The sequence below is a fragment of the Gossypium hirsutum genome, chromosome A12 (genome assembly GCF_007990345.1).
Source record: "Gossypium hirsutum isolate 1008001.06 chromosome A12, Gossypium_hirsutum_v2.1, whole genome shotgun sequence".
NCBI classification, from domain to species: Eukaryota; Viridiplantae; Streptophyta; class Magnoliopsida; order Malvales; family Malvaceae; genus Gossypium; species Gossypium hirsutum.
The window spans coordinates 23,320,322-23,392,410 of NC_053435.1; the positions used below are offsets into that span (position 1 = coordinate 23,320,322).

A 72,089-nucleotide genomic window follows, 5' to 3' on the forward strand; every position below is an offset into this window, starting at 1 on the left:
AAATAACGAAGTAGTCCGAATTGAGTCTGCGGACTTGGAGGGGATGCCAGCTGTAATATCAGCAATGTTGGCACAGAAATATGTAAGAAAAGGGTGCGAAGCATACCTTGCATATGTGCTTGATGACAAAGAATTAGAAAAGAAACCCGAATCTGTGCCGGTGGTTTGTGAATACCCGGATGTTTTTCCGGAAGAATTACCGGGTTTACCACCTGTTCGGGAGGTAGAGTTTGGTATTGAGCTTGTACCTGGGACTACGCCGATTTCGATAGCTCCGTATCGTATGGCACCAACTGAGTTAAAGGAGTTGAAAGCTCAGTTGCAAGAACTGACGGATAGAGGTTTCGCTCGACCAAGTTTCTCACCTTGGGGTGCACCAGTATTGTTCGTGAAAAAGAAGGACGGAACCATGAGGTTGTGCATTGACTATCGTCAGCTGAATAAAGTGACGATAAAGAACAAATATCCGTTGCCGCGCATCGATGATTTGTTCGACCAACTGAAGGGAGCCTCAGTGTTCTCAAAAATAGATTTGAGATCGGGCTATTATCAGTTGCGAATTCGAGATCCAGATATTCCCAAAACTGCCTTCAGAACGAGATATGGTCACTACGAATTCTTAGTGATGCCGTTTGGGCTCACTAATGCCCCTGCGGTATTTATGGATTTGATGAATCGGATCTTCAGACCGTATTTGGATCAGTTCGTAGTTGTGTTCATTGATGACATTTTGGTCTATTCAAGAGACGAGACCGAACATGCTAAGCATCTGAGGCTAGTGCTGCAAATTTTGCGGGATAAGCAGTTATATGCTAAGTTTAGTAAGTGTGAGTTCTGGTTAAGAGAGGTTAGCTTCTTGGGTCATGTGGTATCCGCGTCGGGTATTCGAGTTGACCCGAACAAAATTTCAGCCATACTTGACTGGAAACCTCCGAGAAATGTTACTGAAGTTCGGAGCTTTTTGGGGCTCGCCGGTTATTACCGACGATTTGTCAAAGGTTTCTCGATAATAGCCACACCAATGACGAAGCTACTTCAAAAGGACGTTAAGTTCGAATGGACGGAGAAGTGTCAGAAAAGTTTTGATCAACTGAAAACTCACTTGACTGAAGCTCCAATTTTAGTGCAACCCGAATCGGGTAAAGAGTTTGTCATCTATAGTGACGCATCCCTACTTGGGTTGGGTTGCGTATTGATGCAAGAAGGTCGAGTCGTGGCCTATGCGTCGAGACAATTGAAGCCACACGAGAGGAATTATCCGACCCATGATCTCGAGCTAGCTGCCATCGTGTTTGCTTTAAAAATATGGCGACATTATCTGTTTGGTGAGAAGTGCCATGTATTTTCGGATCACAAAAGTCTCAAATATTTGATGACTCAACGAGACTTGAATCTGCGACAAAGACGTTGGCTTGAGTTGTTGAAAGATTACGAGCTTGTCATTGATTACCACCCGGGAAGGGCTAACGTGGTTGCGGACGCCTTAAGCCGGAAGTCATTGTTTGCTTTACGAGCGATGAATGTGCATTTGTCTGTTCTACCAGACAATGTGTTGGTAGCTGAATTAAAAGCTAAACCATTATTGACTCACCAAATTCGTGAAGCCCAGAAAGTCGATGATGAATTGGTTGCAAAACGGGCTAAGTGTGTTCCGAACGAGGAATTGGAGTTTCAAATTGATGATGATGATTGTTTGAGGTTTAGAAATCGTTTGTGTGTTCCAAGGAATTCGGAACTCATTTCGATGATTCTGAACGAAGCCCATTGTAGCCAAATGTCAATTCACCCGGGGAGTACGAAAATGTACAACGATTTGAAACGTCGATTTTGGTGGCATGGTATGAAACGAGACATCTCCGACTTTGTTTCGAGATGTTTAATATGTCAACAAGTGAAAGAGGAACATCAAGTGCCTTCAGGATTACTCCAGCCGATCATGATACCCGAGTGGAAATGGGATCGAGTCACAATGGACTTTGTGTCCGGACTGCCCTTGTCAGCAAGTAAGAAGGATGCGATATGGGTTATTGTTGATAGACTGACTAAGTCGGCTCATTTCATCCCCGTACGTACGGATTTTTCATTGGAGAAACTAGCTGAATTGTACGTTTATCAAATTGTGAGATTACACGGGGTACCTGTTTCTATCGTGTCGGATAGAGATCCGAGATTCACCTCACGATTTTGGAAGAAATTGCAAGAAGCTCTGGGTACCAAGCTGCAATTTAGCACTGCTTTTCACCCCCAAACCGATGGTCAATCCGAGCGGATAATTCAGATACTTGAGGATATGTTGAGATGTTGCATCCTCGAGTTCAATAGTTCATGGGAACGGTATTTACCTTTGATTGAATTCGCTTACAACAATAGTTTTCAATCAAGTATTAAGATGGCACCTTACAAGGCTTTGTACGGTCGTAAATGCCGTACACCATTGTTTTGGACCGAGCTCGGTGAAAGTAAAAATTTTCGGAGTTGATTTGATTAGAGATGCTGAACAGAAGGTAAAGGTAATCCGTGAAAGTCTGAAGGTAGCCACGGATCGTCAGAAATTGTACGCAGATTTGAAACGAAAATACATCGAGTATCAGGTGGGAGACAAAGTGTTCCTTAAGGTTTCACCTTGGAAAAAGATACTCAGGTTCGGCCGTAAGGGCAAGTTGAGCCCAAGATTCATTGGGCCGTACAAAATCTCCGAACGAGTTGGTCCGATTGCGTATAGATTGATTTTGCCCCCGGAGCTTGAAAAGATTCATGACGTCTTTCATGTTTCGATGCTTCGACGCTATCGATCTGATCCATCGCATATAATTAGCCCATCAGAGGTTGAAATTCAAGTCGACATGAGCTATGAAGAAGAACCGATGCGTATCCTAGCTCGTGAAGTGAAGGAGTTGCGAAACAAAAGAGTTCCGCTAGTAAAGGTGTTATGGCTCAAACACGGGATCGAGGAAGCAACTTGGGAGACCGAGAGCTCGATGAAAGAACGATACCCAAACCTATTTACCGGTAAGATTTTCGGGGACGAAAATTTCTTAAGTGGGGGAGAGTTGTGACAGCCCAAAGTTGACCCTAGTCGGGAAGTGGTTTCGGGACCGCTAAACCGAGTCACCGAAATGTTTGAATGTGATACTTATTGTGTAGAATATGTAATTATGAATGTGTGAAAATTTCAAGCTTCGATTTGGTTGATTGCATGTGAATTTAGTCAATAGGACTTATGTGAGAAAATTCAAAAATGTGATAGGTCAATGTGTGAGGACCTATTAGTGCATGTGGACAAAAGGGGGGACTTGCATGTCAAATTTCCCCCCCTAATGAGTAGTGGCCGGCCATGACAAGGAATGATGGGCAAAACATGTCATGAAACATGTTTTGTTAATGGAAGAATAAAATAAGGAGTATGGGTAATAAAGAAATGGAAAACAAAAGAAAAAAAAATGTGTGTGTAGTGTTTGTCCCCCCCATTGCCGTGAGCTAAAGAAGAGAAAGGGGGAATTTTGTTCATCATTTTCTCATCTTCATGCTTGCCAAAACTAGAAAGAAAAACAAAGAAAAATTTTCTCATCCTTTGGTTCATCCTTGGCCAAAAATTTTAAGGAGGAAAGAAGAAGAAAGGTGAAGAGATTCGGCCATGCATGTAGCTAGGCTAAGGTATGTTTGATGATGTTCCATGAGAGGCATGCATGTTTTAGTTGTTAGCTTGAGTTCTACCTAACCCATGGTCTAAATCTTGCTATGTGATGGAAATGGCACTTGACCATGGATGCATCATTCTTGGTTGATGTTTGATGTTGTGGTGATGAGGCATGAGGATGAGTTAAGATTCGGCCTAGGTGGAGGTTGTGTTAATGCCATTGCATGCAAAATATGAAGCTTGTTAATGATGCATGTGATGATGGCTTGATGATTCTTGAACCTCCTTTTTAGCATTTTTGTGTGAGCACATATGTGCATTGGTTGCTAAATGGAGAAGAATCGGCTAGCAAGATGTGTGCTAAGGCCGAATATAACTTTGCATGTTAATGAGCAATGCATGTGTTAAATTGATGAAAAGGGGGAGGATGCTTTACTAGTGTGTATATGTGTGTATTAAGTGTTGAAATCGACCCCAAAAATGGACATGCATATTCGGCCAAGGGGAAAGAAATTAGCTAATATGTTGTGTTGATGCATGATTTTTGCATGTATGAGACTTTAATGTCTAATGTATAAATATGGGCTAAGTGCCTTGTGTTCATCTTTTGATGCCTAAATGATGAAATCAATTTATTTGTTTGATTAAGCTCAAGAGCAAAGGGGAAATAAAACCGATAAAGGGAAGGAAAAAGTGGTTGAATAGCTAGCGGAATCGTTCGACAACACCCGAGGTAAGTTCTTGAGTAAGAGAGCTTAAATTACAATGTGATTAAATCATGCTCTATGTGTGGCTATTGAGCCGAATGTGCAAGGACAATATGTGCCTTGTGTTTGAGTTTCGTAAACGAAAATGAAATATGAATGTGCCATGAATTATTGTTAGATGTGCATGATTAATTGAATGCTGTCCGGGCTAAGTCCCGAAGGCTTTGTGCTAAGTGAATATATCCGGATTAAGATCCGAAGGCCTTTGTGCGAGATACTAAATCCGGGTTAAGTCCCGAAGGCATTCGTGCGAGTTGTTAAATCCGGGTTAAGTCCCGAAGGCATTCGTGCGAATTGTTAAATCCGGGTTATGTCCCGAAGGCATTGTGTGAGTTACTAAATCCGGGCTATGTCCCGAAGGCATTTGAACGAGGAGCTATATCCGGTTAAATCCCGAAGGTACGTGATTTGGAAATGAATAAGCTTGCTGTAAAATTCCAGTGAATACTCGAAGAACATCCCAATATGGGGATATGTTACGTATGTGTTAAATTTAATCGAGCCCTTACAAATAAATGTTCGCTCAGTTGATAAACGAGCTACCGGCCTTCGGCCAAGTTAGTTTATTGTGTATGTACATAAGGGTTGTTAATGTTGTGAAGCAAGTTTGATATCGGTAAATTGCGTATTATGAAATATTCCGTTTAGCTAAATGTGTGCTATTATTTGTGCATGCTGGAATTCCTTGCTCAAACTTACTAAGCATAAATTGCTTACTCGTTACATTGCTCCTCTGTTTTATAGACTTTTGGTTCTCCAGCTATCGGACTCGGGATCTTGAAGTTGAAGTCGCCCACACTATCAAAGGCTCTTTTGGGTACTATTTTGGTTGAATTTTGATATGGCATGTATAGGACTACCCATTGTTGTCTTTCGAGTACTTTATGAAATGTATAAGTGTACAGCCATGCGAAAATGGCTTGTAGAAGTGGAGTATGGCATTAGACCATTCGTATTTATGAATGTATAGATGGTTTCATGATGTAACTATAGTTGGAATGGAAGTGTTGAGCAAATGATCAGCCACTAGAATGGCTAAGTATGATCATATGTGGGCTTATGTATGACAAGGCCCTAGTTGGTCCATGAAACCCCAAATTAGGTAAGGTTTACTTTGAAAACAGAAGCTGATAGCAGCAGTGGTGTGGATTGGAAAAATCACAAGAATTCGTAGGAGTGGAATTAAATAGTGAATAAATTATGTAATCGAACCTTGATGAATCTACTTTCATATGGAAGTAACGAAACAATCATAGGAACAGTACAGTAAGAGATATTCGGGTTCTTGTGGAACAGGGCCAGAACAGTTTCTGGATTCCCTGTTCCGACTTTGGAAATTCACTATAAATTGACCAGAGATAATTAGGGGTCATACCATATATGTATGGATTCCTCACTGAGTCTAGTTTCCATAGAAACAAACGTCATCAGTATTGAAGCTCTGTGCAGAGAGATATCCAAGTCGTAATGGGAAAAGGTCAGTGTAGTCGACTCCTGTAACATGGGATACTTTAACTAATAAACTGTACTAATTGGCTCGACCAAAAATTCTAGAAAAAAATACATAGGTGGGGACATGAGTCTAGTTTCAGGGAAAAATCACAAAACTGATTTTTGAGTTGTGAAACTCAAGATATGATTTTTGAAGCGACTAGTACTCAGACTGGGCAGTGTCTGAAAAAAATTTTTCAAAGTTTGTTAACATCTCGTGTCCGACTCCGGTGTCGGTCTCGGGTTCGGGGTGTTACAGTTTGCTTGACCAGAACACAATGTTCACAGAATTTCAATTTGCAAGAATTTGCACCTTTCAACAAGCCTTGCTTTGCCAAATTCTGCAAAGCTTTTTCACTAGCATGTCCCAATCGCATATACCATAACCTGGTAGCCTCTGAATCTGGATCTTTCACAGAAACTGTTGATGTTGATCCAATAACTATACTTCTATTTAAATAGTACATGTTATTCCTTCTTGTACCTTTCATCACCGTCAATACCCCAACTGCTACCTTTAGTAATCTATCTCTCAAAGTGATTGTGAGCCCTTTAGATTCTAGGACCCCTAATGAGATGAGATTTTTCTTCAAGCTAGGTATATAGCTAACATCTGTCAAGACTTAGATTGAGCCATCGTGATTCTTCAATTGGATTGTACCTACTCCCATTGTCTAACAAGCGTTGTCATTTCCCATAAAAACAACTCCACCTTCTAGTTCTTTAAGACTAGGAAACCAGTCCTTATTAGGACACATATGGTAAGTACATCCTGAATCCAAAATCCACTCATCTATATGACATGTCATTGCCATGCCAACCAAGCTAAAGTCTGACTCTTCATCATGCTCCGCTATACATGCATTAGAAATAGCCTTGCCCTTTTGTAACTTAGGACAATTCTTTTTCCAATGCCCTTTCTCACGACAAAAAGCACATTCATCTTTGGCAGGTCTCCCTTTGGACTTTCCATTTCTACCATGTTTGCTACTGTGTGAACGACCTCTTACTGTTAAGACTTCTGTAGTTGTATCTCTGTGATCCTTTTTATCTTTCTTACGAGTCTCAGATCTATACAACACACTACAGACTGCATCAAATGTGATTATATCCTTCCCATAAAGCAATGTGGTGGTAAGATGATCATATTCATCAAGAATGGAATTCAACAACAGTGATGTCTTGTCTTCATCTTCAAATTTCTCATCCAAATTTAGCAAGTCTGCCAAAATTTTATTGAATGAGTTCACATGGTCATTCATCGACATACCGGGTGTATACGTGAATCGATAAAGTTTTTTTTTCATATAAAGCCTCTTTTCAAGACTTTTCTTTAGAAACTTTTCTTCCAATGTATCCCACAACTTCTTCGCTAATGTCTCCCTCAGACAGACTATTTCTGCTCTTTGGCCAAACATAGGCGAATTGTACCACACGTCTGTCTATTGATCTTGGCCCACTCCTTGTCATCCATCTTGTCAGGTTTTTCTTCAAGGGATACATCCAGCTCTTACTGATATAAGACATCCAGGATCTCACATTGCCACATACCAAAATTATTGGTACCATCAAATTTCTCTACTTCAAATTTTGCATTGGTCACAGTAGTCTTTGCTGATAACGATGCCTTTTCCATTTTTCTCCTCAATCCCAACTACTGTATACGTGAACAGTACCATCAATGTGAATAGTGTCGTGGATGAACAATACCATATACACAAATAGTATCATAAACGATCGTATTTCCCAAGTATGAATCTAGCTCAGATACCAATTGTTGTGAGGAAGCATGTAAAAGAGTAAAATTATTGTACTAAAAAATCACACTAAGTTCAATTCCCAGGAAAGAGAGGTGGATCACAAGGATTGCGTAAGTACTAGGATTTTCCTAGCCAGAATATCCCTCTATTGTAATTTAATAGTACAATAAATCACTACAATCACACTCACAAAATATGCAAAATAATACAATAAAGAACACTAAAATTTTAACGAGGTTCAGCAAATTTTACCTACGTCCTCGGGCACTACCAAATATATGTCACTCCAAAATACAAGTGAAGATTTACAAAGAGAGAGAAAAATGCCTTAAGTAGAGAATGGCAAATGTGGGTTGATGAAAAATGAGAAATGGTTAGGCCTATTTATAGTGGAGGTTCAGGGATCAACTAGCAAAGTCACTATACAATTAGGGACCAAAATTTGCAATTATATCATGCCAAATCTCAATATCCCACTCTTGGTGCCTTAAATCTCATATTTCTAGTGCCAACATTTTGATACCCATATCTTTGTCTTTCCAAAATATGGATGATTGTCAATATATGTTAACATAATTAATGGACGAGATTGTTAAGAATACCTTTTAAATATGATAGTAAAACTTTTGAGCTCATAAGGTTATATAATGACATGTAATTATAGAATAATTAGTACATATATGTGTGGTCCAAGTGGGAGATTGTTGGAAAATATGGATATCTCATATATATAATAAGGGTGATTACATGTTATTATTTACTATTATGATAGGTTAGCCCGAATTAAAAGTGATCTAATTTGGTTAAGATTTATTAGGCTTTAATTATTAAATAAAGTATGGGTCAAATTTGTGTAGATACTCTAGTAATTCAGTTCTAATCAATTTCTAATTAATTATGGGCTAATTAGGAATTAGAGCTAATGTGCCAAAGTTATATATATTAGGGTTATGGTCACCAAATTACACACAAGATAACTTTTCTAATATCTCATTTTTAAAAAAGAGGGAGTCACATTCCCTAGATTACTTGTATGATAATTTGAAAGATCAAAACCCCAAGATCCGTAGACTTCAAGAAATCAATGAATTCAAGTACGCTTCTGCATCTAGTTTTGTTTTTGATTTATTCTTGATGATTTGACATGACAGATCCTAGTTTACAGTTCTAATTTTATATTAGATATTATTTACAGTTCTAACACATCAACGCAAAGATGTCTTCAATACTTTTAATAAATTAGTTCTAGTTGTTGACTCAGCATCGGACAATCATTCTCTTATTACCTGGTTGGTAACTAAAAGGCAGCTCATTTGTAATTACTTCCCTAATCAATAATAAACTTGTAATTCAACACCTAATATTTAACTTGCTGGCAACATTAAGAATGATAACGACCTAATTCTAACAATCAAGTTCAACTCAGCATGGTTTATTTAAACTAGATCACACATCCACACCACATAACTGTAAACTATGACATAAACACTTTACGTAGTTCATCAAACATTTAATTGTTCTAATTGACAAGGCAATCTTTTTAAGCTACCAAATACTTGCTACATATTTGACAAACTTGAGCAATTGTGATTAAAATAGAAGACTCATGAATACTAAAGAACAAAGAAGAATTAAGCACAAATTGTGTCTAACAAATTTATTGAATCAAACTTCGATTAACCTTTGACTAGAAAAAAAAGTTTAAAAACTCATAAAGAAAAAACAATGCAAAAGAAAAATAAAACTAAGGTGGTTATGCCCAAGTCTCTCCCAAGTTTAAACTTAATAATGTCTACTTATTGGGAAAAATAATAAAATGGATCATTAATTAAAGAAAGCAAAAATTTTCAAGGTTTCTTGACAATTTTTGCGTCAAACTTCCAGGCTATTTTTGGGTTCCTTCTTGAGATTTTTCTGGCTTGAGTTGTGAAATAACTTTGGTTAGATATTTCAATTATCTTCAAATAAGTATATCATGAGCCTAAAATAAAGTTCCATAGCTCAATATATGGGTAAAATACGGAAGATGCACTATGTTGAAAGTCAAAAAAAGTCAAAAATAAACTTTAAATTTCCTTTTCTCTAATTATTCCCTAAATCAATAATAAATAATAAGTATAAATAATATATTTAAGAACATGAATAAAATAATTCAAGAGGAGAAATATCACAAATAAATTAGAATTAAGAACTTATCAACTTGAAATATTCCACAATGCTATCTTCACTTCCTACCACTTCAATGGATTGGAGCCTTTTGAGTCATCACAATCTTCACCAAAATACAAGTTATCTTCAATCAAATCTCCATGTTGAGAACATAAAATCATGATAAATTTGAAACATGAAGAAGCTAAAGAGGTGTTTATCAACACGTGGCTTTTGTCAAGGACTTGTAAGTGTATGGACCTTTATCGAGGAAATTAAGGGAGCCACCATGTAAATACTTGTAATTACTTGTGTTGAAAGTCCAATACGCAAAAACTTGTCAAAAATAAACTTTAAACTCTTTTTCTCCAATTATTCCCTAAATCAATAATAAATAAAATATAAGTATAAATAATATATTTAAGAACATAAATAACATAATTCAAGAGAAGAAATATCAAAAATAAATTGAGAAATTACAAACTTATCAATTTGACATATTCCACAACGCGTATCTTCACTTCCTACTAGTTCAATGAATTGGAGCCTTTCAAGTTGTCACAATCCTCACTAAAATAGAAGTTATCTTCAATAAAATCTCCATGTTAAGAATATAAAATCATGATAAATTTGGTACATAAAGAAGGTGAAGAGGTGCTTAAATATACGTGGCTTTGGTCAAGAACTTTTAAGTTATACTTTCATCGAGGAAATTAAGGGAGTCACCATGTAAATACTTGTATTGACTTTAAATTTGCAATAACCATAAAAATGAAGATTTGTTTAAGACTTTGTAACATCAATGGCAAAAGATAGAACATGCTGTGTGCATCATAACCAATGACAATTAATCTCAAACCTTATAACTTCCATGTGGGGATATGTAGAACATGCAATGTTAAATGAAGAATAGTTTCAAACTTTGTAATCTTAACATTGGGAAAGATAGATAATTTGGTGAATAAGAAAGAAAAATTCTAGACTTTGGACCATTAACATGGTGAGAGGTAGAGCATGTGCCAAGAAAGATTTATCAAAGCCTTCTAAGCATTAATATGAAAAAAGATAGCTTTATGCATCTATTTTGACAACCAAATAATATTAGTCAAAGAATTTGAAAAATTAAAATAACAATAGATAGCTTATGCTAATTAAGGAAGACTCATATCAGACTTGGGCTTTAAAACATCAAAATGGAAAAAGATAGCTCATGTACTCCAAGAAAGATCCACCTCGATCTTAGGAGCGTTAAGATGGAGAAAAATGTCTCATACGCTTGTATTGTTACATTGCAAAGGTTGAATCAATCTATGGCAGTTGTTGAATGTCCTAGCTCCTTCCAACACAAGTTTAGTTGAATTAATGGTTACTAAACACTAGTTTTTAGTGAATTTAACAAGCATTCTCTGATAGCATAACTAATGATACTGATCAAGTTGGCCTTCCAAGCTTCAAGAGTGAAGACATTTTGAAGCCTAGGAAATCCATTAACATTGAGGTTTCATTTCCCAATGATTTTACCTTTCTAGTTATAATACCCCACATCTGACCCAAACGTCGAGTCTGAATATGATACACTACATTCGTTGCCAAAGTAACTTGAACAAGCTTCTCTTAAGTAGTCAACACAAGCATCAATCAAATATCACAATAAAAAAAATTCATATGGTTTATAACATTTACACGTCTTTTAAAAAACTTTCGAATAATTTTTAATTGAGTTTTAAGTTTTTGGGGATAATTAAGACCAAATTTGGGTCTTCGGGGGTCAAAACAAGTCATAAGAGGAGAGTGGCCAAATTCTGACATACTTGTATCGATAAAAGTCCCTGCTACTGTTCACTTTTGGCTACTGACTTACTTGTACCGATACATTTGACTACTTAGATATATAGAAGTTTTCCAGAACCCAAAAGTGACCCAAAAACTCACCTAATTAATCTAAAACATTATCAAATCATCTCAACACATTATAGGACATTATAAACTAGTTCTAAACATCATGCTAAGCATATCTAAACATTTTTAAACACATGGTTACAACATATATACATCATTATCAAATCCATACATGAAAATCTACTTACTTTGTATATAAGCAGCACTTCAGACTTAGTATCAACATGCCAAAATGAGTTTCATACAATCATATAGCTAGTAGAGAACACATATATATACACAAACACATATAATTAACTATATGCAAGTTACAGTCTCCAACATATAAAATAAGCTAAAGGACATATCTCTGACTCTTGGTACATGCCAACTTGATATAAAACATAATAAAACCACTACAAACATTGTTGATCCAAGAATTGAGTCTTGGATATTGTTGTACTCCTCGATTCCTTGAGATTTAAAGTTACATGAGCACGAAAATAAACAAATCGTACGTTGAGCAATGGGGCTTAGTGGTTCTAACATGATTTAAAAATAAAATAAACCAAATCATAATTTAGTTAATCATGCTTATTTAACATGTAATTAATAACTAACTAGGCTATATCCACCATTCTTATCTCATGACTTGATTTTTTATAATTTGATATGTTAAATTAGGCTTCCCTGTTATACTTAAGGAGCTTGTTTTTTAGCAAATTAGTATCTTTTTTTTTGTAGTTTAGCATAGCTTGTAGACTCTCTTTAATAAGTTTGTAGACTCTCTTTAATAACTTTCTCTTTATTTTGAGACTCAAATTGGCCAAATGTGCCATTTGGATCCTAACGATTGATTGAGTGTTGTAGGAACTCGACGAGGGCCAATTTTGAGCAAAAACATCACTAAGGAGGGAGTATCACAATGTCCAATCAAGGGTATCACTATACCCTCAATAGACCTAAAATGAAGAGGAAAATGAAGACCACCTATAGTAGTATCGCGATACCCAACCTTCAAAGGGGACTCCCATTTTGAAATTGACCTTGATATTGCAATATCCAAACCCTAGGTATCGCGATATCACTATCGTGAGGGGAAAAAATGACATCAATGGTATTCCTTGTTCAACCTAAGCACCAATCAAAAAGACAAGCTAAGGGCAATTTTGGTCAAGAAAAATAGGTTAGAATTGTTGATAAAAAGAGCTAAAAATTAGTTAGAGAGAGAGAGGGAGGCCATTAGACACATGTTTTAGAATAGTTTTCCTTAGTTTTTCTCTTCATTTTATCTAGGGTTTAGTCTTCTCCATAGCTATATAACTTAGTTTTCTACAATTTCCTTGGTTTCTTAGCATTTTCTTATGTAGTTAAGTTAGTTATTATTATCACTTAGGTTTATTTACATGTTTAGTACCTTGAACTTGCTTGTAATCACATTTTAATCTCTAATTTAATGTCATTTCAATTTGCTTTCTTTTCATCCATTAAAAATATCGTATTTATTATTTTTGCTCATTTACTTTGCTGTTAGTTGCTTTCCTTTCAACTCTTTCCAAGTAAAAATCACAAATTTCATCTTTTTGTTCAAGTTTTATGTCAATAGCTTTTATGTGTTCTTCCTTTTTGCTTGTTAGTTTAGAAATGGTAATGAGTGGCTAGATATTCTGAGGTTGGTTGATGGAAATGTTTGGTAATTGATTTTTGGGTTTGGGAACTAAATTGCAAAACTGGACTAAATCGAATAGACTTAAAAACAAGATTAACACCCTTAAGGGGAAATTAAGATAAGTGAAATTGAGAGGAGATCTTATTGGGCATCAATTTGATAAGTGTCAGGTTAGTCGATAAATCCGAGAGATAAACTGAATAAATTTGTCTAATTTGGTAAAGGTGAGGCCTAAAGGTAAAATGGAGCCAATTTAGGAGTAATAGCAATTTATATCCCCAATTCGAAAGTCAACCAACCACATGGTAATTAATCAACTGTCCTGTATTATCATATTTGCTCGTATTTGATAGTCTTATAGTTTATTTTCTCTACAATTTGGTCCTTTACAAATTTTTGTTAATTAATTGGTATAATCACACTCTTGAATGACCTGTCGTACTATATCATCTAGTGAGTAGTTTTTTAGACTCTTTATTTGCATGTTTGTAGCTAGAATTCACTTAATCGTCAACTCTTTTGGGTTCGATCCTCGGAGTACTCCTATATCCAGTTGTATCACATCATACCCCCTTATAATGAAATTGCCTATTGCTCCTAGCTTTGAAGTCAAGTTGTTACGATCCCGACTAATGGATCTTGTCATTAGATGTTTCGTAGGAAAACTATTTATCTTATCAAGGCTCTTTCTTCATTTTTACCTCTTCCTCGCAAATAACCTATAATGAACAAGTGGAACTCCTCGAAAGGAATTCCAAGCCTTAAGATTTGTTAGAGAGAATCTTAAATCCCGTAAAAAAATGTTTAATCTTAAATGTTTTATTCACTTTCAAAATCTCTCTTAAATAAAGATTACAAAGTTCAATCGGAAGACTTACTAAGAAAAGAGTTCTAAGAAAACAAGAAATACCCATAATTAAAATCTTTAATAGTTTCCTAATAAAATAAAAAAATTATTCCTAATACCATAAAAATATTGATTTCTTTAAACATTATCCATTATCATTTCACTTTTGCACATCCTATGATTCACATAGGTTTCTCAAACAAATGCGTCAACAACACAATCTCTCAAAAGAGAAAAACTGAGTAGTGTACTATTTTTTGTGTAAAACAAATCCTAACTAAACTAACCACCTAAAAATTTAATAATTACGAACCCTAACATTCCAAGACTCGCCTAAACCATCAGTCTCTAATTTATCTCCTCTGGACAGTTTTAAATTATACACTATGTTATACTGTTTTGCCCAACTCATTGAAATCTTAATAGTTTCTATAAAATTCCAAGATATACCTTGGAACACAAAGAGATTCCTATTTTTCCATATGCTCCATGCTAACAAACCAAAAAAAGTAGACCAAGTCACCCCATTCCCCAAAGTCCATCCATAATTTTCCAGGTTTGCTATAACCCAATCGGAGAGGTTCCCAAAAAAAACTGTAGCTGATAATTTCTTGGCACAAAGTACTTCCAAACATTTTTAGTATCCATGCAATCGCTAAGGACATATAAGATATCTTTAATCTCGTGGTGGCAAACTGGGCAGGACATGCTTTGTCCAATACCCCTTCATACATATGCCTGGTTAGTAATCAATCTTTGTCTATGAACAAGCCATAACAAGAAGTGAACACGATGCGGTCCTTGATACTTCCAAACGACTTTCCCCTTAGTATCTCTTACATCCCACGTATCTGCTTTTAACATATGATATGCACTATTAATCAAAAAGCATCTAATTGCTGTATGTTTCCAAAAGGTTTTATCAGGCGAGCTAGAGGGTGTGGTGGAGGGAGTAGTGTACTAATTTGATCCAATTTAATATATAAATTTTAAATTTTATTTAAATCAATCCAAATTTATAAATCTATACTATTACATTTTTTTCTTGATAATGTTTAATGTCCCTGATTAATTGAATATCAACTTTCTCTATCCATAACAATATATCTAATCATTTTTAAAAATAATTACCAATTAAAATTTCATTTTTTACATTTCTTTTTTCAACCAATGTATTAATATAACTCAATGAATTCATCTATCGGTTAAGCAAATGCCGACCCCAGAAAGAGATAAATTAGAAAGCGGTGCAATAATATATCACTTGGAATGGGAAGTATATCTCTCTATAATGCACTATATTATATAGTTTTAATATGATAATTTTATGTGATGTCTACTTCCTAATTTACAAATTTAGCTTCAGGCCACTGCTCTGCACTCAGCAATATGGGCATCAGTTTACAGCAATATTAACTCATTGGACCACACAATCATATTTACATTTTCTATGGTTTTTAATTAACATTAAACCCTACCTGTTAAAGTTTGCGTTTTTTATTGAAAATGAAGAGTGAGAACAAAAGAAGGGAGTGAACCAACATCCAGAACTTCATTTCCGATCAGTGGGTAAGTATGATTGCATGTTTTAAAAACTGTAAACTAAATTTTCACGTTAAATATTTAACATCTTAATTGAGGTCCCTACATTTTTTTATTTAAAAAAAATCTAAGTTTTGGGTTATTTTGTAGAAAAAATTCAGATAATTTTACTTTGATAATAACATTCATGTCAATCGAATTAAGACTCAATCAGTACTATTATATAGATTTTTTTTACCTAAATGTGTGTACTTTCATTCTAAATAAAATGTATGTAATTTGAGTTAGTGTAAAAAATATATTACTTTTATATTATCCCAAAGTATATGTAATTTAGGCCATTCCAAATAATATTAGAGTTTAGTTTGTTTTTTTTAAGAAAAGTAATATTAGACTATAGTTAAACTTTATAGTATTTCACAAATATATTATTTTGATTGGCTTATTCTCAAAATATAACTATCTCTAATATGTTAGATTTTAAAAAATTATATATTAGATTTTAAAATAAAAATATTAAAAAAAAAGACTTTTGTAATAATTGGATGCTAAGGTTATTATAATTTAGTCGCAAAAATATGAAATGAAGAAAAATATTAGTAAAGGGGAGAAGGGATTAAACAGTGCAAATCTCAAATAAATTAAAATGTAATGAGATTTATCACCTAAGAATGTTTTATATTTGCTTTAAAAACATATATGGTTGGTGAAAATATTTTTTTTTAAAATAATATACTAAATTTTGTCGTAAGTAAAAAAATATTTTATGTTTAAAATATTTTTAAAAAAAATTATCTAATAATGGATATAAGTTTGATAGTAGTAAACTTATATTAATAATATCAATTATGATATGAAAGAAGGGATATTTCCATAATTTCATAATTAAGTTAGAGACCTCATTAATATATTAGGATAAGGGATGGTTTGAACCCGCAATAAATGAATATTTTTAACCAATACTCCTTACAAGTCAAGATTAAAGGATGATAGTTTTTAAGTGAATGAGTAATTTAATATATAGTCAATAGCAACCCTATTTGTTTATCAAAATTTTGGATGTTCCAAAGGAGTGGCCATTATACTTTTGAGACACAAATAGCACATCATATTTAATTTTTTATTAGTATTAATAATATTAGTTAGTGAAATTTAGATTTCATCATTAATAAAATTTACCAATATAATTTCATGTATTAAAAATTATTTTCATTTTATAAAATATATTACTATATTGTAACTAAAAGTTATTATTTATGAAATGTCAAATTTGATGTTATGATTGGAGATAAAAATATTAAATTATAAATGCTGGAAAGATTAAAATGAAATTTTACCTTAAGATGCTAAAGAACGAGGGACCAAAGACCCTTGGATCCGCCTTGATTTGGATATGCTTTTTTAATTTAGAAATATATAAATATTCTATTTTTATAAAAGAGTTCAATTATTGATTATGCCAGGTAAAGATGCAGAAATATTCAATCCCATGAACAATCAGAGATTAAGTGATTTCTTGTATTACAAGGAACAAACAAATGAAAATGGGAAATGTATGGAAAATGTTCTTAAATTTCAATCTTCAAAGTCCAAGTATATGGCCTCCTTGTTCTTGTTGGTCACCCATGGATTCTTTTTCCTTTTTCTTGGGTGGCTTTTCTGTTGTCTTATTCATGTGGTTTTACTTGAGTATCTGAGATTTCAACTAGTAAAAAAGTAAAAGGACTACGTATAAAAACGATCAAAATATCATTGTCTTTGACAGATACTGCTGATAAAAACGTCTAATGCTTACTTCGTCAACATTCTTAGCTTTTGTAATCAATGATTTGAAGCAGTATTTTGGCATTTTTCAATCTCAATGGAGCAACCCTTCATGAGGCTTGTCTTAGATGCAAACAAATCTTTGTACCCAAGGATCGGATAGCTTCCCAAAACAATAAATTAATGTAAAAAAAGGGGTGTATAATTAGCTGCAAACAACAGTAAAAACCAGCTTTCAAACAAATTCTTTCATTGTCTCAATGACCCTTTTAGACAGTCTTACCGGCAAACCGAATAATCAATTTTATCTGTTCAAAGTCTAGTTCTTTGTGGCACTGTGTGAGGTATCAGGCTAAGACTGTTGGGGGTGATTGAGAGTGAATGAAGAAAGGGTCTGTTTCTTTGAGCCATCTGGGTACTTTTCCAAGCCCAGGAGATTCAGATTACCGTGATAATGGGGCGGTGGTGAGTCAAAAAGGTTGGAGTTCAGAGCGAGTGCCGCGTTCGGCTAACAGCAATGGCAGTAGCAGAAGACATATCAGTGCTTCATCTTTGACACCTTTTTACAGTGGAAGAACTTTGCCTTCCAAATGGGAAGATGCTGAGAGGTGGATTTGTAGCCCTGTTTTGGGTTATGGTGTTAGCAAGAACGTAAACTATCATCTCCAGAGGCGGCCAAAGTCTAAAAGTGGGCCGATTGTGCCCCCTGGGATTGCTTTCTACTCCAATTGCTCGCCTTCCATGAACTTGCTTGATGGTGGAGGAAGTGGGACTGTGAGGAATTTGATGGCAGGGTCTCCATTTTCAACTGGGGTTTTGATGGCTGATGGGGTTTCCGTTCATTATCTTGGTTGTAGAGCCGCCGCAGCTGCTGGAGATGTTGACGGCGATCAATCTTGTATGGTGCAGAGTGATAGTAATGTAGCACGATCCGCTATTATACCTGGATGGTCGTCAGATTTGGTCAGTGAGTCTTCATTGCCAAGCTCTCAAGGTATTACTGTTCTTCCTTTGTTTTGAGCTTCATTTGCTTGCAATTTCATCTTAGGCTGATCTGATTATGGAAGTTCAACTACATGAAGTAGGATAATCTAACCCCACAAAACCCAATTTTTCCAAATTGCAAAGAAGATACTCTAAAAGTCAATCCCACTTCTTTTAAATATCTAATCATTACTGATTAATTGTAAATGATGAACTTCTTAAGGATGCATCCGGTAGGTAAACTTTGTTCCACCCACTCTTCATGTCTCTTTTTAAGTATCATAGTTTGCGGAACATAGAGACTAGGAGGCTAGTAGATAATGAAATACGATTAAATTTTAATAGATCCTGTAAAACGTTAGCTTCAAATTGATATTGCATTTTTGTTTGTGGCTTGGAGCTGCTGCGACTGCAATAAGAAGGCTATATCTGTTCATGTTGGTTTCAAACTTCTGATGTTGGATATCAAATTGTCGCAGATGAAAAACTTGATGAAATCAAGGATGCCGAAATGATGCTCTGTCGTGTAGCTTCGCGGAGGGATATGGCTACACAAATGAGCCCGGACAACAGTAGCAGCCACTCATCTACTAGAGCGAGGTCTTCATTCGGCCACTCACCTCCCCCTATCCTTCCTCTTCCTGCCGTGGACAACAATGATCATCCTTCTAAACTGGACGTCAGGGAAGTGCAGATAGACAAACGAGCCACTGTTACTAACCGGTCAAAAAGGCATGGGTCGAGAAGAATCAAGAAAGGCGAGCGGGATTTTGAAGGCTTCTACCGAAACAGCGCTCCAACTTCTGCTTTATCTCTGGATATCTCAGAGGCAGCTACAAGCATTTCAAAGTATGTTTTTATTGCTTTCTTCCTCAAGTTCTGCCTGCATCATCCAGTTAAAACAAGAGAAATCCATAATAAACACAATCAATTGAAATCCGATGAACTCATTTTGGGCTTTGCTTAATGAAGTTTAAAATGTAATTTTCACTAGTTCAAACGGGGACCAAGATCACTACTTTCATATAATATTTGAGTCCCAATAATTTCCTAGGACGTGTAACATTAAATAGTAGGGGCCACTACACTTCCCAACATCCCTGGAAACCATAGTTGGATTAATTTGAGGGTTAGTGGGGTCATTCAATGCTTGGTGTTTAATGTTCCCAGGAAATTTCCAACATTGAGTTCCTAGGTGGAACTGCATGATTTCAGGGGAGCATTAATATCAATATCCAAAAGAAACTTGGGGAGTAGTTGAGTGAAATCAAAGTACCAGAAATATAGAGGATCTTTTTTTTTCTGAAGAAGATCTTAACTTGGATTTTTTACAGGTTGCAAAGAGAGGAAGCAAAGATCAGTGCTTGGGAGAATCTGCAGAGGGCAAAAGCTGAGGCAGCCATACGTAAACTAGAGGTTCACATGCACACAGGATTTCTATTTTTGTCACTTTTTATCTCTATCCAACTGTTTAAACCGTCTTAAAATCTCTTTTTTTTCCTGAATTTTAATATCAGATGAAATTAGAAAAGAAGAGATCAGCTTCAATGGATAAGATCTTGAGGAAGCTGAGAACGGCTCAGGTGAAAGCTCAAGAAATGAGGAGTTCCATATCAGGCAAAGAGGATGAACAGATTCCCAAGACTTCACCAAAGTTTACATTCTTCCATATCCGCATGAGTTTTCTCAGCAGTTGCTTCACCTGCCATGGTTTCTAGTTTCTTGCAAATCTTATGTCCATATCCTCAAATCTTTTCCATCAGGTATTAAGCTTCCAAGGGAGTATTTGTTTCTGGATTTTTTTCCCTGCCGGTTTCTCGGCTTCCCTACTCTTCCATGTAAATTATCTTAAGATTTCTAGATTCGATGGTCCAGGAGACCGCAGCTTTCAACTTCTTGTTCTTAGTGTATGTGATTTTTTTTGGTTCTTTTTTAAAGGAAATGTCATCTTTTATGCTTTGCAATGTCAACTAACTAGAATAGGTTAGCTTATATATTTGCTTTATTGTCTGATAAGTTAGTGATGAGACATAAAAATACCAGCTTAATGTATGACAGGGTATACCAACAATTCCATACAAAATATTTGTAACTTGCATTCCATTGACGGTAAGTTTCAGATGGAAGTGTTTGGTAAAGATAGGTACCACAATGTTAAAATTCATTAATTAGATACTTCAGCTTGAATGTTTCTCTACACAATGAAATGTATGGCTGATACGACATGATTTATAATCAGAATACAAGATACTGATAATGATATCAGGGTCTAGATTGTTCAGTAGTTGACATCCCAAGAAGATCTTCACGCCAATTCCATGGCTACTTTAGTATGGCCGGTACCGCCAATCTGCTCTCGACGGCCTTGCACCCCCCATTGCATAACTCCACTTCTAAATAAAAATTGCACAATGCATTGTAAGGACTTAAGGAACTCCCCCCCCCCCAAAAAAAAAAAGCCCAAAAATAAAAAGAAACAAAAAAAGAAATAAAAGAGAAGGAACTATGTTTCCGTAACACTTATGCATACTCACATCATCAAAATGCAGGCCTCCGTACATCCTACCATAGGAGCGCATTGGACCACCAAAACCTCTAAATGGTCCAACAGGATTCATCATGAAACTAGGGCCAACATCATCAACAGGTGTTGCTGAATCTATTGCAACCTGAACAGCAAGTTCATGTGTAAAAAATTATTAGAGTTTAAATTAACGTAAGTTATGACATTTTTATTGCATTTCATAGAATTCGCAGATAATTGAAGAACAAAACTAACTGTAGACAAGCAGGCTTGCCCGTAAACGTACACTTTATCTTCAATCCTCAGAAAAATTGCGAACCAGATAAGACTAATTAACTTGATTTAACCATTTATTTTATCTTTGTAATTATTGCAAGATAATTTGAAAACCTTTTCAAGTGAAACTGCTATGCTTTCTAGATTTTACATGGTCATAGTCTTTCTTTTTCATTTTTTGGCATCAAAAAAGCATGCAGAGTCCATGATAACCTTAGTTCATAATGCAGTTATCACATCAATTAAGATAACAAATTAAGGTTTTCCAATTAATTCATGATGGTAAATAATAACTGAGTCCTAAAAAATTCAGAGCATAATCTAAGAACTAGAGTTAATTCCCATAACCAGAAAAATGGCTATTACCGCAGGTTATACTTGAACATATTATCAAAGAACTTAGCCTGTTTGACATGCTATCATGCATAAATACTCATAAATATGAATAAAAAGTAACAACATCATGACCAGGCCTCAGATCTAAGGTGGCAATCAAGTGTGAGGAAAGAACATAAAAGCTTGTTTCCTGGTACCTGTTGTCCACAAATCTCATGAGACCTATGAGATACTCTGTCTGCAACTCCATCTTCAGCAAATGTTACAAAACCAAAACCTCTGTGGCCAGATCTCTTGGGGTCCTACATTACAAGAGAATACAAACCATAAGATGGCTCAATTCATCTCTCATTGCTACTTGGTATTTTATCACTTTTACCTTAGGAACATAAACGTCTAGTATACGACCAAATCTACCAAAATAGTGGCGTAGATCATCAACATTAGCCTCCTGAGGGAGCCTGCCAACAAATATCTTTTTGCCCATCCCTCGACTAGACTCCCCTCCTAGTTCAACATAAAGGAAGAGAAGGACAAGATGAATAAACTGTAATTCCATAAATCGAAGTCTCTGCTAGGTAAGGAACCTACTTCCATACAATGGGCCAGGATGGTCATACAAGGTAGGAGCACCAACTGCAGCATATCTAGTTGGAGCAGAAATGTAAGCATTATATGCACCATATCCCCCCTGTGACATTCTATTTATAGGCTTGAAATCATCTTCCTGTCAACATAATATTAAAACAGTGGTATTATCGCCACATATATTGAGTATATTTGTGAAACTCCCAGGGGAATAGGATATGAAAACAAATTTGTGCTTTATCCTAAAACAGGTAATTTGTTAAAACAAAACAGCACTGGCTGTGATTTAACTTGCCTTGGGTGTTGCTCGATCAACTACTACAGTAGCACCTCCTAGTTCATGTGTATCAGCCATCAGATTCTCCACAGAACCTGTACAAATGAATGAGTATTACCCATCTTCTAACTGTCAGACTACAGGAGGGGAGGAAAAGAGCCAGTATACATAACTAAGTTTGAAAAGTAATAGATTATTTTTAACTGCACAACTTAGATTTTCAATTAGAAAAACTGATAAGAATATAGCTCATAGCACTTTTATCTAGTAGACACCAAAAAAAAATAACCCAAAGGTCAAATGCAAGCATGCAAACATTTGATGTAGAAACTTAACTGAAAGGTGCTATGCCAGGAACAGGATAAACTGACCTGCGCTAGCAAAAGTGATAAAGCCAAATCCACGGTGCGCTTTTGAGACTTGATCCTGTGCAATTCATACTTAACAATAATCTAAGAGAACTCTACCAAGAATGCTATTACATGCAACCATAAGCAGAACATAGACATATGAAAAAAAGGGAGTAGTACCTTTGGCATATATAAATCAGTTATCTCACCATACTCCTCAAAATGTCTGCAAAGAAGAATATATTGTTGTTATGTTAATCTTCGCATAACAGACAAATTAACTTATCATTTGTTCTTTACCCTTCGGGTGCAATTAGACAGCTCAAGAAGACAAAGCCATGGTTTGTTGGGTAGAGTTGATAAACCATGTTCGAAGAATGAAGAGCAAATAGTGAAAAAGAAAAGCAATACCATGATTCATATGTTGCACTTAATTACCTCTGAAAGGTTGATTCATCCACTGATAGTGGAATTCTGGCCACAAATATCCTGGTTACTTTCTTCACTGGTGATTTCATCTCCTCCTGTCAACACCGTGAAAAAAATGAAGCTATGGATAAAGAAATAAGTAATCCATAAAAGTTTTCAAATAAAAAGGTATCTACTAAAGTTTATGTTAAACCTTTGGAGTAGCTATTTTAACTTCCAGCAATCTCTCCCCAAGAATATGCTCTCCTGATAGCACACACTGTAGAAAATGAAAAACAAAGCATTATTTTTCTTTATCACACGGTTTAAAGTTAGGGGAGAGAAAGAAAAAAAGTGTGTGAGAGAGAGAGCCGATGATTACCTTAGCATCATTAGCCGATGCAAATGTTACATAACCAAAGCCACGAGATCGGCCTGTGGATCGCTCCTATATAATAGAAAAAGAACATTAATATCAATGAACAGCATAAGAAAAAACAAGTAATTACAGTTTTTTCTACAAATCTTCAACATAACAAAGATAGAATATATAAAATCAGAGAGAAATACCAACCATGCTAGTTAAGTGAAGGAAATTGCAGATTTCTCTAGATATAAAGCAATAAATATAAAAAAATGAGAAAAAGAGGGGGGGGCACCTTCATGACAATGCAATCCTCCAAATCACCATAATTACTCATATATTCCCTCAAACCTTCAGTATCCACTTCCCACGGGATTCCCAAAACCTAAGAAAAGGAAATTAATCAAATTCAAGAAAATAAAAAAAAATCTCATTAACAAAAACCTAACCTTTCATAAAATTAAGAAGGGAAGACTAACCACAAGCTTCCGGTCCATAGAGAAAATCGAAGCACTCGAGCTGAGAAACGAAAATCGTTGAAATCCCTAATACACTCAAAACAAAAGATCTCACAAAGATCCTCTCTTAATAAATCTCTAGCACACACTGTCTCTTCCTCTTCCTCTTTCTCTTTCTCTTCCTGCAAATAATAAGCACACGCTCTTTCTCACAGACAATCATCACCAAAAAGGAAATCAAATTGGCCATCTTTTTTTTTTCGAAAAAATAAAATTTTAATTCAAGGACAAAGAAAGCTCTTCATTGTAGTATTAAACGAGAATAATTATAATAAATAAATAAATAAAAGAGTTTTTGGCTTTCATCTTTCTTTGTTAGCGCTCACTGACCTGACCTGACCTGACCTGACCAATCCAACCAAAACCCCAAAGTTTGCAGAAGAAGATCTCTATCTTTCCCTCCCTTCCCTTCCCTTCCCTTCCCTCGCTCGCTCCTGCTGCTTTGAATCGTTAGTCGTTATCACTGAGAGGCCCCCATTTGCTTTCCTTTGTAGCCGACTTGGGCTAAATTTGGTTGGTTATGGGCAAGGCAACCATGAGCGTCTTGCTCGCACTTCGGGTAAAGTCAACTAAGCTAACTCCATAAAAAGCCCAACCTTCTTTTTTAAATTAAAATGGCCCCAACCTTGAGGAAATTGGATTGCAGCTCTTTTTTAACAACTAAAGCCTATAAATAATTGGTATTTACTGAAATTTAAGGCTAACAGGCACAGCCTAACGCACATCACTCGAATTCGTCATAAACTCTACAATAATTTTATTTATATACCACAATTTTATTTGTTATAGAAAGCTATTATAAAAAATAATAATGGTCGTAAATTTATCATAAACTTCACATCATCAATTTTTTTAAAATAAAAAAAATGAAAATCATATGAAAAAAAATGTGAAAATTAAATAAATAAAGTTAAAAGTTGTATAATAGTAGTATGCATTATTACTTTTATGCATCTTCCTTTTATATTATTTCACTTAGTTAATTAAGAAGTTCATCAATCTAACAAGTTCAATTAATTAATATGAATTATCAAATTAAATTAATTAATTTATCATTAGTTATTAAATTCAAGTAATTAATTTATATATTTATAATGTTCCAAATTTATAGTAGAATATTTAATTAAGGAACTTAATAGTTTATATCTTTAATATCACTCATTAAAGATTATTTCCATTTAATAAAATATGATTAATAGATCATTTTCATGTGAAATTTAATTATTTTATTAAAATAATATTTTAATTAAGATTATTTTTATTTAATAAATTATAATTAATAGCCTTACATATATAAATATCTATAATTTTACTTAAAATTTTAGGCAATATACGGTTATAAAAAACTAATTTAATAAAGAATGCACATCATATCTAAAGATGTTGCTATTATAAGTGAAAATTTGTTACATCATAACTTAAAATAAAATATAAAAATCAGTTTTACTAAAAACTTGGTTGTTATAGTAAAATGCTGTTATAGCATATGATTGTTATAAAGAGGGCTAACTCTATATATATACTATTTATAAAGCACTTTGCTGTGTTGGTGTCATCTTTAACTAGGTCACCTACTCAATTATGAAATTATTTTATTGAACAGTGAAGTGCTTTATAAATAGTATATATATACAATTAGTCATCTCTATAACAGTAATCTGCTATAAGAGTCAAGTTTCTAGTAGAACTAATTTTTTATGTGTTATTTTAACCTATATAACAATTTTTTACTTATAACAGCAACTTCTATAGTTAGGGTGTGCATTTTTTATTAAATTAGTTTTTTATAGCCATATATTACCTAAATTTTTAAGTAAAATTATAGATATTTACATATATAGGTGGCCTTCAAGTAATTAGGATCACCTTCAACTGATTCCAACTCAGTTAGGAATTTATTAAAAAACTTTTATTTTTACAAAGGGGTAAATATTATATTGTGAGGATGTTCAAATGATTTTTTTTTTCATGAACTCTTCCCTCTCAATTTTACTATTTCAATTAAAGACGTATTTAGTATTTATCTCAATTCTTTATAAATTTATTAGATAATAATTTATATTAAATTTATGCGTTTCAAATTGTTTTTAAATTTAATTTTTCAAGACTTATTTAACATTTTTTTAACATTAAAATAATATTGATTTAAAAATTAAATTTTTTGACAACTTTTCAATAGGTAATAAATAATAATTTTTTAGAAAAAAATGGTAAGGAGTTTTTATTTTCAAATATTATTTTAAACTTTATTAAACAGTGGCATCTAATTATAAATTGAAAAGAATTTATTTTTTATCTTTATAAAAATATTGAAATTAACTATCATTATTTTTAGTTTTTCAAAAAAAAAATTAAAATCTTTAATCTAAAACATAATTTATATTTAAAATAATTTTTAAACATTTACTCAAAACTTGAATTCAAATGCAATTTTATTATTAAGCTTGATATTCATTAGAATTCTAATGTTCATTGGGAGTAAAGTTTATATTATTTATATTTCTTACACTACAGAAAAATAGGACTTTAGTGGCGTTTTTAGCGGCGTTTATCAAAAAAAGCCGCAAAAATTATAAAACACCGGCGTTTTTGGTAAAACGCCGCTAAAAACAGAGCAATAGCGGCATTTGCTGCTAAAAAACAGAGCATTAGCGGCGCTTCCGGTAAAACACCGCTAAAAACCAGAGCATTAGCGGCACTTTCGGTAAAACGCCGCTAAAATTCATATAACCCCTAAAACCTTAAACCCCAAAAAACAATAAACACTAATATATAACCCCTAAACACTAAACTATAACCTTTAAAACCCTAAACCCCAAAAAACATCATATGGATGTTGATGTGTATATACATAGATATTAATGTAAAAGCTTATGTTCATAATAAATTATGGAAGCAATACTTAATATTGATTAAATTTATTTTTGGATTTAGGGTTTAATATTTAAGGTTTAAGGTCTATGGTTTAGGGTTTTATGGTTTAAGTTTAATGGCCATGGGTATATAGTATGTTAATCTCAAGTGAATCATATTCAATAATTAAATCCTAAACCCTATAATTAATTATTGTTATCGATAATAGATATCTTGATTTTGATAAAAAAATATTTTTTATATATTAATAAGGTGTTATATTGTTTAATGGATTGAGGGGATATTTTGTGGAAAACGTTTTAAATGATAAGTTTACCTTTAAATTTTATTAATAGTTTTTTGTTTATACTATTTTAATATTTATCTATACTGATTAATTAAAATATATATTTATTTATAAGAACGAAAATCCTCTGCACTCATTTGTGTCTCCACGTTTTTTAATTGTAACTCATTTTCTTTTTAAAACAGTGAAATTTCCTTTATTCGTAAATCAATCTTCTTATTAAAAAGTTGCAACTCTTTTTTTGTTTTTTTTGTTTTTGTTTTTAACTAAGTGTTGTTTTAGTTCCAACTTGTTTTATAGAGTGTTTCTTTATTCTTTTAAGGTTGATGGTTTATGTTTTATGATTTAGGGTTTGGAGACTATAATTAAGGGTTTAGGGATTATGGTTTATAGTTATGTAAGAGATAATTTCCCCCTTTTCCCTAATCCGAATCCTTAAAATAATCACCCATTTTTCCCCAATTGGAAATCCAAAATCCCTGGTAAATTTTTCTTTTTCTAACAATGGTTTAGTGTGCAATTGTATACATGAACTTTAATTTGATCCAGTTCTTGTAAATTATTAACACAATTATTGATATAACATCATTTTATATTTATATATTGCATACATAATAAATATTTATCCAATATAAAAATATATTGATGTATTTATTTTTTAAAATGTGTATGATTAAATCAAATATTTTATCTGTCTATTTATTATTTAACTGGTTTATTTATATTAATTAAAATACAATTTATTTTTAATTGAATATTTAAATTCTTCAGAAAAAATAATGACACATAGAAAAAATTTGAAAGTAAAAACATAGAAAAATATTTGTTAAAAATGAAAAAATTAATTATCATTATAGTTTAGGGTTTATTGTATATGGTTTAGGGTTTTACATTTAAGAGAGTTACTATTTTAAGGTTTATGGGTTATGGGGTTAGAGATTATGGTTTATGGTTTAAAGGCTTGGGTTTAAGGTTTAGAGGTTAGGACTTTAGGGTTTTATGAGTTATGTTCTATGATTTAGGGTTTAAGGGATAAAGGTTAGCGATTTAAGGTTTAGATTAATGTGTTTTTAATTTATATATTAAATTATTTCTTATATAATTGTAAAAGAGATAAAATTAATTTTAATATATTGAAATTATGATTATAGTTTAAATTATTTAAAAGATAATAGATAAACTTTATATATATTAAATGGTTTAGGATTTAAGGTTTACTTGAGATTTGTTAAATGATGAAATTTTATATAATCAATTAATGCTTCTATATTTAAAAATATTTAATCTAAACCATTTGATATATTTAAATATTAGATTTAAAAAAATTGATAAATAAATAAAATAAAGTAACAGATCGATCTGGATAGGTAACTATCTATTTTGGATAGGACCAAATTATAACAAATAAAAATGAAATACAAAAACTAAAATCATTCCACATCGAACATCTAGCAAAATAGTTATATTTTAGTTTGAAAGAAATATCTCTAATAAAATAGAGATTAGATTGGAAAATAATAATATAAAATCATGATTAACATCTCAATCTTTAATAGAAATTTGATATGTGAGAGATTGATTGCTTACATTGGATAATTCTAACTTAATAATTAATTATAGCCATTTGATATTTTGTTTTCTTATTAAAATATATGATATTTATTTTGAGAGTACTTAATTTTTTTTATAAAAATCTAATTTATAAAAAATAGTAATTATAAATGTTTTATAAAATCATGTAACTAATAATTTTTAGCAAAGAAAATAAAAGATTTTTAGCAGAACAAAACGGCGTCATTTTATTCAAAATAAAATAAAATATTTTCCTTCAAAAATCACACGTTTTATCCCCAAAATTTTCCCCCATTAAACCCCTAATTTTTCCCCCTAAAATCATTTTTTTCCCTTCATCTTAACCCATTTCAAATTTCCTTCCTTCATTGATTTTTATGTGTTTTTTTATTTTAAATCTCTATCTCTCTGCAACATATATCAGTTAAAGCTTTAACTTTTATACCCAAATACAAGATTTTGATTTTAAAAAGCATCAGTCTTCTTTTGTGTATAAATCACGAGATTTGTTTGGTTTCTAAGAAAATATTTTATTCGTGTTTGATTTGAAGAGTTACCCAATTGATACGCGATCGTTGACACTCTATAAAGTCTTAATTCCACCTCTTCGTTTCATTTTCCTGAGAAAATGTTGGACTTGATGGAAAATCCCAAGTTGGTAAGTATAAGCTCTCTGGGTTTTCTTCATTTTTTCCCCTTATTTACTGTTCAATAGGTTTTTTTTTCATCATCATAATCAATCGTTTCATTTCTAATATAAATCCTTGAAAAAAATTTATCTTCGAATTTGGGGATAGGATCTTACTGGTTTGGCTTCAGCAATTGAAGATGAACAATAAATTTTGGACTCTTTTTTTTTTTACTTTTTTCCCATTTGGGTTATTGGAAAATCAAATACACTATGGTATATGATTTAATTGTTTGAATCCCCTTCAGTTTTTTTATGTAAGGGTTGATCTGATTTTTACTAATATGAATAATGTTTGTTATAAAAATAGTAAAGAACAAAGTAAAATATATATATTATTTTTCGTTGGTGCCTCTTATTCTTTCTACCATTTCAGGTTCATTTTTGTATTCTCATGTAATTGTATTCTTGTTGGGGTTTTTTTTTAAAAATATATATATTATCTCTGCAGGTGTGGAACCAGAGCAAAGAGGAAAAGGTGATTTCGCCCCCCTACATTTCATTTTATATTACAGAATTTATCATTTCCAGATCTTTATTTACTGTTCTTATCTTTAAAGGAGCAGGGGAACTAAATTTTATAATAATGGAAGCAGCCTCGTGCAGTCTCGAGCTTTGTGAGGTTAGTCCTGACTCTTAAGCTATTTTTTACTTGCTTCTTCAACTGATTCTTTGCTTTTACATTTTTCTATGCATTATTTTATTTTATTGATAGCATGAAATAATTTTGCAATTATTTGTCTAGCTAGATGGTTTTCGATTAAGCTCCTCCTTTTACCTTGCTTTCTCATCATTGGACTAAGTCCATTTCCTAATTACGTTTGCTTAGAAAGATAGATATGTGAAACTAACGGTTATTTGTGGCTGTGTTGGTCAGTGTTAAGATAAAGCGTTGAAATTTTAAAACTTCTATTGACGGTAATTAAAGTTTAAAGGGATATGATTTTGATAGTAATATTTCTTGCTTTAAAAGAATACAAGATAAGATATTCTAATTGCAGATTAATTTGGGTTCATTTCTTGTAGTACAAATTTAATATTTGGTTAATATTGGCTTCTGAATGAAGTTTTCTCATTTCTGTGTATCTAGTAGTTAGGGATTTTCTATATAGTTATCCTGACTTTGATTTATTTCCAAATGCCCATATTAATGTGGCCTAGTGGCCTAGAGTCCTGTTTTCTTACCTTTTTCTTTTATTGTTATTAGTATTTATTCAACCATTTGACAAAGAACATCTAATAAGCTCAGGACTGATCTTGCACATGGCTTTCTAGAGATATTCTAAAGTTTTAGAAGGATCACTTGTCATCCTGTTGAAGCCTTATTGAGAATGAGCCTTAGATTGTTATAGAATTCACCATTTTACATGAAATCATCACTCTTTAGGAGCTTGAAATTCCTAGATATAAACATAAATAAAACGTTACAAATTTAATGTCGAAATTCAAGTCTCATCAATATTTTTGTTTCACTTATTAAAAAAAAGTTATAGATTAAGTCTTTCGGTTTGAGATTAGCCAAGATTTAGTGGAGCTACCAGCTTTAGATATGTCGGAGCTTGTTTCATGTTGTACTCATCATATGATATTTTGTACTGGCCAAAGTTTGAGGTATACAACCGTTGTACTGGCCTTGCTTTATTGGTTGCCAAGGAGGAAAAAGTTGGAATCCTAGTGCTGCACTTGTACAAAATAAGTTTTCATTCATATTTTCTATCCAACATCCATTCTTTGGTCACAAAATGATTAAAATATATATGATTAAAATCATAGACTTCTTTTGATGTTTTTGTCTTATCAAATCTAGGATCTAAAAGCAAGAGAGAAGGAACTTAAAGCAAAAGAGGCAAATGTGAAGGGGTAATTTGTTGTTGGCTGTTTACACTCGAGTAAGGCTGGCCCTTGAATAATAAGTGTGGTGCTTCCGATTTATTTTTGCGGTATTCGATATCAATTATGATAAGTTGTTCCTTTTGCATTGCAATTACAAATTATACAGATTTTTGAAGTAATTTAAATATTGCTATCTTGGCACAAAAAAATCAAAACCATAGTTTTTGAATCTGAATTTCCTATTCATATTTCAGTTTAGTTTTTCTGTCTGAATGCTTGTAAAATATCTTTATGTTCTGTAGTCTTTCTATTATGAAAATGCTAAAATTATGCAATGACTTGATTCTTATATGTTCGGATGCAATATGTAATTGTGTTGTATGTAAGGTGGTTTTGCTATTCATTTTGCTTTTAGATTAATTTGTCCTTGTAGTAACTGAATGTTAACTTTATATTTTGCAGGAATTGAGAAGGAAAGAGGATGCAATAGCACGAGGTAGGTTCTTTTTTATTTTTTATCTTGATGAGTCCCGAGTTTATCCATTACCAGTTTGATTCTGACATGAGCTCTTGCCTTGTTCTTGGCATCTGGAATTGTAATAGAGGACAAAAATTGTTAGGTGAGTTCAAGTTCAGGTTTTTCTGTTTCTTTTGAAAAATCTTTCACCAGTATAAAATGGAATGCTTGGATGTTGGTTTTGGTTTGGTTTTGTTCTTTTTCCCTTTTTTTCTTGCTCTTCTTACATATAAGTCTTCAGTGAGTCTTTCAGTTAAAAATGTGATTTGTATTGGCTTTAATGTTCATTTTTTCCTTATTTGGTTTACAAGTAACTAAAAACTGTATCTGTCAAATTATTGCTTAGATTGTAGTACTTTGTGCAATTATTTCTACTGTCTTAATTCCAATGATTATAAATGTAAGTCGTATGATTCTTTGGTCACCCATCAGCACCATATGTGGTACTGCAAGGGATATTGACTTACTTTACAACTTGTTTCTCAGTTGTTTATTTTAAAATTTTCTTCTGCACATTCCAGGGATGCATGGGACATGGCTGTTGAAATTTGCCTTTCTCAGCTTCCATTGTTGGTTGAAGATCGTAATGCAGAGTTCCAGGTGTGTTTTTCTTCCAGAGTTAAAACTTACTTGAATGTAAATTAAAGGTTAAGGATTTAATAGGAGTAATATAGGGATCTATGGATTTATTTAAGGGTAAATTTTAAGATTTTTGGTTGCATAAGCCCTTGAATTTATGCTAAAAGTGGAATTTATTATAATTTTATTGATTATTTTGAAAAATCTAAAGCCAGGAAAAAAGAGAGAGAAATAAATATGTATAAATTATGTAAGTTCTTTGTGTAGCATTTTAAGAACTTCAAAGCTCACAGATGATTTGTTATACTCTATATGAGTTCATTGATTCTATGTTTTTGCAATTTTAGGTATGGTCATGGGTGCAGCAGCTTCAACTGAAAAGTACTTGTGCAGGTCTGGAGTAAGTCAATCAAGAAGCTCTGCTGGAATTAAACTGACAAGTAATTGTAGTTTGCTTGTAGTTGAAGTTTCTTATAGTGAACATCATGTTGTTTATTTGGTAGAAGTTTCAAAAATTTTACTTTTTAGAAGAAAGTGTATTGTAGTCATTAGATTGGGTTTTCAAAGATTGATTATGAACATTTTAATTAAATGAAAAGTCCTCTTGTTAATGTTTTTGAACTCAAAAACAATTTAAAATGTGTCCATTGTTAGGTTATTTAAATTTTGTATGATCATTTAAGGTAAGAATGAATATGAAATGATTAAAAAGGAAGTTGAAATATATATGGTCTTTAGTGGCGTTTTTGGGGAAAGCGTCGCTAAAGATCATGTCTTTAGCGGTTTTTTTGGGAAAACGTCGCTAAAGGTCATGTCTTTAGCGGCGTTTTTGGGGATAGCGTTACTAAAGGTCATGATCTTTAGCGGTGTTTTTTGGGAAAGCGTAGCTAAAGGTCATGACTTTTAGAGGCATTTTTGGGAAAGCGCCGCTAAAAGTCATGACCTTTAGCGGCATTATTTATAGTGGCGATTTTTGCGTTTTAGCGGCGTTATCTATAGCGGCGATTTTTGCGGTATTTATAAAAATGACACAAATTGTTTTAGTGGCGCTTATAAGCGCCACTATAGGCCTAAAAATACGCCGCTAAAAACTTGTTTTGCTGTAGTGTTATATTTATAAATATAGACTTTGAAAAAGATCGTTCTTTTATTTGTTTTCTTCTTTATTCTATTTATTATTTACTTCATAAAATGTTATCTCATTGCACTTTTACAATTCCATAACCATACTCATCTGATTTGGATTTGGTCATTTGGATGTAAAAAGAAATAAAAGCAGATATTGTTGAAGGGAATCAAAGTCATGTACAACCTCTCTTCCTCAACCATTCGGTTAGACAAAGAGTTTCAATATTTTTTGTCAATAAAATTATAAAACTAATCCTCTCCGAAAAGAAAGTTAAATTTACTTATAACGAGACTTCAACTCAAGTTCTTTGGTAATTCTAAAGCTTTTTACCAAATTTTTCAATCTTAAATGACAAGAAATTTATATACACCATATTTGGTATGTTTTTTTTCACTATTTTTTTACTTTAGGTAAAATCGTTCTTATATTTCTTGACAAAGAAATTTTATTATTATTTTAAGATTTCTTTACATTAGTTTTTTTTCTTATTTAGATATATTTTACATGATATTTGAATAATTAAATATTTAACAATTAAATTCTTGTTACTAAATATGTTTGAATTTTGATTAAACTTGTGATGAAGAGTGTTATTAACTTAGTATTATTGATTAAAGGTGTAACACCCCTAACCCATCTCGATCACCAAGATTAAGTTACAGAGTGCTACACTACAAATAGAACAGTTACAAACCTTTAACAGATAATTCAAGTCGAAAATCATTATCTATAATTTTATAAGTCATTCAGAACAAATTTAAACCTTTCCTGAGCTTAATACGAACTTATGTGAGCTCTAAAGTTAACCTGGGATCAAACAAGGGCCAAATTACAAAGTTTGAAAAGTACAAAGCCAACATCGTTACGAGATTTTCTCCACATCGTGATGTCACGAAATAGTATGTCACGTAATGTCTAGCCATGTTATAATCAGTTAACTTGTGGTGCATTTTTAAAAGGAATCTAGGCATTTTTGGAAGGGATATAGGCATTTTTGGCTCAATATGTTTCATATTAATCGAAGATCTGTCTCTTAGATTTGCAATGCACTTTGAACTACTCGATTTCGAGTTCGGGAACTCAAGTTATGATTGTTTTAGTGAAGACTATGCGAGCAGAATTTCTAGATGGGATTAATACGAAAATTACAAGTTTCAGGCTTTTAATTTGAGTTTAAATAATATTGGGTTCAATTTTTAGACTTATTTATATATATGAGCTCAATATTATATTTATTAAATTTTATTATTTATTTATTCCGAATTTTGGATTTTTTAGGAGTTTTATGTCAACAAGAAAGTTTAGTTTAAATAATATATGTACTTAGCTAGCCTATATAAATGTCTCTTCATTATACACAATTGATGAATTCATTCGTTATTCACTTTGAACTAAAAAAATTTACTTTGAGTTTTCTCCTCAATGATTTCTCTTGAGTTTTCTTTTAGAAGAGTTTTAACAATCTTATCAGATTGTGGGGATCATCTTCAAGTTTTTTCTTACTAAGTTTTCTTTCTTTGAGAGAAAATTAGAGTCATTTAAAGGGGATTGTGAATTTATTTGGCTTCCAAGACTCCTTAAGACTTTTACATGCCACTCTCAATCTTTTCCATCTATCTTGTTTTATTGATTTGTTATTGTGTTATGTTCTTTTTCTATATTTTATTACTTGTTTTAATTGTTTCTCTTTTAATTCTTAAATCTGACTTAGATTTGTTTGTGTTTCAAAATGAATCAAACTCCAAGTTCTACTTCATTCGTCTAGAGCCCTAGGCCAAATCCGCAACCTGAAGAAATTTACGATTTTGTTTCGTGTGCGTCCTTATCAAGGATAGTAAAATATCTTCCAAAAAATAAAAGGACAAGTCATTTTACATAAAACAAGTTTTCTCGATTTACCTTTATATTAACTTAGCTCATTTTCAGGGGAGGAGCCAAAAAAATTTTTTAGGGGGGGCCGGATGAAATTTTAATTTTTTATAGTTTATATTTTTATAATTTGTAAAGGATTAAATTGAATTTTTATAATTTTAGGGGGGGCAAAGTGCAATTTTACTTTTACTAATTTAAAATTTTTAAAAAATTTCAAAGGCCTAAAATGTAATTTTCCATTTTAGGGGGGCCAGGCCCATGCCAACCCCCCTGGCTACGCCCCTGTTCATTTTACTAAGCCAAATAAGGAAAAATGATGAAAATATTTTTCGTAAAATAAAAAAGTGAAACAAACAAACATTTAATCTTGAATAAATGAAGTTCACTTCAAGGTTGTCGAGACTTTATCTTGAACACTAGTTTTGAGAGAGTTTGGATCAAAAGGTTTTTGAGACTTGATCTTGGATGGTTGAGTCTGCTTTAAAGATTGTCGAGACTTAACTTTAAAAATAAATTTTATCTCCTTTGTGTCGATGCAACCGAAACGTGAAGAGCTTTGATTTAAGGGTTTATGGGACTTGATCTTGAATGAATGATTCCACTTTAAGAGCTTTTTTGGACTTGATCTTGGAGAATGATTTTAGCCTTATTTCTCTAGACCAGACAAGATCCAAAAGTAGCTTTCTTTATAACGAATTCGGCTTCTTTTTTGGACTTGATCTTGGAGAATGATTTTAGCCTTATTTCTCTAGATCAGATAAGATCCAAAAGTAGCTTTCTTTATAACGAATTCGGCTTTTTTTTTTTTTTTAAGTTTCTAATCTTCAAACTTTTTATGTTTTCAAAATTTTTTTTTGAGATTTTGAAGAAAATTTCTAATCTTTAAAACCTTCTCTCTAGACTAGTTGCAAATTTCCAGACTTCTAGACTTCTAAAGTTATGTTGAATGGTTTGGCACCAATTTAAGAAAAATAAAGTTGTCTTAGAATACAACATTATCATATGAATGGTTTACAAGGAATAAACTTTCTTATTTATTATTTAACTCATATTAATTTAAATAATTAAACATAATATAATTTTTATAAAAAATTATAAAAAAAGTAATTTCTTGATTTATAAATAATTTAATTAAAAATTAACATTAATGACGCATGAAGAATTTTGATTTGCAACTCATTTCAAATATTAATCTCAAAACAACCACATCTTGAAAAAAAAAGATGCAATATTGAAATAAAAACCTCTCTTAATTGGCTAAATTAGCCACATATGTTGGGTTTTTTTTTAGTTAGGCTTATAAGTCATATTTTCTTTTAAATTTAGGAAAATAGGCCGTTTTTGGAGAGAGAAACGGGAAGCGCTCCCAGCTGGATGTTTTTCCTTTCTCTCTCCCAAGGTTAAGGTTTTTAATATTTTTAGGTTTAGGGTTTTTGGGTTTAGGATTTTTGATAAAAACTAGGAAATTTCAAAGGTAGTTTTGAGGAGTTGGGGATGTGATAATGCACCTCATAACACATACATTTTATATGTCGTGGTGGGATAGGACCGTTGATAAGTCTAAATTATATAGACTTTTATAATACCTTTTTAATTAGAATTCATGCAAAATTTGAGCATTTGGATAGCTAATTATGTAATTTTGGTTCATATTGAGACATTGGGTATAATTTAAGTGAAGTTTGTAATTTTACATTGTTTCATTGAACTATGCTATATGATAATTTCTTTGTTAAATTGTTGCAATATAGAACATTAAAATTACTCAATGTTGGGAGCAATTGAAGAAACATATAAGTGGGTTGATTATCCAATACTTTGGATGATAAAGAAGATAAATTAGGCTCAGAAATATTGCTTTGACCCAATTGAAAGTTGTTGCTGAGAAGGGCTAGTTTGCTAACTAGTTGGGTTGTCAAAACTGTCCAACAAAGGGGAGAAAAACCCAATTCGGCCAAGGCATGAAAATCAGCCCAAATTAGGTTTGAAATATTTTAATTGAAGGTCCTTGCATGTGTGAAAAAAATTAGAAATCAACCTCCAAGTAAACCTCTGAAAATCGTCCAACCCTTTGCATGACTCATGCATAAAATCAAGCAACCACTCAACCCTCACTCCACAACTTATGGCCGGCTAAGCAAAGGAGAAATCCAAGGGATCTCCATGCTAGTTTTACTAAACTCCCAAGTCATTCATCTAGTATAAATAGCACCTCCGTCTCCCATTTCATTCATCTTTCAATTCACCTTTCTATTATCTTTCTCTCATCTTTCTCCCTTCCAAGCATAAGCCATCCATTTCCCCACTTCCCTTTAGCTATAATTTCCTTTAGGAAAACTCTCTTGGCCGGCTACATTGAGGAACAGTTTGCGAAGGAGAAATCATGAGAATTGGAAGAAATCACCACAATCAGTCTTTAGAGAATCGCTAAAATCATTGAGAGTTCCTTCTTCCTTATTCTTTATTTTTATTCTTAGTTATTAAAATATGTTTGTAAATTTTTTAATATTTTTCCATTAATGACGGTGACTTAATTTTGTTTTAGCTAGAATGATTGCAATAGTTTGATAAAATTCATTTTGATTCATGCTTACGATGTTCTGTGCCTCAGTCGTTCATGCTTCCAATTAAAATCATTCATGTTATTCATGCATAAAAATATGTTTTGATGCATTAGAATTAGTTGATCAATCCTAACCATATGGCGATTAATGGACGCGATAATTTGAAGGTGCATCTTAATTTAGATCCTAATTCGATTAAATCAAAGGTTTGTAATAACTCGAGAGAGCACTATTACCTTACATAACTTTAGGTTTATGTGATTAAATTGTTTCAAACCTAATCCATCCTTATTACTTCACATAAATTCTAAGGAATCCTTGGTAAAATATGGACATAGAAATATACATGTTTTTTTTAAGTATAAGACTTCGAAAAAACTTATATGAGATTCCAAGTCAATGAAAGATCGAGTTGCTATGGAATTTTTTTTGGAACATTGTTAAACATGATGATAAATGAATTGATTCAAGTATTGTAATTGTTCTAGCTTATACATGTTATTATTGTTAAAACTTGTGAAATTGCTGCTAAAATTATTTCATTGCATTTAGGTTAATTCGTTTGCATTTAGTTAATTAAATTAATTTGATCCATCACTTCAAAATATTGTGTTTTTTAACCAATTCTTAATTTTTTAAAACTATCAATTTAAATATAGTCTCTATGGACACGATAACTCTTTTACTTACTTCTTACTTGATAATGATTGTGTACACTTGCACATTCCGTCGCAAACCAACCATCACCTCAAAAACTCATTTTGAGAAAATCTGGTTTCAGGGTGATTTTGCTTGATAAAATCAAGGGTCGAAGTCTAAGTGGAGGTCCCAGTTGATGACTGTGATGTAGTCACAGGTTCGAGTATAACCAAGGGCTAGTTGATAATAGTTACGCGGTCATGAGTTCAAGCTTTTTGGATATCCCGTAAATGATGCCTTATATATACCATACATAAGATTGATGCCATAATCATAGGGAAAAGCGAAGGGATTTTTGGTGTAAACAACGTAATTTTTTTCTCTAATTCCATGCAATCTGTATCTTTAGCATTTTATTCTTATCCGAAGGCTGACACCGAGGTGGACACAAGAAGACTCTCAGGGGGAGAGCAAATGTTCAACGAAAGTAGAGGTCAAACTCTGGTCAGCGTGACAACAGTTGTAATTATTAATGGGTTGTTTAATAATGGCAAGCGATGTTAGCCCGAAAGGATATGCTTCGAAGATAATGGTCCTATCTCGGTAAGATAAATGAAATGTGCGCGGCTCGAAGCGATATCGCATCACCCATGACTCAATAATACCTCGAACATCAATTAAAAAATTTTAGCAACAGAATTTTTTAACACGGAGAAGTGTTCTATAGAGGAGGGATGGAAAGGTTGTGAGAGATGATGTTTGAGAGACAATAAAGCATGGAGTAGAAGACCCCTTTTATAGGCATGAGGGAAGGGTTGGATTGTAAAGTAGAAACTTCTCGTAGTCGACAACGTGCTGCAAGACTGCCATCTTCTAGGAATATATTCAAAATATGTTTAAAAACAGTTGAAAAATTGGACGGACACGTAATTTTGAAGAAAAAGGTTAGAGATAGTACGCCCAGGTGGAGTGGAAAGTGCGCAATTCGCGACAAGAGGTGCAAGTGAAAAATCATGACATATTTACGAAAGAAGACTGGGCTGTGGACGATAAAGAAGTTTTTCTGTCCACATACTTGTGTTGCGACAAGTACAAGTCAGGATCATCCCAAGCTAGACTCTGACATGATTTCTGACATTATTCTACCAACGGTGAAGGTGAATCCCAAGATTCCCATCCTAGGATTTCTGAAATTATTCTACCGATATTAAATATGGCTTGCCAACAACTCTGAACCATGACAAGTATTCCAAACAGGCCGCCATGTTCGCTGAGAAAAAAGTTTACGGATGGGTAAGAATTCTATCTTATGATCCCAAGCCTCGATATAATCCTTGTGAAGCTTTCGCCAATCCTCATCATTCTTCCTCTGCATGTCCACCTTATGTAACTCCTTTAAGTCTTGCGGTGTCGGCAGAATTTGTTGCCGATACTCGAACTATTGCATCACCCAGTCCGATTCATGCATTTCCATTGTCGTGTACATTGTTAACGGCACCTTTGTGTTCCACATCCCCTGATTGCCCAACACTCCTGATGGGATGCAAAATATGATATCTGTGTCTGTGTATGGTATCCATTCAAACTAAAATGCACAATTGTAAATTTCATTATGTACAAAATTTTATTTTTACAAATCATTGCATAATTAATATAGTTTCGAAAGAATAAGTAATTAACCTCGGCTTCCGAGTGTTGATCTAAAAGCAGCCTAATATCTTCCAGTCCCTTGGGTAGTCCCACGTAACTTGGCTCATAGTTTCACCTGTAAAAATAATATTTTAGTTTAAACATATAATAAATAAAAACATTTACTGTACAAACTATGCATTTATTAATAAGTGATTTTTCCCTTTTCATCAATGGAAACATGTGTGGGTCGTTCACTCGGGGACGTAAAAATGATAACCGCCACCAGGCCCACGACTGTAGTAGGAGCAAGCAACCATTGATTTACATCTTATCTGGTTTTATGGCCCGACACAACTCTCGGTATAATGTGCCCAACACGACTAATCCCCAACTCAATTGTCCGCATTCTTTGAAGTTTACTAGGTGTAGTAGCCACCTTATGTGTACCAAATTTCAAGATTTTTCGGGCATTAAAATGCCCTTGATTAATTAAAGGATGAATGCTTGGGCGTATTGTTCTTTGACGACCTCAGTCGCGTGCAGAGAAAACTTATCAAAATTTTTCGCCAACTAATTCATCGATATCCGGCCACCATCAAACTTGTTCAGGACCTTCCCCAATAATGCAGTCCAGAGATCCTCTTTACCGGGAACTATCGTTGCTCCAGTGACGACCGACCCATCCATCAGTAGACCGAGTTGTAACGCCACGTCCTCTAGTGTGATTGTACACTCGCCATATGAAAAATGAAAAATGTGTGTCCCGGGCCTCTATCTTTCCACCAATGTGCTGATGAGTCTAGGATCGAGTTTGTAGCCCCTAAGCATATGAGACGTATGCAAGAATCTTGCCTCTTACAAGTAACCAAAAATTTCGGTGATCGGAGGCTTTGTCAAATTATGCATGAACGCCTCCAAAACACGATCATCCGCTTATTTATAATGATAAAAAATATTTTAATTAAAAAAATAATTTAAATTTAACTTAATCGAAAATAACGAAAATTAAATTTTTATCTTACCATTATTGCTTAAGCGGCAGAAATGTGATTATCGTTGAAACAAATTAGAAAGGTTGCCATTCGTGAAAATTTAATCCGAACGAATAAAATACACAATAATTAAAAAAAATAAGATTTTTAAATGAGAATACTGAAAAATTAAGAAAAAAACTTGAGAAAATTGAGAGAGTTAAGAAATTAGAAAGAATTGAGAGAATATGATCTGAGTGAAAAATAAATAAATTTGGGACATATTTATAGGTAAAGAGAATGATTATTGCCCCCTTTTAAATTTTTTATCATTACACGATCAATGTTTAAAGAGCCATTAGATTTGACCATTGAGAAAAAACGCGCCCAACTAAACGTACTTTCTATCTCTATCTTATAAAAATAACCTAGCTAATTAAAAAAAAAAAAAAGCTTATAAGCCCAATTAAAAAAAAGGAGCTAATTTAGCCGTCTTAATTGCAACAAAATTTCATTTTGAGAAAAAAATTGTAAAGAAAATCAAGGGGCCCAATGTAGTTCGACCACGTCAGGCTAGCGGCCAGCCGCGTCCATCTCCATCATCACCTCCATCGCATGTGCACCATGTCCCCCTATCATAAACATAATACATCAACGACCTTGATTGAATCAATAATGCACCCACAAACATCACAAAATCAACGGCAAAAGCCAATCTAAAACCATGGAACGCTACCACACAGAACATGATCAATTCCATTTGATTGGTTCAAGAACCGAAGCACGCGTTAATGGAGGGCATCGATTGAAAGCACAGCTGTAAATCAATCATCTCTGTGCACATTGTGACCCCATTTGTCCCCTTAAACCAAACCCCCAAACCAAAACCACTTCAATTATTCTCTTCTGCATCCAAAACTCTCCTTGCAAGCAACTTGCTACTGAGAATGGCTTCTTCTTCACTTCTCAGCAAGCTCCTTTTGCTCCTTTTCATATCTTACATTGTGTTGTGGAGCTCGAAAGTGGATGCCCAAGTTGAAGAGACAAGCTTGAAGCTGATGAGAGATGCTTTGGAATGGCCCCTTTCTGTGTCACTTTACAGTGACTTAAACGACAATGAAGGTGAAGAAGAGGTAGATGGTGAAGAGGAAACTGGGCATAGTCGTAGATCTTTGTTTTGGACGAGAATGAGGTATTACATTTCGTACGCGGCGCTTTCTGCTAATAGAATCCCATGTCCCCCAAGATCAGGAAGGTCTTATTATACCAACAACTGTTTCAAGGCACATGGACCAGTCCACCCTTACTCTAGAGGATGCTCCAGGATTACCCGCTGCAGGAGATGAGGTTTTCTTTTTTGTTTTTCTTTTTAGAGGATGCTTTGGGTTTGTACTATTTTTATGTGTATTTTGTGAGAACTATGGAGGAATTGAGTGTTGAGGTTTCGGGTTTTGCCATTTTTGTGAGTTTTTGTTTCTTGTTTTAATATGTGGATTAGCAATGTAATTATGAACCTATGATGTGTGATTTGGTTAAGATACTCTTAAGGTTATGGTTATGGTAGTTACTGTATGTCTACATCATTGTGAATTTCATCATTTCATATAATACTTAAAACTACTTTGGTTAAACTACTACTTTTGGTTTGCTGTCACAAACATATTAAATAATATTTAAATTTTAATAAATTAATATAGATTTTAAAACATGTCCTTTGCATTTTCAGTGTGATCAACATTGTTATGTGGCCTAATACTATTAAGAATTTTGTTACCCATTGTCTCTTTGGCATTTGCATCGATAGTACAAACTATTTGAATAAAAATATAATTATGAAATAAAAAATAATAATTTTTTAAATTTGTTTGACTAATAGAGTGTAATTATATTGTAATTTTTTATATCATGTTACATAGTTACATAATTTATTTTTTTAAAATATTAATTATTATAAAACATTACTGTATGATAAAAAAATTATAAACAAGTAATAAAAGTTAAAATCAAATCATCATATGTAATATATTAGTCTAAGAAAATAGTTAATAATACGATTATTAATAAAAATAATAAGAAAAATGAAAATTATATAAAATTTTATCTAATTGCTCTAGCATTTATATTTGTTGGACTATTCCCTTTAAAAGTTGACATATACTATTTATCATCATTTGTTGGTCTTTGATCATATTTTTCATCATTTGAATCTGAATCTACATTATTACCGTATACTTTTTCGAAGTATAAATCATCTCGATTCCACTTACAAATGAAGTTATGAAGCATGGAATATACTAGTACCATTCATTTTTGTTTTTCAAAGTATAGAACATCTCAATTCCATGTTAACATGCCACGCTAACATCATTTTCCACATCAGCATACTTAACAGTCAAATCAATCAACTGACAATTTTTATTAATAAAAAAACTTAATTAATTGTTTTTTCATTGAAGTTTTAATAGTATATGTCTTTTTTAAGGTTTTAATTAATTTTTTTTAAAAATTTACTAAGAGATTTTTTTTATCATTAAATAAAAAATTTCAAATAATAAAATATCTTTTATTTTTTTATTATATTATAAAATGAAATTAAAAAAAAAATTTTATATTCTTTTATATATAGTCTCTATTTATTTCAACTATATAATTGAACTAAGTTGGATACAACCTACTAACAATAAGTAATATTTAATTATTAATAATAATACATATCATTATTAATTATTAATAAAAAATATTATACTTAGGACAATTATTTAATTCACCCCATTCAAGTAAAAAACCTCTATAAGTAAGTTTAGGATGCGATGCCAAGTGCCTTTTTTAATTACTTTAGGTTAAATTCTGTTGCTCATCTTAATACTATATGAAAGTTGTGAATTTTGTTGTATTTTAGTTCGATCAATTCAGTTTTTATATTTTTCAAATTGGTCAATTTAGTCCTTATCCTTTTTGAGTTTGTCGATTTTTGTCTCGACCCAAATATTAACAATTAAAATGGTTTGGTTATATTCAATTATTACTCCTATACTATAGTACAATTATAGATTTTAGTATTTATTCTACAATTGGATCATTTTAAGTCTATATTTTTTCATTTTTTGAAATTTCAATCTTGACACAAGTGACAGTCATTAATCCATTAATTGGATTTCTAGTGAGTAAGATGTGAAAATAATAATGATGGGCTTAGTTTCCCTCAAAGCCCAATCACAAGATCCAAATTCAAGCAGTTGAAGTCAAAACTCAACTTATTTGTTCAAGATTTTATCATAAAGAAATTTTGAGAAGAAAATTTGAAGATCTAAGCCAACGGATTCTGGAGTTCAATACGAAGCGAGGATTTTGTTCGTGGACTTAAATCTCAATCCATGATGACAAGTCCATGTGGAAGATGTTAACAAGCTTAGGTGTTACACTTCAAGGACCCAATCAAGCCCACACACCTAGCCATGTTATAATCACTTGACTTGTGGTGCATCTTTAGAAGGGACCTAGGCATTTCTGGGCCAATATGTCTCATATTAATTGAAGACTTGCCTCTTAGCTTCACAATGCACTTTAAATCACTTGATTTCAAGTTCAAGAACTCAAGTTATAATTGTTTTAGTGAAGACTATATAAGCAGAATTTTTGGACGAAATTATTACGGAATTATGACTTCCGGGCTTTTAATTCAAGTTTAAATCATATTGGGTTCAATTTTTAGGCTTAATTTTTATTATATATGAGCCCAATATTGTATTTATTAAGTTATTATTTTATTATTTACTTATTTCGGATTTTGGATTTTTTTAGGAGTTTATGTCAATAAGAAAGTTTAGTTTAAAACTGCTTCTTGTTTAGATTAATTAGAGTTTCAGTGAACTTGAGAGTTTTATTTAGGTGTACTTTGCTAGCCTATATAAAGGCCTCTTCATCGTACAAAATTCATCAATTCATTTAGCAACTTTTTTCTTTTGAGTTAATAAAATTCTCTTTGAGTTTTTCTTTTCAGAAATTTCTCGAGTTTTCTTTTAGAAGAATTTTAACTAGCTTTTTAGATTGTGGGGATAATCTTCAAATTTTTTTTCCAAGTTTTCTTTCTTGGAGAAAAAAATTAGAGTCATTTGAAGGGGGTTGTGTTGGATTTGATGCTCTGAGTGTAGTATATATGTTTGTAAACTTGTAATTTTTTTCGAATAGATTGGTTAATGAAACAATTCATGGATGACATTAATATACTTCGTATAATGTCCTTATGTGTTTTTTGCATGCAAATCAAAACAAAAGAAAATATTGGCTTACTAGTTGTCTAATGTTTAAACTAATATTAAAAGGTATTATATGGTCTGATCGTAATACAAAAAGACAACTTATATTAGTATACAAACCTAAATATGTCCTTAGTCTAATAAAAAATAAGCAAGTTGATTGAAAGATTAATATGACATCTATTAAGCCTAATTAGGGAGATGCCTTGTCTTGGGCATCGAAGCAGATGACTCCCAGAAGATAGAGATATAGAAATGACTGACTGGACTGACAGTACACTGGACTGGACTCAAGAAGAATAGATCTTGAATCCGTTTATGAATTTTTAACTTGTGAAGTTTAAAGTGTGGCATACCTTAATCTTAAGTGGATGACGGAGTATGTATGTGTGTGTCGGAAAATCAGGTTTAGAAAACGCAACGGGAAATAAATTTAGGGAAAAACAAAAGTTTTAAATTTTTTTTTCAAAACAAGAACTTGGTTGTGATATCTAAAGTACTAAACACTTAATTAAAATTGTACTTTTTCGATTTGTATAAGATGAAATCTTCTCCGCTATCCTCAAGCTCACATTTGCCGAGTGTGGGTTCGCTTCAAATTAGAAAATTTTTCACAAAAATTGCCAGTGGAGTAATTTTGCAATTTCTCTAAACTTTTGGGCCAGGTTATAAATAAGAAGAATATCTCTAAATTTTTTTTGAAATAATTTCTTTAGAAAATTTTCTCTCTACAACTTTTTCTTAAATTCAAGTGCGTATAAATAGTGACCCAAGGCTCTCTTTATATAGGAAGAGTTTAGATAGTTCAACTATGATTAAATCTTATTAAACAAATATAATATTTATCTACAAGATAAACATTAAATTAAATTTAATATTAAAATAACCACTTTAATATTAAATTAATAAAATATTATTAAGATAAGTATTAAAATAAATTTAATATTAAATCTATTAAAATAATAATATTTTTTTAATTAATTAATATGAAATCAAATTCTTTAATAGAGTCCCAGTAGGAGTGTAATTCTTCTGCAACTTAACCACTGAAGACCCACCGTTGCCGACCATTTATTGGTCATCGAAATGTCACCGTCGTAGTCGTTGGCACACCAAGCTGGTTCGATTTTTACTGGTTCGGTCCGATTCTAGTGACGGCCTGATCGGTCCTATTTGACCAATTTTTGGGTTTTGGTATCGGTTTTGGGTTTTTAGCCTAATTTCTGATCTCAGGTCAAATTTTCAAGGTCAATTGCCCATTAGGCCATTTGTTTGACTTGAAATTAATTTCTAAAAGTATCATATTAATTTTAATTAATTTGATTAATTAAATTTTACTTGATCAAAATTAATTTTCCCAAAAATCACTTAGATTTTTCAAATTAAATTTTCAAGAAAATTCTTTAATCAAATTCTCTAGTTGAACAATTCTTACGACCGCCTAATTTAATTCCAAGAATAAATCGACTCAATTAAATTATTTCTAAAGTCATAGAATTTTCTTCTAATTCAAATGCAGTTTGATCGAGTTTTTGTTGAGCTAGTGGAGGGACCAATCAGACATATACATTGTAACACCCCTAACCCATAACCGTTGCCGGAATAGGTTAAGAGGCATTACTGGACTTGTAACTCAATTCAGAACAATCATTAATCAAATGTCATCTCATTTCAGTAAATATCATTCATTCACATTCAATATGTATTTAAATCGAGCATACAAAGCTTTAATCATGCACTCGGGACTAAATCGGTAACATATTAAAATTTTGGAAACTTAGAAAAATTTTAACACTTTAAGTGTCACACGCCCGTGTGAACAGGCACACGGCCAATAGACACGCCCATGTCTTAGACCGTGTGGAAACAGGGCATACATACTGACTTTTGTCACATGACTGAGGACACGCCCGTGTGCTATGGCCGTGGGAAAACTAGAGAGGTTACTGACTTGGGTCACACGGTCGACCATACGCCCTATGTGCCAGCCCGTGTGTCACACACGGCCAGTAGACACGCCCGTATGTCTATGCCGTGCCAAACTTGTAGGGTATACTGACTTAATTCGAAAGGGTACCCTAGAGGACACACAGCCGTACAACATGACCGTGTGTCGCACACGGCTGAGACACACGCCCGTGTCTCTGCCCGTGTAGACAAAAATAGGCCATTCATAAAGCCATTTTGCCACCCTATAAACACAATCATTTACAAGAATAAATGAACACATTTTTACAACTCAACAGGCAGCCAAGATAACCATTTCAATACACATTATTTTCCATATCAAAACCTAACAATTACATACTCAAATACCTATTTAACAACATGCATAATCCATTCATTTAACAACTACATATCAAAACTTCACTTGCATAATTTCATTCCATCATTACCTTGCCAAAACATACTATAATTCAACACTTAATTCAACCAAAACATAGTACCAAAATAAACCAAATCACATGAATTAACTTATACACAAAAACATACCAAAGTCATGATATCAATTAACATAACTATCATCTTTTAACTACCCTATACATGTCATATTTATATATATCCACAAGATCAAAAGTACCAATCTGAAATTGGATAGTGTGATGTGCAACTCTAACTTGTTCGAAACAAACGAGCTAACGAACCTCTATAAAACATAGAAAAAGAAACAGAGTAAGCTTTATAGCTTAGTAAGCCCATATAATTTAGAATTAAACTTACCATTTATACATAATCAAAGCAATACATAAAGTGCAACCAATTCAATTAACAAATACCTAATCACAAGTATTCATTACATGTTAGTCATTTAAAAATACATGAAATCATCCATTAATACAATACTTTGCATCAATCCAAATTCATAAATCATATATATATAACATTAGTAGCATTTATAAACCGTAACTCATCCGTATAAACAGTATTTGTGCTCGTTGAACCTATTAGAAATTCAAAGGGTACTCAGGTGAATAACGTCAATAATCCATCAATTCATTATCATTTATGCTCTTTTGTGCCATGATCGGTAAGCTCCTACTGAGCTGATGAATAGTAAGCTTTATTGAGCTAAAACAATAAACTCTATCAAGCTGAACAGTAAGCTCATACGAGCTGAATCAGTAAGCTCCAATGAGCTAAAAACAGTAAGCTCTTACGAGCTGATATATCGATAAGTTCATATGAGCTGTGGTGAGTCTGCAACAAATGCAGGAGCTCAACCAAATTGGTAACCTTAGTGACATGTCACTCGTATCCTATAAATTCATACAGTTTAAACGGGGCTCGGTAACAAGAACATATCAATAAGGCATTTGTATTTCAAATATATCAATTACTCAATCACAAATATTCATTTCAAATATTTTTGAATATATAGAAGTTCAATTCTAATTATACGAACTTACCTCGTATCCTCGGATAAAACTATCGGCTATTCGTCCACTTTTCGTTTTCCTTGATCTAGTTCCGGTATTTGCTTATCTTGATCTATATAATATCAAATTAACTCATTCAAACTTTCATTCAATTCAATTTAGCCTAAAATATTCATTTTGGCTAATTTACAATTTTACCCCTAGACTTTTGACTATTTTGCAATTTAGTACTTAACACATAAAAATGCAAAATTGTATAATTAGGCCATAACCCATGATAATTGAATTTCATAGAGACTCCTAGCAGCCCATATCTTTCATTATTTCATACTTTTAACCACATAATTTTACATTTTCTCAATTAAATCCCTATTTGACATTTTTGTCAAAAATCACTTTACAAAACATATAAAACTATCATCAAACTTCCATAATCTATCATTAAACATGAAAGAACTCAAGTATTCAACAATGACACTTTACAAAATCATGAACAAATTCAAAAATTAAGGTACGAGCTAGCTAGAATACGAAGCAACGATCTCAAAAACATAGAAATCATTAAAAAATCGAGCAAAAACCGTACCTAATTGAAGAATTTATCAATATCGAATGTAAAACCCTATGTTTAGCTTCTTCTTCCTCAAATTTTCGGTGCATGTAGATGAGAATAAGACTTTAATTTGTTTTTTTTATTTTATTAACCTTTAATTTCCAAATTACCTAAATAACCTTATTACTTAAACATCATTTAAACAATGTCCAAGAATGTCCACTTACATTATAAATGGACTAATTAAATGTTAAGGAATTCCTTATTAATAAACCATAGCTATTTAATACTTTTAAACAATAGAACTCAACTTTTATGCGTTACACGATTTAATCTTTTTTACCGAATTAAGCATCTAAACAGTAAAATTTCTTAACGAAACTTTCACATAATTAGTCTATCATGCTATAGACCTTATTAAAATAATAAAATAAATATTTTGACTTCGGATTTGTGGTCCCAAAACCACTGTTTCGATTTGACCTAAAAACGGGCTGTTACATACATTTAGGCTCTAGTAATTGCAATTATGTTCAGAAGCATCGTTAGATAATTCACAATTACTTAATCATGAAGTCAATCCATAAGAAGTACCATGATTGAAAACTCCTTACTGTATACTCTTTACAAAGCAATTCATCCAATTACTTTGCCCAATGACCTCGTCATGTGTGTGTTACCCTCATATAATATCCTTAATTCCTTTGAGTTAAATCCGTTCACTCAATACAATCTTATTTTATCTTATTGTCACCATTGTGTCTTCTTAATGATTAATATGATCACTGTCAATAAATGACTATGATAAATTGTTCGTTTTAGAACAAATAACATGTGACCACGTTCCATATTTATCAATCCACACAATGATAATGAGAGAATATAGTTAAATTTTTAATTGAGCTATGAATTCCACTATTACTAGTAAAGTAGTGGCATACACAAGTTATGTACCCAATATACTGGCTATTGACCCAATCATTTTTAGACCATAAGCCTCCACTTATATCAAAGCGCATGAGTTACATACACATGGTCAGTGACTAACTCAAGATTTAGGTAAATCACACCATGAATGTCGCAAGTGAATTAATTCAAAAATGAATTCAGAATTAATTTATTTTGAGTCCAGTGCAATGTATCATTCTGTCAATAAATACATCTATGTCTCTACCCGTGGAGTCAATTGCTTCGATAGCCAAGACTAGTAATCTTCTTAATTGGAATTGTGGACGACATAATAATTATTCTCACTATTTGAATCAAATGCTTACTTTGATTCTTTTATAGGATTACAAACTCATTTAGATTATCTATTAAAGTACGATATCTTTCTCGCAATGTAAACGTTTTTACAGTGCCACTTATCATTAATTTAAACTTAGACAATTAATTAACTAATATTTGTTTGCCACAATTTCGCTATACTTGTAAAATATGAAAGACAAAAATGCAAAAGACATAATATGAGATGTCAAAATTTTTCATTCATAGTTCAAATACATAGAAAACAATTACACGTTTACTACAATATGGACACATTTCCCAACTATAACACCCCGAATTTTGGTCTAGAAGTTTTAAGGGTTTTGGTTATGGTCAGTGAGTAGGTTGTGCTATTGTGTTTAGTTGTGTGTTTAAGTGACAGAATGGGCCTGCTGGTCTGGTGGTTGAGTGAGTGTTAGTCAAGCTCTGGTTTCTAGGTCCGAGTCTTGTGTGTGTATTTTGGAGAAACATTTTACTGCATTTTGTTTTGAGTAGCGGGTTTTTTTAAGTTAATTTATAAAACAGTTATTTTTTTCCTTTGCTTCTGTTTTTTTCTTTTGCTTCTATTCTTTTTGCTTTTTCTTTATTTTCCTTTGAAAACGGTTCTTACTAGTGGATATTGGAGAGTTTCGCTCCTCCGTAGTCAAGTCAGTGTTAGGGCATCTCTGATTGCGAATCAGGTGTGGGTTCTGCATCCTTCTTTATTTATTTGCAAATTCTCGAATCAACTTTGTGAAAGTCAGCATTTTATGCATGTGTTGGCAAATCGATTATTTATGATGTGGTATCACTATCTTATGTTTATAATTTTTATAATTTGGTGTAATTTTGAACTATCGAGGGCTGGATAGTGCTTTGTGGAAGAGAGCACATTTTTCGAGGTTATTTTAGAATGGTTTTGTGACCACACGGATGGCCACACTAGCATGTGCCATTTCACATGGCCGCGTGCTTTTGGGAATTAGGATTTCTAGGCTGATTTGGGCACCATGCGGCCTGGCCACATGGCCTTGTGGTACATTTGGGGATTTTTGTCTATTTTCACACGCCCGTGTCCCTTGGGTACACGGGCGTATGTGATTGGGAGTTAGGGATTTAGTGATTTGGTGCCACACGGTCGTGTGGCTAATTTGGCAATTTAGGGATCCCACATGGGTGTGTGTTTTGGACACAACTGTGTCTAGTGGGCATACGAGCGTGTGAGACTTTCATACGGTCGTGTCTGCCCTGTACTCTATTTTAGCATTTATTTTGGATAGTGAGTTGCACGGTCTATTCACAGGGCCATGTCCCTGTTTCACATGGGTGTGTACCTCAGCCACACGGCTGTGTGCCTCCCTCCACACGGGAGTTTTGACCCCCACACGGCCTAGGTTTTTCCACACAGCTGGAGCACACGGCCGTGTAGCTCTAAGTCACTTATTTTGGTTCTGTGTGTGTTTTTGATCTGAGAATATGCCTATGTGTTTCGCCTTGGCTGATCTTTAGATAGGGTGGCTAAGAATTCTGATTTGGGCTTCGGCTTATGTGATATCTGTGAGTGTTGTGTGAGATGTTTGATTCTGAATTTGATTTGTTGGGTGTGTGTGCATATCTGCTACTGTCTAATTGTCAATTGACGTGTTCATTGTTTCTGTAGGATTGAATGCATCCATACACTTGCATAAAGTATTTTAAGATTGGTTGTGAAGAGAAGGAAGGCTGATTCTGTTCTGATCTGGCAGTTTAATTGCAAGCTTATTTATATAGCAGTTTATCGTACTGTACCACACGTACATCAACTTTACTGCGTACCATTATCTGAACTGGCAGTTTAAACTACATCATGACTGTATAGTGGATTACCCCATTGTATTGTTTTGCATATATGTCAGCTCTGCTATGTATTGATATGTGAGTGGCTTAGTCCACATACATGGTGTGTAGGGTTGGATGGGCCTTTCGAGGTACTATGTGGTGTGTTTCAGTTGGATGAGCTGAATCAACTCTTATGCAGTATGATCAGGGGACGGAGAGGTGTGTTGGCTAGACGAGTGGGTTTTATTACTTGACTACATTTCATACGCATCTGTTTGAGTGTTTTTGGTTGCAAAATTATCTGACTGTATCTTGTCTGACTGGGTGTGACGTGGTGTGCTTGAGTTGTTATGTTCTCTTGGAACGTTTGGTTCCAAGTATGCTTTCTAGCTCTATGAGTGTTTGTAAGTCTGTTGCACTCGGGAATTGAGTTTGGTAATTTTATTTTAAGTCTTGTTCTAAAATCACACTAAGCTCGTGTAGCTCACCCCCTTAGTGGTTTCCCTTATAGGTACGCTTGGTTTCGGTAGCTGGAATCGGTATGCGGAGGTTTCAGACAACCTTTGTTGAAAATAAATTATCGCTTACCTTTTCAGCTTTTGTTTGGTTTACCATTTTGATCTGTAGGATTTTAACTGTGGTACAAATTCTGTTTGGAAATTACCGCTTATACATTTTATCTCATTTATATATTAGGTTTAACTGTAATTCTTTTGTTTGGAAGCCAACGCTAAATTATTTTCGGTTTATCAGACTTAAAATGTGGTAGTGGGAGTTGAGACAATATGTTTTATAAAATTTTCCTACGATCACTTTGGTGATCAATATAACCCCGGGATTTGGTCTAAACTTCTAGGCCGAGTTTAGGGTGTTACACCAACAGTATGACTTGTATACTTTGTTGTAAGTAAAAACTTAAGTTCAAATAGATAAAGAATCAAAAGCTGGTGCATTGTGTCTATGAATTCTGTAGTATGTAGCATCAATTACAATAGTGGATTTTATAGCCTGAGATATGAGTAAATGATATCCTTTTATTGCCATTACATGGTTGATGAAAAGTGAACGTGACCATGGGTCATTCGTCTTTGTGATGAATGACTTGATTGCTATTTGATAGTAATTGATTTTTCATGAAGATTTAATGGTTACCATGACATAAAATAGGATAATATAGGGAGAGCAGATTTATCCCAAAGAGATTAAGTATATCTTATAAGTGTAACACACTTATGACAAGGTCATTGGATGAACACTGATCGAGTTACATTTGTAATGGCACGCTATTGGGGAAAGCTTAGTCACAATACTATGGTGGAATGACTTTGTGACTAAATGAGTTTATAATTAATAGCTGAAAAGATGAAACTTAATTATAAATCATTTGAGTTCTAATCGTATGTTGAATTAAATGAACATAAATGATAAAGTTGGAGAAATGAGAAACATTTGGAAATGAATGGGGTTTTCTCCAAAATGAAAATGACCTGGAAATGAATTTATGGTTTTTGAATTAAATTAAGTTCGAAAAGGGAAATAAATTATTTAGTCATAGTGAATCCGTTGAATATAGAAATACTAAATATATTTTCTCATAGATTCTTTTACTATAAAGTCATTATGATTTTAACAAAATTAGAATTGGGTTGAGAAAATTATTTAATTAAAAGAAATTAAAGATGCTATTTAGGAAATAAAAAAAAATATCGAGTTGGATTGAATTATAAAGTATCAGGTTAAAAGTCTAGGAAGTGTAATGGCCCAGTTTCTAGTGATGTCGAGAAAGGTGAGTTTAGGATCCCATTTTCGTAAACCGAGCTTGTAAATATTTAATAATAATATTTATGAAACTAAAGATGAATTCGATTTTAGACTGTAACGCCTAGATACCCAACCTGATTGTCGGACCCGAGCTACAAGGTGTCACATTTGTTATTGTAACTCTCCAGTTTGTGCAAGTGTACACAATTATTATCAAGTAATAAGTAAGTATCGAGTTATCGTCTCCACAGGGATTGCATTTGTGCTAAGTCAATTAATTTGTTAAATTATATTAACAATTTGATAAATAAAAACAATATAATTGAGAAGTGATGAAAAATTAAGTATAAGAAACTAATGCAATGATCTCTAATGCAGTTTATCCTAAGTATGCAAACTATATGAATGAAATAGATTTTAGCAGAATTAACACAATAAGAAACAATTATAACATAAATAAGCTAGGACAATTACTTTAATTAAACTCAAATTATTATCAACATGCTTATCAATATTCGAAAAAATATTCCATGGCAACTCGATCTTTCATGAGTTTGGAAACCACATTAGGTTCTTTCGAAATCCTTTATTTAGTAAATATGCATTTTACTGATCCTTATTTACTAAGGGTTTCTTAGTATTAGTATGAGGTAACAGGGACATGTTCGGTCTGAAACAGTTTAATCACACAAATCTAAAAACTATGCAGATAACAGAGCCTTGTTAGGGTTGTTATGTAACTTGCAATTTAATCAGGTTAGGATCTAAACTGAGCATGCACATTTCAATTATGCCTCCATTAGCCGTCGTCTGGTTAGGATCGCTCAGCTAATTCAGGCGTATTTCAATCACGTATGAATGAAATACAGACTTGATTTTAATTGAAAACATGATCGATTGAGGCACAAACATTATAAGCATGAATCAAATAATTATTATTTAATCAAAGCAATCATCCTAACTTAAATAAAATTAAGCTATCTGTAATGCCCCAAATTTTGGGCCTTGATGAATTGGGCTTTGGGCTTTGGGATTCATAAAATTTTTAAGTGAGTAAGAAAATGACAAGTGACATGTTGGCTTTAAGGGTTTAAGGAATTTGAAGTGTCTAGGTGTGTTGGAGAAGTTCTGGGTTCGAGTTTTGTGGTGAAGGAATTTTTATTAAATTATTAAAAGAATCAGGGTTGGGAGTAGATGGGTTTTTAAATAAAGATAGGCGAAAATGGCATAAAAAAGACTTGTGGAGGAGGGGCTAACTGACGCCACTTAGGGTGTAGGGAGGTGGCGTTAGTGGCTAGCAAGGAGATCCGAGGTTGGAATCCTAGCTTAGTATTTTTAGGAGTTTAATTTTGGCCCTCTAGAAGGTTGGAAGTGGCATGAAGATGGACTCTAAGGGGAGTGTTTAGAAGAGAAAATTTAGGAAATAAATTGGGAAGTTATCAGGGAGAAAAACGAGGAGATGAGAAGGGGGAAGTGATGGAGCTGAATTGGGAATTAAGGGTCAGGCAATTTGGCTAGAGGCTATAAATATGTGCTGAGTTTGGGATCATAGGCTAATGCCAAATTCTTCATTTTTTTTAGTGCCGATTGGCTTTTCCATCTTTGCTAGCTGATTCTTTTGCCATTCTTTCTCTCCTCAGATCCTTTTTGATTTACCCTTTGGGTTAGCTGATTCTTTCTTCTACCCTTCTTTAATTTGTGCCAAATAAACCTTATTCACCATATTAGTTTGAAAGCCGAAAAGTCGAATCTCCCTTCAGCCGATCACTCTTTTGGGGTAAGTACCTTATCTATTTTTCGGCTAGTATTGTTAATACCGATTACTCCCCTCCCTCACTCTTTTTAATCAACTTGGTAGGGAATTAGTATTGGATCTTGGATTTTAGCTCTTTGCCGAATTGCTCCTTAGGTGTTTTGCGGTTTTGGTAAGTATTCCTCTCTTATTGGCTAAGGTTGGCCAAATGGTCTTAAGTGAGATAAGAGGGTGAATTATGTTGGATGCTTGTCACCTAGTATTTGGTTTTAATGAGAAGATTAATGCAGATCTAGGGAGTACGTGATCAAGAAAAAGCTATTAGGGATTGGTGTTCAAGGTAAGGTTAAGGTGAGGTTTCGATTTTTGGGTAAAATATGTATTAAGCATGCGATTAATTGAAAGGTGATATCGATTGTAGGTTTCAGGCTAAGGAAATCGCAGCACGCTTTATTACCAGGTGTATACATACACTGCACACACAAGTAGAATGACAAAAGCCGAAATGCCGAAAAGTCAAAAGTTTGGCTACGGTAGTCTTGCGAGTGCACGAACACTCGTGAGGAGAAAACTAATAGGTTATCTGTGGCCCATGGGCGACTCCATGGACTTGGGCTGGCTAACCGGGTCAGAATAGGCTTAATCGGCCCGATGGGTTGTTGGGCCGATAATAGGACAAAAATTGATCATTGATGCTATGTGATAGAAATTCGTATGTGAGCATGAATATAATGTGATTTGGGCTGAATGGGCCACATAAATGTGATTTGGGCCTAATGGGCCATGTGAATATAATTGGGTCTAGTGGGTCATATACAGGTATGTGAATTTGTCTGGGCTTTGTAAGGGGATTTGGGTTTAGTATATGATGGCTACATAAAACTTAATTAATTTAATGCCACCATGGACAAGTCATAGGGTTAAGGTGTGGCAACGGGTATATGCATGTCTAGGATTGGATCTAGGCAGAGCTTGGTACTTAAGCGGTCTTAATGACTCACCTCTTCTTCTCTAGAATCCTACCTGGTGTATAGTATTCGTTCATATTAGCTCACGGGATTTGTTAACCGACCAAGGAAAAGTGAAAACCGTAATAATGGGAAAATTACTGAAATGCCCCTATGGGCGAAGATGCCCAAAATACCTCTATGTGTTGAATGTATGTTTTAGGGATATGACATGCATATTTGCTGCATACATATGATATTCTGCTTAGGTTGCATATGGGTTGGGAAATATGGAATGGAGGAAGTATATGAGGATCGCATGGTTGCTTGACAATCGTGGATCTACCGACGGCTTTTAAGCCCAATGTATAAATGAAGGTAGTTCCGCAATCGGGCTACCATGGATATGTATCGGTTGGGTGGGTCGATATTTATATCCCTACATGATGTGTATCGGGGGATAGAGTTGGTGTGTAGCGGATGGATTATTGGGATGGGATTGCACTGCATTGCATTACATGTTTGATGTATGGTGATTATTGAATGCTTGTTACTCGTCGAGGGTTGTACACGCTGAGTTTGCGAAAACTCACCCCCTCTTTTATTTTATTTTCAGGTGATGCTCAGTAGAAGGTTCGATGTTTGGAGGGACTCTGGTTGGCCAGCTAGCAAGACAACTTTGGCTTGTTTTTAAAAGTTTCTATTTTATTAAGTACTTTTCAGACCGGAATGTAATAAGGCTTCCATTTTGTTATTATCTGGATTATTATTTTTTTGCATTGTAATTATGAGAAATTGAACATAGACTTCCCAAATCATAGTATGTTTTCTACGTTTTAGCAACTAAAATTTGAAATGACAGGTTTTCATAGGTTTTCATAAAATATATGTTATAAACAGGTTTTTGTGATTGAAAAGAGATTTTAATAAGTTTATTAAGGTTTCATATTTTTTTCAAGGAAGGGTTTTCAATGAAAATAAGGTTTTCGCTAAAACACTTCAATGTGATGCGCCAGATTCGGCCATAACGTCTGGGCCGAGTTTGGGGTGTTACACTATCATTGTTGTAAACAAGAACAATAAACACTTAGCAAACATTCTTTAATTAAGTTAAAGAAAAGAAAGATTAAACCCAAATCAAAGTGGTTGTCTCCTAAGACCCTGACTGACGAGGGCTCCTTTGTTCCTTCGCTTCACTCCTTTGCTGATGGCTCTCCAAGGTGGCCGACCAAGGGTTTTTTAAGAGGCTAATTTGCTAAAAATACTTATGCAAAGATGATGATAGGCATGAGGAGGAAAGAAAGCTAAGATTGTTAAGAGAGGAGAGAATGATGAATGAGTGAGGGATGATGGATAAGTGAGAAATGGGGTCTTATTTATAGGTGAGGCAAGGGAGCTAGTTTGCTAAAAATAGAAGTGTCCATCATTTGAAACTTCATCCAAGAGTGGCCAGCCATGATTTGTAGGAGTGTGGCTGATTTTTGCTTGATTTAAGTGCCACAACATCATTAGGATCAGGACTCGGTCAATTGCAAATCTCTGTGTAAATCTCTGATTTCTTCAACTCTTCAAGGACCTTGTGTAATTAAACCAGAATTTGATTTATGAACACCCATATGAAGCTGAAGTTTGGGATGACTTGGTCCTCCATTTGGATGGTTTTGTAATCAACATAAAGCTTTTAGACCTGTCCAACAATAGTAGATAATTTAGAGGACCAAAGAATATAATTTAATCACTTTAATTAATCAATTTACTTAATTAATTAAAACCCAATTTATGAATGAAATATATTAAAATAAATTATTTAATATAACTTTATGTTTTATTTTTTAATTTAATCATGCATGGCCCACTTTATAGCTTGAAAATATAATAAAGAAACCACATTTTCTGCATGAAAACAATATAATAAAGCATAAAATCACATTTTAATAATTTCTATGTCCCAATTTCATATTTTCATATATTTCATTAACTTATTAAACAATTACTTGGTTTTAACAACAAATTTAAGTAAAAAGGTAACAAATTATATAGGCAAAATCCTATATATTTTTTAGTTTACACACCCCCAAACTTAAATCATTGCTCGTCCCGAGTAATGTTCATGCATAGCACAAGGTCTTGCTAAAGCAAAATTGCTAAAAGTGTAAGCAGCATCAATCCTTGCCCCATAATCATGTATTAATAAATCCATGCTTATAGATCTTCTTTATTAACAAGTAAATCATATGCAAACATTTTGAAAATTTTATACTAAGTTTCAAGATTTGCCAACATGAATCATAGTATGTATATATGTCACAACCCTAGATAACATTCTTCATTCAACATAATTTCTCCTCAATCAAGCAAAACAATCATAAGGCTTATTTATGATCTTCATATGTTGAGCTTAGTACTTTCTCTCCACTAATGTAGGCGACATAATCATCAAATCCACAGGTCTTTTATAAGGTTGTAATGGGGCTCAGTTAGAGGTAAGGTTTTAAGAGATGGGACATTTCAATTTCAAAATCTTAATCTTTAACTTTGTCTTGGATTTCTTGAAATTCCACCTTTTTCTTTAAGTGATCCTTTGGAATACCCCCAAACTTATTTTGAACTCATGCTCATACATTTTTCTTTGTGGAAACTGAGCAAACTTTTCTTCGCTCTTTTATTTATTTATTTATTTATAAGCATGAGCACGTACATCCTCTAAAAATTTTCTCAAATGCCATTTACCAAGACAACTTTAGTTAAGACGGGTGCACAAAATTAGGATAACTTAAAAAGATCGAGATATGGCTTGTAATGTAGGTTCATTGCAATAAACAGGCCTTTTAAGCTCAAAATTATAGTTTTAACGGTCTAATATCATGAGGTGGGCTTGAAAAGGCTTAAACGATCCAAAGAAAATGGTGCCTATATCATCTTAGATTTTTATGTCTCCTAGGATTTCGCCTCAAGAAAGTTACTAATTCAATTCTAAAGATATAAACAATCATGCATGTCTAATCTTAAAAGAAACTAAGTTTTCATGGCAAACATTACCTAAGACTAAGATCATGCAATCATTCCATTCTTCATGATAACATACAATCACTCAGATTAAATCATCATTCAGCTTGCATACAAGCTATCTCATTAACAAAGAATTTCTCTAAACATTCATTTATTAAAACATACTCATGAAAGAAATGATTTGAAACATACTTGAAAATTTTAAAGATTTTGAGCAATTATTTGCCTTACCCCTTTTAAAAAGAAGCAATGTCCTCATTGCAAGAACAAAGTAATGAATGAAAACTGAATACCAGGTAGGGTTAAAAAGAAAGAAAGGTGAGTCATTAAGACTACTTAAATACCAAGTCTTTCCTGATAATCCAATCCTATACATGTTGATTCCCACTACCACATCACTTAGTCTTTTTCTTTTTAAAGAAGCATTTATTCATGCTTGCTATGTTTTATTTTGCAGAAATTAAATCTTAGTTACTAAAAGAAAAAAATTCCTAAAGACCTAAAATAAATAAATAAAAAGACAAGAATCCCTCTTTTTATTTTTCTAACTCATTCCCCTTGTCTTTTTCAGCTCCATCTCCACTTGCATCGTCAATATCTTCCATCCATGTCTCAAAGATAGCATCTAGGAATTCAGGAACAAAAGTATTAGAGATATTCTTAAAAGAATTTGAATTGAGTCATCTCTAATTTTTGCATATTTCCAGTAAGTTTGTTGTTGATTGTGCATGAACTTGTACATATCCATCAAAATTGACAACTTCGATTTCCTTGAAGTACTTGTAGAAGTTGGCATGGGTGTTGTATATTCAGGTTCAACACTTAGCTTGACTGGTTCTTCTTCTGGCTCAACCCTTGGTTCAGGGTTTTCAGATCCTTCAACTAGTTTAGGATTGTTTGGTTCCTTATCAGATTCTTTTTCTTCAGTGTCTGTAACTGATTCAGTTTCAGTTTCATTTGTTGACTCCTTAGTTTTTGGCTCAGTTGGTTCTTCTTGCTCACCTTGATTCAGCTCATGCACCTTCTCTACTAACCTTTCAAGATCGTGACTTGTAATGCACCCTCGGAAAAATTGCCCCTTCAAATTCGCTTGTGTTTTAACACGGGCCCTTAAGCAAAGTGAAATGATTAATGATGGGAAATAAACACTTCCTGTCTTCTTTTTAGCACAGTCAGAAATCTCCTTGAGAATAATTTTCCCAACATAATTGGACTTTTCTATTAAGATTGCATATAATAAGAGCACTCGATCCATCGAGATGGTGAAACTATGTGAGATAGGCATAAAATTGTAGCGAAAAAAATAAAACCATACCTTTGCTACTGGTTTTAGGTATTCCTTTCAGCAAGAATGGCTCCCATACTTTCTTATAATCCATTGGGATCTCGGATTTGTCACAACATCAAGTACTTATTGAAGAAAATCCCAATTTATGTTGTTCATCATAGGGTAGTACTCATCTTCTTCAACATCAGGTAAGTTAAACAAATCATTGATGGACTTAGAAGTAAGAAGTACCTTTTTCTTCTGAACGATGACCTCAGTAGCATCTTGTGTGGTCAAACTTGCATAGAACTCTCGGACTAGTTCATCATTGGGAAGTGAACGAGCATCACAAAATCATTCCCACTTGAGAGCATTGATTGTCTTTCTAATTGGCACAGGGACAACCATCAAATCATTACTCTTCAAATTAAAACCTTTTTCTGGCATCATAGGTTGATGCTTGAAAATTGAATCAAATCTCTCTTTTACTTCTTCATTGATCATAATCGGGTTTTTAGAAGTAGTCTTCGACGATCTAGTTCTTTTGCAAGACATGGTATTTTCCTAAAAATTCAGCAAAGTTCTGCTTACAGGGGAAGAAGTGAAATTGGTAAATGGGTAGGATTTGCTTTGGCAAACCTTGTGACGTCGAAGAGGTTACGGCAGTGAAGGCAACGTGCGGCATCAATAGTGGTGTGCGGCGGTGACGTTAATGCTCTGACGATTCTCTTGCGGCGACACTAGGTGGTTTCGGTAAAAGACAAGAAATAGACTGGGGTTTCTTTCAGGATTTGAGGCTAGCAGTGAAAAAAGGAAGTTCAGGGATTTTAGGGTTAAGCAAATTGCTTTAAGGGATATAAAAATTAGTAGAACGAAAAAGGGTTTATATAGAGAAAAACAGGGCAACATGGAACAAAAATTTAGTTAAGGTTACTTGGGTGGGAAGCAATGGAAGTGGCGGCAATAGGTGGGGATTTTTCCCTCCTATCTGCTGTCTTGGGCCTCAAATTCAGACTATATTTACAAACTTATTCAACAAAGAGAAACTGATTAGTACTTGGGCCAAATTTGATCCCCTTTATTAATATAAACATTTTAAATTAAACAAAATAAATTAAACTAGAAAGAAAAAAAATATTTTAAATCTTAATTAGAAAATTTCTTCTTAACAAATTACATTAAATTAATTCCCAAGAAAGGTTGGAGGGGTCACAGCGGTCTCGCTTAAGTTCCAATCTCTTTAGACAGAATTAATTAAATGTACTAAATTAAGAAAACAAATTTTGATTATTTATTTATTTACAAAATGAGTTCATAAAAAATCATTGGTCTGTTAATTTGAACGAGGATTCAACTCGCTTAACGTCACCATCACAATAATGCTTGAGACATTGACCATTAACTTTAAACGTACCTCCGTAATTGTTGTATAATTCAATAGCTCCATAAGGATAAACTCGATAGATGGTATAAGGTCCTTTCCATCAGGATTTCAGCTTCCTAGGAAATAACTTCAGCCTTGAATTAAACAACAAAACCTTCTGGCCTATTTTTAAACTCGCGAGGTTGTATATAACTATCATGCCATCTTTTTTATCTTTCTTTACACATTTTGGCATTCTCATAGGAAAACAACCTCAACTCTTCCAACTCATCCATTTGTAACATCCTTCTCTCATCGGCTTGCTTAAGATCAAAATTCAACTTCTTCAAAGCCTAGTGAGCTCTATTCTCCAACTCTAATGGCAAATGACATGCCTTCCCAAAAACCAACCGGTAAGGGGTCATTCCTAATGGTGTCTTAAATGCTATTCGATAGGCCCATAATGCATCATCGAGTGTTCAAGACCAATCTTTTCTGCTAGGGCATACTACCTTTTTAAGGATACCTTTGATTTCACGATTCACTCTTTCAACTCGCCCATTAGACTAAGGGTGATAGGCAGTAGCAATCTTATGCTTCACATCATATTTGTCAAGCAACCACTTAAGCCATTTGTTCACAAAGTGAGAACCTTCATCACTAATAATAGTTATTGGTGTCACAAATCGTGTAAACACATGCTTATATAGGAATCGCATGACTACCTTAGCATCATTTGTAAGGTATGCTTAAGCTTCAACCCATTTGGACACATAATCCACAACAAATAAGATGTATTTGTTCCCATACAAAGAAGGAAAAGGTCCTAAGAAGTCAATGCCCCATACGTCGAATAATTCAATCTCCAAAATATTTGTTAAGGGCATTTCATTCCTCTGTGATATATTTTTGGTTCTTTGACAATTATCGCAGTTCTTCACATAAACATAAGAATCTTTAAATAGTGTAGGCCAAAAGAAACCTGCTTGCAAAATCTTTGCTACAGTACGTGCACCACCAAAGTGTCCCCCACTTGGAGATGAATGGCAATGATATAAGATCTCAGCAATCTCACTTTCAGCTACACACTTTCGGATTATATTATCTGCACACTGTTTAAACAAGAACGGGTCCTCCCAGAAATAATTCTGACTATCATAAAGGAATTTCTTCCTTTGTTGGTATGTCATTTCTTGATGAATTATTCCACATGCAAGATAATTGGAAAAATTAGCAAACCAAGGTGTTTCATGAATTTGACTCACCTCAAATAAGTGCTCATCTGGGAAATTCTTGTTGATAGGAACATGTGGTCGAGTTACCTCATCTTGCTTCAACCTTGACAGATGATCAGCTAATTGATTTTCAACGCATTTTCTATCTTGGATCTCAAGATCAAATTCTTGGAGTAAAAGTATCCAACGAATTAGCCTCGATTACGCATCTTTCTTCGTGAGCAAGTATTTAATAGCCACATGGTCAGTAAATGCTGTAACTTTGGTACCTGTAATATATGAGCGGAATTTTTCAAAAGAAAAAACTATGGCAAATAGTTATTTTTCAGTTATTGTGTAGTTGAGTTGGGCTCATGTCAAGGTTCTACTTGCATAGTAAATGGGGTGGAACACTTTATTTTTTCTTTGACTCATCGTAGCTCCAACAGCATAATCACTTGCATCGCACATCGACTCAAAAGTTGTGCTCCAATCGGGTGTAATGATTATTGGGGCTGAGATTAATCCCTTTTTTAGCTCTTCAAAAGCTTCTAAACATGCTTTGTTAAAACCAAACACTGCATCTTTCTCTAACAACAAACACAATGGTTTAAAAATTTTTGAAAAATCTTTGATAAACCTGCGGTAAAAACCGGCATGGCCTAAGAAACTTCTGACTCCTTTCACATTCATTGGGGCCGGTAATCTTTCATTTATGTCCTCCTTTACTTTGTCGACTTCAACTCATTTGTTTGAAATTCTATGCCCTAAGACAATCCCTTACTTAACCATAAAATGGCATTTCTCACAGTTAAGGACAAGATTCATTTCTTCGCATCTCTTCAGTACCTTAGCCAAATTACTTAAACAAATATCATAAGTGTTACCAAAAACAGAAAAATCATCCATGAAAACCCCAACAAAATTTTCAACCATATCAATGAATATTGCCATCATGCATCGTTGAAAGGTTATAGGTGCATTGCATAAATCAAAAGGCATTCGCCTAAAAGAAAGCGTACCGTACGGACAAGTAAAGGTTGTTTTATGTTGGCCTTCTAGAGCTATAACTTTTTGGTTATATCCCGAATAACTATCTAAAAAATAATAGAATTCATTACCTGCCAGTCAGTCTAACATCTGATCCATAAAAGGTAACGAAAAATGGTCATTCTGACTAACTTTATTTAGCTTTCTGTAGTCAACACAAATTCTCCAACCAGTAATAGTTTTTGTTGGGATCAATTCGTTAAGCTTATTCTCAACAATCGTAATTCCGCTTTCTTCGGCACATATTGCACTGGACTTACCCACGAACTATCTGGAATAGGATATATGATTCCTGCATCTAGCCATTTGATCACTTCCTTTCTCACAACTTCCTTCATAATAAGATTGAGCCTCCTTTTCCCATCAATTCGAGCTTTTTCACCTTCCTCTAGAATAATTTTGTGCATACCAAATGAAGGGCTTATACCTCGAATATCAGCTATGGTCCAACCAGTTGCCTTCTTAAATTTCTTTAGAACAACAATTAGTTGCTCTTCTTGATCTTTCATCAGTTCTACTGAAATAATCATAGGCAAAGTAGAACAGTCACCTAAATAAACATATTTCAAATGGGAAAGAAGTACCTTTAGTTCGAGTGTAGGTGGTTCTTCGATTGACAATTTGGGTTGTACAAGTTCTCTGATTTCCAACTCCAATGGTTCAAACCATGTGGATTGAATAAAATTTCTTAGATTGGCTTCCACCAGAACCATGTTTTCTTCACTTTCTTCATCCTCTAAAGGGTCAAACTGTAGGGCTTTCTCCAATAGATCTTCCTCAAAATTACTTTCCATAGAAATCAAGGTTTCTATCTTTTCCATAACTGAACACTCTTCTGTTGAATCGGGAAATTTCATCGCTTTAAGAATGTTAAAAGTTACCTGATCATCTTGAACTCGCATAGTGATTTCGCCTTTTTGGACATCAATTAACGTTGTTCTCGTGGCTAGGAAAGGTCTCCCAAGGATAATTGACACTTCCTTATTTGCTTCAAAATCTAGAATAATGAAATCAGTAGGAAAAATAAATTTATCGACTCTTACCAAAACATCCTCGATCTTTCCTTCAGGGTATGCTAAAGATTGATCCACTAGCTGGAGCTTCACAGTTGTAGGTCTTACTTCTCCTATCCCTAGCATCTTGAAAATAGACTTAGGCAGCAAGTTGATACTTACTCCTAAGTCACACAAAGCATTACCACAGTAAGATTCACCAATGTTACAAGGTATCGTAAAGCTTCCTGGATCCTTCAACTTCGGTGTCAGCTTGTTCTGCAGGAACACACTGCACTCTTTTGTCAAGGCAACAGTCTCATACTCACTCAGTCATTTCTTCTTGGATAGTACATCCTTCATAAACTTCACATAATTTGGCATTTGTTCTAAAGCCTCCACCAATGGAATATTGATGTGTAATTGCTTCATAACATCCAAAAACTTCTTGAATTGCACCTCCTATTTCTACTTGTGTTGCTACAATCTTTGCGGATATGGAGGTGTGAAACTTTTGGTTGAATCGGCCAACTCTTCTAAGTAGGTAAATCTGCATCCAAAGAAGATGTTAAAGTATCTGAATTCACTAAGTTAAGATTTACCTTGCCAGTCTTGGCAGATTCTGATTCCTTTGGTGTAAGAATTTCAACAGCTGGTTAATTCTCCTCAATGGGCTTATCTTCAACATCAATTAATAGGGGTTCCGAAATTTTACCACTTCACAATGCCACTACCTTGATATGTTCTTTACCTAAATTTCTTGGATTCTCAGTATCACTTGGCAAGGTTCCTTGCAATCTATTACGAAGCTCTGTAGCTAACTGACCCATTTGGTTTTCCAAATTTTTTAGTATGACTGCTTGGCTTTAGATCAAAGAGTCATTCTTTACCATGTATGCTTTCAACAAGTTCTCGAAACTATTTGATGCCTCAGCTTGAGGTGGTTTTGGAGCTTGCTGATTAAACCCTTGAGATTGGTTGGGTTTATGTTGCAAGAAGTTGTGGTTCGGTCCATTTCCTTGGTTACTCCAAGAAAAGTTAGGATGGTTACGCCATGAAGGATTGTAGAAGTTGGACTAGGGTCCTTATCCACTCCTATTTTGATATTGGTTCCCCACATAGTACACAGACTTGGGATTTGATGGACAATTCTCAAAAAAATGACCTTCCCCATAGTACACACAGGAAACTACTTCAAACGGACTTAGTGGCTAAGCTGCAAAATTATTAGCACTATTAGCGGTAATAGAGGAAATAGACGATACCTATGCTGATAACGAAGTGAGAGCATCAACTTCATGAACTCCAGCTATACGTCTTCCTGAAGCTATTTGATTTGTTAGCCATTGATAGTTGTTGCTCGCGATCTTCTCGATGATCTTATAGCCTCATTATAAGACTTAGACAAAATTGCACCATTCGCAGAAGCATCTGCCATCAATCTTGTATGTGCATTGAGACCATTATAGAATGTCTCCAACTGGATACAATGAGGAATCCCATGATGAGGACACTTATGAAGTAACTCTTTGAATCGCTCCCAAGCCTCATACAAAGACTTGTCATCTAATTGTTGGAAAGTTGTGATCCCATTCCTTAACTTAGCATTCTTGCTAGATAGGAAATACTTAACCAAAAATCTCTCTGCTAATTCTTGCCATGTAGATATGGAACTTGGTGGCAATGAATTGAGCCATGCTCGTGCTTGATCTCGCAGTGACTGCGGAAACAACTTGAACCTCAGTGCGTCTTTAGTCAAATCGACTATCTTGAATGAATCACTCACCTTTATAAATAATCGAAGGTGGAGATGTGGTTTTCCTATGGGCATACCACTAAATTGACCCACCGTTTGTAGCATTCGAAACATCACTAGTTTCAATTTGAATTGGGTTGCCTCAATATCTGGCCTTCTAATTCCTGGATTTAACTCATTGAAAAACGGCACAGCATATTGTTTGATGCATCAATCCCTATCACCGGCAATGAGGATGGGATTTTGTACATGATCAGTTTCATTACCTTGGTCTTGATTCTGATTCCCAAGGTCCATCTCAACTTGTCTTTGAGCTGTTCGTTCACGTCTTCTTTATCTGAAAGTTCGCTCAATTTCAAGGTCTACTGGGAGTAAATCGATAATCCGATCTATGCTTATAAACACCAGAGAAGAAAATAAAAAAATTAAAAAGAATAAGTTAGTATTGTTAGAAATAACCAAATTGAAAATAAATAATTTCACGAAGAATGACTATGGCAACAGTTGACAATCCTCGGCAACAACGCCAAAAACGTATAACGCTCGAGTTTGTGCAAGTGTACACAGTCATTATCAAGTAATAAGTAAGTATCGAGTTTTCGTCTCCACAGGGATTGTATTTGTGCTAAGTCACTTAATTTGTAAAATTATATTAACAATTTGATAAATAAAAACTATATAATTGAGAAGTGATGAAAAATTAAGTATATGAAACTAAATGCAATGATCCCTAATGCAATTTATCCTAAGTATGCAAACTATATGAATGAAATAGATTTTAGCAGAATTAACATAACAAACAACAATTATAACATAAATAAGCTAGGACAATTACTTTAATTAAACTCAAATTATTATCAACATACTTATCAATATTCGAAAAAACATTCCATGGCAGCTCTATCTTTCATAAGTTTGGAAACCACATTAGGTCATTTCGGAATCCTTTACTTAGTAAATACGCATTTTACTGATCCTTATTTACTAAGGGTTTCTTAGTATTCGTGCGAGGTAACAGGGATGTGTTAGGTTTCAAACAATTTAATCACACAAATCTAAAAACTATGCAGATAACAGAGCCTAGTTAGGGTTGTTATGCAACCTAAAATTTAACCGGGTTAGGATCTAAATTGATCATGCACATTTCAATTATGCGTCCATTAGCCGTCGTCTGGTTAGAATCACTTAGCTAATTCAGGTGCATTTCAATTACGTGGTTGTCTCCCAAGACTCTGACTGACGAGGGTTCCTTCGTTCCTTCACTTCGCTTATTTGCTGATGGATCTCCAAGGTGGCCGACTAAGGGTTCTTTAAGAGGCTAATTTGCTAAAAATCCTTATGGAAAGATGATGATAGGTGTGAGGGGGAAAGAAAGCTAAGAGAGTTAATAGAGGAGAGAATGATGAATGAGTGAGGGATGATGGATAAGTGAGAAATGGGGTCTTATTTATAGGTGAGGCAAGGGAGCTAGTTTGATAAAAATAGGAGTGTCCATCATTTGAAAATTCATCCAAGAGTGGCTAGCCATGATATGTGGGAGTGTGGCTGATTTTTTGCTTGATTTAATTGCCACAACATCATCTAGATCAAGACTCGGTCAATTGCAAATCTCCGGGTAAATCTCTGATTTCTTCAACTCTTCAAGGACCTTGTGTAATTAAACCCAAATTTTATTTATGAACATCCATATGCAGCTGAATTTTTGGTTGACTTGGTCCTCTATTTGGATGGTTTTGTAATCAACATAAAGCTCTCAGACCTGTCCGGCAATAGTAGATAATTTAGAGGACCAAAGAATATAATTTAGCCACTTTAATTAATCATTTACTTAATTAATTAAAACCCAATTTATGAATGAAATATATTAAAATAAATTATTTAATATAACTCTATATTTTATTATTTAATTTAATCATGCATGACCCACTTTTTAGCTTGAAAACATAATATGCTCAAATTAATATAAAAGAAGCCATTTTCTGCATGAAAACTATATAATAAAACATAAAATCACATTTTAATAATTTCTATGTCCCAGTTTCATATTTTTATATATACTTGGTTTTAACAACAAATTTAAGTAAAAATGTGACAAATTATATAGGAAAAATCCTATATATTTTTCAGCTTACAGTTGTTGAAGCAACTATGATCAGACTGCTTTTAATTATTATCGTTTAACATATAAATGTAACTAAAATAATACACAATTAATTTTTGGTCTTATACAAGCTCACGAAAGCTCTTTCACTAGCCTAAGATCGAAATAAAACAAATTGTAAAAATTTTGAAGTTTTGGGTTGACGTTGTGGCGTTAGGGGTTCTTCTCCGTGACGCAACCCTCTGTTCAGTGCTCGTCTTGACCTCGAGCAACGATGTCACCACTTAGAATTTTGCTTTGTTCCTCGTTGCGACATCAGAGATTCCACGTCGCAACATGGCTCACTATTTTAAAAAATGACCATTTTGAAACAAGTTCAAAAGACTTGTGTTAACTTGTATAATCCCAATCACAACCAAACAACACTTTTACAATAGTATATAAGGTAGAACATACCAAAACAATACTTTGAAATGATATTAAGCAACTAAGTTCCAAGTTTGACCATTTTTTTATACAAAACTGACTTAAACCCTAGGTACTTGCCATTTACAATCGAAAGTGGTACATTACAAACTTTGTTGAGTTAGAAACAATCATCTGGATGGTTGCTTCAATTCCTGAGGATTCGAGAATCATCTGAACCTATACGCGGAGAAAACAAACCGTACCCTGAGCTATAGGCTTAGTGGTACATTTATAAATCATAGCTTAAAACATAAGTAGTAAAACATTTCAATTCCATACATGTATATTTATATACATATAACACTATACTAACTTTCAATTTGGTTACCCTACTTTAACTTATACGTAAGTATGCATAAAACTAAATCTTTATTCAATCCAATCCAATTACAACATTAAGCATTCAATATAAATATTTTCCACAAATAACTTACATCTAATAACACATAATTCACTTTTTAATATCACATTATTCACTAAATTCTAGAATCTACCGATTCATTCATACCCGTTTAGGCTCCCAGGGCTGGTTCATTTGATGTGTATACTCAACTATGTGATTTCAACATTTCTTTCACAATTAACTATGATTCATTCAATGCTATCGATTTGTACACATTAGTATCATTCACCAAGTTACATTTTAAAATCCTTATTAACTTGACCTGGACTCGAATGGATACTCGGATCATCCTTCCAACACACCAAACTGGCACTGAAGTGCATCACTAAATAACCTAAAGTAGGGTAAAGTAGCACATAAAGTACACACTGGTGCACAAAGCACATCTTAGCACACAAAGTGCATCTTAATGCACCAAGTGCATATATGGCACATGAAGTGCATCTTGGTACAAGAGGTGCATCTTGGAGCATAAGCGTATAAACCCATACACAATTCGTTCATATGGCATGCCAACTATATCCTACTCAGCATGAATAATTAATAGGGTATCAAATTTCAATTCCATTTACAATTTAGTACACATCAAAATTTCAATCATATACACTATAGTAAATCAATTCATTAAAATAATGTATGTATTTCATATCAATCAATACATATTCTCACTCAATTCCATAGCAAAATTCATATGTTAAGTGATTCATACTATTTTATATTTTATTCAATTTAGTCCTCTATTATGAGAATTCACATTCAAGATCGATCCAATAGCTTTTACCATTAGTATATACTTACCTCTTTACTCTTGTATGCATGTAATATGAAAGTACAATCAATTTATATGACTTTAAATTATAAATGTACAAACCAAAATTTTCGGCTACTCATCGATCACATTTGTTTTTCCTCTCCCTCTCGATGATTCAATGTTGTCGTTACCTATGAATAATAATAAAATAGATCATATTATCAAATCTCAATAAAAAAAAAGAATCAAATACCAATTTTTAAAATTTTTTCAAATTATTCAATTTAGTCACTAAAATCGGGATAAGCATAACTTTCAATTCAAAGCCTTAGATTAAAATCTAATTTCACCAAATCTCATTAGAGACCCTCTATTTTCTATGCCTACCAGTAATTCCTGATAGTTTTTCAATTTATTCAATTTGGTCCTTAATGTACAAAACTAATAATTAAGCTTTACAATTTAACAGGGTTCGCATGTTAAATAGGAGGGTTCGCATGCCTTACCTGACTTTCCAAGTCATGCGAACTCGTGTTTAAATGCGATAAACAAAGGCACTCACCTGTGGTTCACAATTCATGATGAGCCTATACCACCTGCTTGCCCTTGTCCTTGCTCGTGTGTAGTAACCCATTTCTGCCTGGGCCCATAAAATCAATAAACAAAGTTTGCTGAAACTATAAGTAAGGTCTTTTAAACTGTCTGTTTCCAGTCCAAAACC

The 72,089-nt window shown here is 33.5% G+C and overlaps 3 protein-coding genes, 1 long non-coding RNA gene and 1 other non-coding gene across 9 annotated transcripts; 4 read left to right on the forward strand and 1 right to left on the reverse strand.

Annotated features, from left to right (window-relative positions):
* Positions 1-17,245: 17,245 nt before the first annotated feature.
* LOC107925191 (uncharacterized) lies at positions 17,246-20,444 on the forward strand. The gene is made up of 4 exons (XM_016855797.2): positions 17,246-18,497; positions 18,967-19,336; positions 19,822-19,903; positions 20,005-20,444. The coding sequence occupies exons 1-4, from the start codon at positions 17,885-17,887 to the stop codon at positions 20,203-20,205; spliced, it is 1,266 nt and encodes a 421-aa protein (XP_016711286.1). The 5' UTR covers positions 17,246-17,884; the 3' UTR covers positions 20,206-20,444.
* A 187-nt stretch (positions 20,445-20,631) lies between these two features.
* On the reverse strand, positions 20,632-24,660 carry LOC107925197 (heterogeneous nuclear ribonucleoprotein A2 homolog 2). 4 transcript variants are annotated; one of them, XM_016855809.2, is made up of 14 exons: positions 24,459-24,660; positions 24,090-24,250; positions 23,906-23,995; positions 23,629-23,694; positions 23,461-23,526; positions 23,277-23,362; positions 23,019-23,064; positions 22,860-22,914; positions 22,507-22,583; positions 22,215-22,350; positions 22,003-22,130; positions 21,821-21,925; positions 21,022-21,156; positions 20,632-20,880 (listed from the first exon to the last, which is right to left on the reverse strand). In XM_016855809.2, the coding sequence occupies exons 2-14, from the start codon at positions 24,105-24,107 to the stop codon at positions 20,815-20,817; spliced, it is 1,074 nt and encodes a 357-aa protein (XP_016711298.1). In that variant the 5' UTR covers positions 24,108-24,250; positions 24,459-24,660; the 3' UTR covers positions 20,632-20,814. The 4 variants fall into 4 exon arrangements, with proteins under 4 accessions (XP_016711298.1, XP_016711334.1, XP_016711306.1 ...); XM_016855845.2 differs by having other exon boundaries at positions 20,632-20,877; positions 24,459-24,614; XM_016855817.2 differs by having other exon boundaries at positions 24,464-24,603.
* A 4,428-nt stretch (positions 24,661-29,088) lies between these two features.
* Positions 29,089-33,098, forward strand: LOC107925180 (uncharacterized). 2 transcript variants are annotated; one of them, XR_001691913.2, is made up of 8 exons: positions 29,089-29,518; positions 30,000-30,026; positions 30,115-30,170; positions 31,356-31,437; positions 31,844-31,877; positions 31,985-32,001; positions 32,420-32,498; positions 32,825-33,098. It is a non-coding gene; the product is annotated as an uncharacterized lncRNA (long non-coding RNA). The 2 variants fall into 2 exon arrangements; XR_001691914.2 differs by having other exon boundaries at positions 29,144-29,518; positions 30,109-30,170.
* Positions 33,099-41,757: 8,659 nt separating this feature from the next.
* Positions 41,758-42,847, forward strand: LOC107925172 (protein RALF-like 34). The gene has a single exon (XM_016855774.2). The coding sequence runs from the start codon at positions 42,232-42,234 to the stop codon at positions 42,628-42,630; it is 399 nt and encodes a 132-aa protein (XP_016711263.1). The 5' UTR covers positions 41,758-42,231; the 3' UTR covers positions 42,631-42,847.
* Positions 42,848-67,385: 24,538 nt separating this feature from the next.
* Positions 67,386-67,492, forward strand: LOC121211720 (small nucleolar RNA R71). The gene has a single exon (XR_005906938.1). It is a non-coding gene; the product is annotated as a small nucleolar RNA R71 (small nucleolar RNA).
* Positions 67,493-72,089: the final 4,597 nt, after the last annotated feature.

Coding starts and splice junctions, on each gene's coding strand:
- LOC107925191 (XM_016855797.2), top strand. CDS start 17,885: ATGAAGAAAGGGTCTGTTTCTTTGAGCCATCTGGGTACTTTTCCAAGC. Junction 18,498..18,966: donor TTCATTGCCAAGCTCTCAAG/GTATTACTGTTC, acceptor AAATTGTCGCAG/ATGAAAAACTTGATGAAATC. Junction 19,904..20,004: donor CAGCCATACGTAAACTAGAG/GTTCACATGCAC, acceptor TTTTAATATCAG/ATGAAATTAGAAAAGAAGAG.
- LOC107925197 (XM_016855809.2), bottom strand. Junction 23,065..23,276: donor GATGAATCAACCTTTCAGAG/GTAATTAAGTGC, acceptor TCTTCTTTGCAG/ACATTTTGAGGAGTATGGTG. Junction 22,915..23,018: donor CTGATTTATATATGCCAAAG/GTACTACTCCCT, acceptor TGAATTGCACAG/GATCAAGTCTCAAAAGCGCA.
- LOC107925172 (XM_016855774.2), top strand. CDS start 42,232: ATGGCTTCTTCTTCACTTCTCAGCAAGCTCCTTTTGCTCCTTTTCATA.